This window comes from Pseudochaenichthys georgianus, unplaced genomic scaffold (assembly GCF_902827115.2).
Source record: "Pseudochaenichthys georgianus unplaced genomic scaffold, fPseGeo1.2 scaffold_458_arrow_ctg1, whole genome shotgun sequence".
Classification (NCBI taxonomy): Eukaryota; Metazoa; Chordata; class Actinopteri; order Perciformes; family Channichthyidae; genus Pseudochaenichthys; species Pseudochaenichthys georgianus.
In genome coordinates, this window is record NW_027263023.1 from 23,722 (window position 1) to 85,607 (window position 61,886).

Genomic DNA, 61,886 nt, shown 5'->3' on the forward strand with positions numbered 1-61,886 from the left:
TCAATGGAAGGCTGCTGGGGCTGTTTTTGACCCAACCTCCAGCATCTGGGTTGGCCCAAATTCCAATCCATGTCTTCCCAGACATTTTTTCCCTCATTTCGCTAAGTTGACACATGGGTTGGATCATGTGTCAAAAGGAGGGATGTTAGAGTCTATCAATCAGGAGTGGTTCACAAGGGGGTTCACAGTAACAGCTCAAAAGCACTGTGAAGCATGCCTAATCTGCATTACGCAAAATTCTGGTAGACCTGTAAAGGTTACAGGACCCGGAGCACATCCACCTCCCACCGGGCCATTTGAGCACCTAATGCTGGATTTCATTGAGCTTAGCCCATCAGAGGGTAAGAAGCACTGTCTGGTGGTGGTCGACATGTGGTCCAAATGGGTTGAAGCTTTCCCAGTGAAAGCACAGACAGCAAATGCTGTGGCAAAGGCACTACTGAGGGAAATAATTCCTAGATGGGGACTACCAGACAACATTTCTAGTGACAACGGTTCACATTTTGCTAATGAGGCCATTACGCAGATAGGAGAATACATGGGCATGGACATCAGAAAGCATTGTGCTTATCATACACAGAGTGGGGGTGGGGTGGAAAGAGAGAACGGCACAATAAAAAACAAACTAGCAAAATGCTGTGCAGACACAGGTCTGTCATGGACACAAGCTCTGCCCATTGTGCTGATGTACATGAGGATGCGGAAAAGAACATGGAGTCAACTCAGCCCATTTGAAATCCTTTTTGGGGCTCCTCCACAGATTGGACTCACGGCTCCAGGATGTCCTCTTCCCTCCACAACTTTGTGTGAGGATGCTATGTTGTCATATTGTGTTAACCAATCATCCACTTTAGCAGACATCCGACGTCAGGTAGCCGCAGCCTTGCCTACCCCTGCCACTGGTCCGCTTCACCGCCTTCAACCCGGCGATTTCGTGCTGATCAAGGATTTCTGGAGAAAGAGCTGGAAATCCAATCGTTGGCAAGGTCCCTACCAGGTGCTTCTCGTCACCCAGACAGCGGTCAAGGTGGCCGAGAGAGCTACGTGGGTCCACGCCAGCCACTGCAAGGTCGTAGTCACAGGAAAGGAGAAACGGTAGAAGCAGACAACAACAAGTGACGTGTCCAAGTCACCAATAGAAACAGATGACAACAAGTGACGTGTCCAAGTCACCAACAGAGATCACAACAAGTGACGTGTCCAAGTCACCAACAGATGACAACAAGTGACGTTTCCTAGTCACCACCAGCACCACACTTGCACTACATACACCAAAAAACACTACACACAAGGTGTCACGAGTGAGTGCCAGCTGAGCGGTACCATATGCTCTCTGGTTCCTCGTTTGTGATATCGGTGTGCGGAGTCTGACTGTCCGTGTCACGAAATCGACCGAGAGAATACACTCACACACACCATGGAATATTTCCCCCTCGTGATGAGGGCTCGCCTGGAGAGATGACAACGCAACCGTGAGCAATGTGAATACTACTGGAGAGCCTGGACAATCATAGAATGGTTCCTCTTCATACTTGCCATGATCATTTCATTTCATTTCAAACCTTTATTTATACAGATAAATCCCATTGAGATCATTGATCTATTTTCCAAGGGAGACCTGTTCAAGTAGTTCCACATGAAACATAAAAGCATAAACAGAACAACAAAAGGACATCATCCAGCATCATTTAAATAATTATCCACATAAACAGGTACCAATAGCTTCTGATTGACTAGCATCCAACCGAGCTTTAAAAACATTTAGTGGCACCAGATTGTTCAGTTTCCATTTAATTACTAAATTAAATGGACTATTCCAAGACTATTCCATGGACTATTCCAAGACAGAGGAGCTGCGCATCTAAAAGCTGTCTTCCCTAAGACAGTCCTAGCAGTTGGCACATTTAATAAAACCACAGCATTCGATCTCAGGCAGTAGCCACTTACAATTTTCCGTGAGATCAGGGAGCAGATATAAGATGGAAGTTTCCCTAGCATGGCTTTCCCTAGCATGACTGAGCCTCCGTACAGTTAGTGAAAGCAAACCAGCCCTTGCATACAGGGTACAGTGATGGGTTAATGCTTTACAGTTTGTCACAAATCTCAGTGCACTGTGATACGCAGCATCTAACTTGAACAGACAATGGGCAGGTGCATTCATATAGACCAGATCCCCATAGTCCAGCACAGGTAAAAAGGTCACAGTGACTAGCCTTTTCCTGGTCTCAAGCGAGAAACAGGACTTGTTTCTGAAAAAGAACCCTAGCCTAACCCTCAGTTTTTTTAGCAGGTTATTGACATGAAGTTTAAAAGAGAGACAATCATCAAGCCAGATACCAAGGTATTTGTAACAGGCAACAACTTCAAGTTTTGTTCCTTGCGTAGTTACAATATCTAAAACAGGCTCTGGTGTCTTTTTTGCTTTTGAAAAGAGCATTACCTTGGTTTTATCCACATTTAAAAGAAGCTTTAATTCAGAGAACTGAGTCTGAATAGTGTTAAAAACAGCCTGTAATTTAACACCAGCCTCCTTAATGGAGGGACCTGCACAATACATCACAGTATCATCCGCATAAAAATGTAAAGTAGCTTCATCCACATTATCACCTACGCTGTTAATATATATGGAGAATAAAAGTGGTCCTAAAACAGAACCTTGTGGTACACCATTAAAAATGTTTAACCACTCAGAAGACAGTCCATCAAAATGAACACATTGGGACCTTTCAGAGAGGTAGTTCACAAACCACCCCACTGCAAGGCTGGATAGGCCAATACTGAGTAGCCTCTGCTTTAAGATGAGATGATCAACGGTGTCAAACGCTTTGGAAAGGTCAATAAACAGAGCTGCAGAACTCTGCTTATTATCTAAAATACTAGTAATGTCATTCACCACTTTCATTGTGGCAGTGATGGTGCTGTGTTTCTTTCTGAATCCTGACTGATGTTTAGACAGGATGTCATTTGTACATAAAAACTCCTTTACCTGTTCACTCACTAGGCATTCAAGAACCTTAGCCAGAACTGACAATTTAGAGATTGGCCTATAGTTATTTAAAATAGTTGCCTCCCCTCCTTTCAGTAAAGGCAAGACATAAGCAGACTTCCATACTTTTGGAATTGTATTTGTGCCGAGGGAGAGGTTAAAAAGAGAAGTAAGAGGTGGAGCAATAAAGTCTGCAGCTATCTTTAAAAAGAAAGGTTCTAAGTTGTCCGGGCCAGCCGGTTTCCTAGGATCTAGCTTAGATAAGGCTTCATGAACAACATCAACAGTAAAAGGGGTAAAACTGAAAGGGTTTTCCAGACCACGTTGTTCAGAGTCACAGACTGTGGTGTTTACAGAAGCAGAGTTAGTAACAGAATCAAATAGAGAACCACAGGACACAAAATGCTCATTAAAGCAATTTAGCATAGTAGCCCTGTCCGATATAGGGCCAGATGCTGTGGTAAGGCACGGAGGTAGCTCATTACGGATCTCACCGGTTGATATCGATTTTATTGCTTTCCAAAATTTCCTAGGATTATTTAGGTTTACTGTGGTAACTGACAAATAGTACTTCGACTTTGCACTTTTTACATTTGAAGTGAAGCTATTCCTTAGCTGCCTAAAACGCAGCAATTCTATCTCTGAGCCTGATTTCCTAGCCTTTGCCCAGGCCTTGTTTCTCTCATGAAGGAGACTAGACAGCTCAGCAGAAAACCAAGGATTGTCTCGTCCCTTTACTCTACATTTACGCAGGGGTGCATGTCTATCAATGATCTCCATAAAACCAAGATAAAAATAAGACCATGCGGTTTCAACATCAGCACACAGATCGATTTTACCCCAATCAAACAGATCATGCACAAAACCCTGCTCCACAGAATGTTGTATGTCTCTCTTGATGATAATGCGAGGTTTAACCTTTTGGACCTTAGTGTCCCTAATTGTGGCTACAACACAGTGATCGCTCAGATCATTTGCAAATACTCCCACAGAAGAATATTTATGGGGAACATTAGTTAAAATGAGATCAATTAGGGAGGATTTATTAGGGGACTTAATATTTGGGCGAGTAGGACTGTCCACAATCTGAGTAACATTTAAAGAGATACAAAGGTTTTTAAAATCCTCTGACACTGCAGTTAACCAGTCCCAGTTAAAATCTCCAAGTAGCACTATTTCCTTGTTGTCTAGTTGTGATAAAATATTTGCTAGTGAAGACAAGGAGTCTTTGACAGCTGAGGGGGGTCTGTAGCAGCCCACCACCATGACCTGTTGACCCTTTGCCACTTCTATATTTAAGGCTACAAATTCAAATTGCTTACTGATCGATTTTGAAATTAATGTGGTTACACTGAACTTATTCTTAACATAAATTGCAACGCCACCACCTTTATTAGGCCGGTCGGTACGATACACATTAAAACCATTTAAGGCAATGTCAGAGGCCAAAATAGACTTATTTAGCCATGTTTCAGATAAGACAATGACGTCAGCGTCAGTCGATTTTTCCCAGATACGGACAAAATCTAGTTTACCTAACAGACTGCGCACATTCAAGTGGATAAAACCCAACCCAGACCTAGCTTTAAAATCAGCAGGAGTAGCGATCTGACTATTACTACTGGGCGGACCAGGGTTAGGGTGTACATTTCCAGTACACCCTAACAGACAGTAATAACAACAAAAAAAACAGGCATCTTTTCCTCTTAAATGACACACATACATTGTCATCTAAACACCGGAAAAGTCTGCGAGAGTGTGATTAGAGCTTAAGAAGCAGTCCTGAAGAACCATCATCGCAGGAAAATAAAAAAGACAAACATATTTTGTCGAGCAGATAGTCTGTGACAAGGCAACCGGTCATTGTTTGTGTAACACATCCGAACCTTTGCAGGGGATGCCCACTGCAGGTGGCAGAACAGACCTGAATCGAGTAGTCTTCTCAGAATGACTAGAGATCTTCTCATAGTCCAAAACAGTTAACAGGCACAGCAGAATCCCGATATGGGCCATTTTCCCAGACCAGCAGAGCATCCGGATAGGCGTGCAAGCAGGCCCGAAATGTGGAGGCGCTCCGTTCCCTCGCGATATCCCCGGTGCAGAACCTCCTCAGTAGGCCTACAGCAGGATAGGCGAAGCAGGACCAGCTCGAGGCGTAGAGGCGCTCCGGTCTCTCAGCGATATCCCCGTTGTAAAACGTCCTCGGCACCGTAGAGCACGACAGGTGGAGCAGGTGGATACAGGCCTCCAATACAGCAGGTGTAAAGCAGGCCGCAGCCCGAACGCGAAGCCGCTCCGGTCTCTCCGTTACGCCCCCCGGGGTAAAATCTCGCCAGGACAGCAGCACACGACAAGTGGAAGCAGGTCCCCGCCACAGCACAACTGGGCAGGTGGAAAAAGGGGTCCCAAACAACAACGTGCAGCCGCTCCGTCTCTCTGCGACTTCCCGGGAAAAACCTCCTATCCAGAAGAGAGGCAGCCCTGCCCCTCACTTTCCACGCTCCGTGAGGCGGATGAGAAAATGTGCTCCGCTCGCGAAAATGCGCTCCACTCGCTCTGATCGACGAGTGTAGAGTGATGTTTCCAGAGAGAACAGCTGTGAGGTCCGATAACAGCTGTGAGGTCCGACACAATGATAGTTGTGTTAGGACTAGTCCTATATTTTATGTATCCATGGTCAGCATACAGCATGTCAGTCAAAATCAAGGTATCTAAGAGGTACATGGGGAAAGCAGGGCGAACCACATTTATTTTATTTTGTTGTCTGTATGTATGTATTGTTATCTGTGTGTGATTTTTCTAGCGTCCAGGAGAGAAGTTTAAAAAGGAGACTAAATGGAGTCTCTGAAAAGGTTCAAATTGGTACTTTAATTAATAAAAAGCGTGGTGATGTCACAAACAGAATATAGTCCGAACAGAAATACAGCTGTGATCTCTGGCTCTGGTCGTGAAGAAGAGAGAGCCCGTTGGCTCAGGTTGGTTGAATATATATCCTCTGCTGGCTCCTCCCTGCGGGCCGGCTCTCAACATCCGTTGTTACGCATATCAGAGGATAAAGACATTGTACATTCAATATATATCTAAACACGCCTTTTCTCTTCCTTAACTCTTTCATGACTTTTCATTTAACACATTCTAAACGCTGTAATCAATACTCCTAAAAATACAGCAAATACTTCACAGCAGTTTGGTTTCCGGTTGGTCTGAATGTTGTCACATTCTATGTCACGATCTGTCTTTATGGTGTCTTGTCTTGTCTATATCTGTTTTTGGTTTTCTGTCTGCGTTGTGTTTTGTCTTGTTTAGATCTGTCTGTGGTTCCCTGTCGTTAGTTTCCCTGGTGTGTCTGATTACCCGATTGTGTTCACCTGTGGCCCCTGTGTTTTCTCCTCCCTCCTCACCTGTGTCTTGTTTGTGTGATTAGTCTTGTGTGTATTTAAGTTCTGGTTTTTCTGTCTGTCTTTGTCGGTTCGTCTTGTGTATTGGCTTGTCCACGGTGAGTGTTCTGTTCTGTCATTGTCCTAATAGCCTTGAAATAAAGGAATTTCACGTAAATCTGCATTTGGGTCCTACCTGCTTCACACATCGTAACATTCTAACCACATCTGTAAACAATAACGTAATCAAATAAACTGTACCTTATCCAACAATAATAATATCTCAACGTTTATAGTTGTAGTGTTGAAATCAGTAGGTTTCGATGTGCAACATCATATCATATTGGTGCTAAATTCACCTCTATAGTAAATGGTATATTAGCCTCATGCTAACCGGAGATGGAGGATTTTCAGAATAAAAGCTTTACAAGTTCTTGTGCACAAGAACTTCTGGTTTTTCAGTGTAAAACAGCAATTAAACTGACTGTGTGTTTAAGGTGCACTATGCTCTCAAAACATTGATTTTAATTTCTAACAGTATCCGGCGCCGACCCGTGTGGCACATTTTACATAGACATCGCGCCCAAAACTCAGACCCCGGAAAAGCGTAAGCAACCTTTGACGCCACTGTTGACATCCATAGATACATCTACATTTAATCTATACATAGGCGATAACGACCATAGCAACATTGATGTGGTTCAGACCAGTAATGGGATCACCGGTAACGTCTGGTGGCACACTCTGAGATCATTCTTGCAGGCCGCAGGACAAAATGGGTCATGTTATGCATGCACCCTTTTCCCCCAGGACTCATCAATGTCCGTGCCAGTTCGTCCGCGCTCTCTGACCCAGGTTGAACACCTCTGTGCGTTTATGGCTCTGACAAGGCCCATCAAGGGTGAAGACAGCGTAACCGAGTGGCGTTATGCTAGGCAGCTTCCCCCACCATGCAGTAATCGGTCTAACTCCTCTTTGCGTGCATCCACGCTTGATACCACATACGCAAAGTACCAACCCGTCAGCCATGTGCACCCTAGTCATTTGAGAGGGATGAAACACAGCCTCTGCATCCAGAGAGTGTACCACAAAACGTCTCTTACACCACCTTATTTTTTCCTAGGCACTGCTACTGGTTGTACTCGTATCCTACGGAACACATGCAGTTACGGTGCTTACAAAATCTCATATTGTCACATATCCGGTGCCCCTGAAAGAATCCTTTCTAACGTAGCATTCCCTGATGTTAAACATATTTCCCTCCAACTGGCCTGGCCCAGTGATGCTGGGTTTAGCGTGCCACAAGATTACGTTTGGTTGTGCGGCGACAAGCTCTATCAAGTTCTGGCTCCCCTCTGGATAGGTACATGCACTCTAGTGGATTTGAATCCAGCAGTCACTGTACTCACGTCCTTAATGTACACGACACATCATTACCCAGAGTTCCAACACCCCGACCACCACAAGGTAAAAAGAGATCTGACGTCCGCTGGAGCTAAATTCATGGTTGGCCTGTTCCCATGGTGGGGTACAGTAAACAATGCCCATAAAATAGATACCTTACACGTCCGGCTAGAGAACCTCACTTACGAGACGACGCAAGGCTTCCAGGCATTGCCCCCATTCATAATAGCCTCTAGGAACATGCTCATGCAGCACCAATTTGCTCTTGACCTTTTGTTCGCCTCAAAGGGTGGCCTGTGTCATGTGATCGGTGACTCCTGTTGCACTTACATTCCCGACGCCACCAAGAACATCACTGACACCGTGCTGCATCTCAACGACCTGTTAGCCGACATGAAAGCGATCATTTTTGGCCTATTAATCAGTTGTACCTGTTTGATTATCCCAATACTGAAGAAATGCAATTCCAGCATGGTATCCTCAGCTTTCGTTCAGTACACTGCTATTCCATTACAAGACAATCCTTTGCGCCACAGTGAGATAGACCAGCTAGAATCAGAAGAGTCTGATTCCGACACTACAATATAATCATGTGTACCCTCCTCTCTTATGCTTACATTATATTGGAGTCTGTCCTCCACAAAAACAGCCAGTTTTCTATGATATATTTGTGATGTGTTTACTTAAACCAGCGATGGAGTGTATTCATTCATGTGTTATATCAGTCTATCCTGTCATTTGTGTTTTTATTGATCAAGTATGATCAAAAGGGGAGAATGTAGTGGACATTTTTATCATATCCTTATATACTTAAACCAAATGCTTCTCATTTCCTGAGATGTGCTTTCTTTCTTCCTTCCTACTCTCCTTTGGGTTTATTCCCAAGGCCACAGAGCTGCTTTGGCTACTGGGAGACTCACACACAGTCACGCAAGAACTTCCCTACTCTGAGAACCGTTATGCTATCTACCGCTCAAGGAAAGGTGTCTAATAACAATGTGACTGTGTGAAGACAGATTTCTCACGTTCCCACTCATTTCCTATATAACCTTCGCTTTTACATTGTACTGCGCACCCTCTGGCAGACTATCCTATACTCTGTCAGACCTGTGTCTATATTTATTATTGTATCATGTATTTGAAGCTTCAAATAAATAACCAAAAATACAGCTCTGTTCGATTCACCATTTATATGTTTGGATCACTTTGACTTGTACTCTCCAGCCATGTTGGGTCCTAGATTTCCATAACAGAGTCAGGAAAGAATGCATAAGAAAGGGGGTGGAGTTGCTATTCTGTTCAATGATTCCCTTCAATGCAGGAAGACATTGTATGGAAACTTTGATTATTTTGAATATGTAGCCCTTCAGCTGAAATGCTCCTCTCGAGCTCTGTTCCTAAATATCTATAGACCACCCAAATACTGTGCAAGCTTTTCTGTTGACTTTACTGAACTGCTGTCTATAGTGTGTATTGACTTTGACCGTCTAGTCATTGTTGGTGATTTTAAAATCCATGTTGACAATCCCCAGGACAGAGGGGCAAAATAACTGTTTTGTGTTCTTGATAGCTATGGACTGACTCAGCATGTGACGGAGCCCACGCACAATAAGGGGCACACTCTGGACTTAATTATCTCAAAGGGTCTGAATATCTCTAAGGTTGTGGTGACTGATGTTGCACTCTCTGACCATTCCTGTGTTTTCTTTGAGAGCTCTATTTCTGTTCACAAAAATGTTCAAAAAGAGATAACCACAAAGCGATATTTAACTGAAAATACTAGGGAAATGTTCACTCAGAATTTTTCTTCCACACTTGCCCCTGCTAACATCTCAGTAAATGAGCTAGTAGATCATTTTAATTCAAAAATTAAAAATGTTATAGATGCCATTGCTCCAACTAAGGTAAAGGAAGTGTCTGGCACCAAAATATCTCCATGGAGAAAGGCCATGACCGTGAAAACAGAAAAAAGAGAATGTCGAAAAACAAATCTCCAGGTTCACTTTGAAATCTATAAAGAGAGAGTTGGCCTTTATAATTTGGAATTGAAAAACGCACGACAATCATTCTTCTCTGACATCATTATCAAAAACAAAAACAACGCACGTGCCTTGTTTGCTACAAGCAACAGACTAACTAACCCCCCAGTGTCAGTAGCCTCTGAATTTCTATCCACCAGGGCGTGCAATGATTTTGCCTCCTTTTTCACTGACAAAATTCAGAAAATCAGACAAGCAGTCAGAGCCTCTGCATCAGGAACAGCACATGTGTTGTCTCTGTGTCCACTTAACATCAATTCAAACACCATGACACAATTCCATCAGATTAATGATAAAAACCTAGAGGACATTATACAACTTCTGAAATCCTCCTCCTGCTGCCTTGATATTATTCCAACAGGATTTTTCAAAGATGTTTTGCCTTGCATGGCCTCAGATCTACTTCATATAGTAAACACATCTCTTCACTCAGGTGTTATTCCACAGGCCCTGAAAACTGCAGTCATTAAACCGCTCTTAAAAAAGAATAATCTAGATGCTTCAGTAATGAACAATTACAAGCCCATATCAAACCTCCCATTTCTAGGTAAAATCATTGAAAAAGTTGTTTTTCAACAGTTGAGTAATTTCTTGCATTTAAATAACTGTTTCGATGTGTTCCAGTCAGGCTTTCGTCCAAACCACAGCACTGAGACTGCTCTTGTAAAGGTCTTTAATGACATCCACTTAAACACAGACAGTTGCAGAACTTCAGTGTTAGTATTATTAGATCTCAGTGCTGCGTTTGACACTGTTGACCACAGCATATTACTAGACCGACTGGAAAACTGGGTGGGTCTTTCGGAAACAGTTCTAAATTGGTTTGAATCCTACTTAAAGGACAGAAACAACTTTGTTTCTATAGGTAAATACACATCTGAGTTGACAAATATGACATGTGGGGTTCCTCAAGGCTCCATCTTGGGGCCTCTTCTCTTTAACATCTACATGCTACCACTGGCTCAGATAATGAAAAACAACAAAATAAGTTACCATAGCTATGCAGATGACACATACATGTACGTAACAATTTCACCAGGAGACTATGCTCCAATTCAAACACTGAGTAAGTGCATTGAACAAATCAATGACTGGATGTGTCAGAACTTTCTCCAATTAAACAAAGATAAAACTGAGGTAATGGTTTTTGGAGCCAAAGCAGAACGTATAAAAGTTAGCGCTGAGCTTCAGTGTGCAATGTTCAAACCAACAGATAAAGCCAGCAATCTAGGTGTAGTCATGGACTCTGACCTGAGTTTCAACAGTCACATTAAAACAGTTTCTCACTAACACTAAGAAAGTGGATCACATCACTCCTGTTCTGAAGTATTTACACTGGCTTCCTGTGTGTCAAAGAATAGATTTCAAAATACTGCTGCTCGTTTATAAAGCACTGAATGGTTTAGGCCCAAAATACATTTCTGACCTCCTGCTAAATTATGAACCATCCAGATCTCTCAGGTCTTCAGGGACTGGTCAGCTTTCTGTCCCCAGAGTCAGAACTAAACATGGAAATGCAGCGGTCAGTTATTATGCTCCAAATATCTGGAACAAACTCCCAGAAACCTGCAGGTCTGCTGCAACTCTGACTACTTTTAAATCCAGGCTTAAGACTTTGTTTTTTGTCGCTGCTTTTAATTGAACTATTCATATCTTAGACTGCACTGTAACTTTTATCCATGTATTTTATTAGCTTTTCTTTTTAATGAATGATTTTAAATGCCTTTTTCTTAATGTCTTTCATTTTTTGTAAAGCACTTTGAATTGCCTTGTGTTGAAAAGTGCTATATAAATAAACTTGCCTTGCCTAAACATTAATATGGTCACTTTTTTTAATTAGTCCCCAAAAACAGGAGTGAATAGATTTGCTAAGCTAAAGTAACAAGACTTTGTAAACCATCAAATTGTACCTCTAAAACATATTTACTACCTTATTAGAGGTCTGGGTACTCTATTAGAATGCAGTCTCCAGTTAGAAAACCCAATAGACACAGTTATGAGACCATGTTTATATCTTAATGTTCAGGTCATTATATTGCCAGGACCCCATGGTAACTCCCCTTTTAAAGAAGCGACTCATGTACAAAGGCTTTGTTGCAGCAACTGAAGTTCAAATATAAATTGGCTGACCTCCAATAAATCACCTTTATACAGCTGTTACAATTAAAGCAAATGACACCCCAGAAAATAAATGGCATGGTGTAGTACCGTTTCTAGCAGCAGACAAGCCCAAGAAAAGACATGGAAGACAAATTGCAATTTTGGGTCCCCCCTAAATGTTTACCGTTATATGGAATACTTTTGCTCATTAGGAAACAATTGTTTGCATTTAATTGTTTTTAGCTGTGAGCAGGTCATCAGTTTTCCTTGTGTTTTGCAACATTAAAAAGCAAACAAATTAAAGTTTGAATCATTTATTATCTCTTTGAGTCCATTGTTTCAGGAAGGTCAGATTCTGTTGCAGTGGTGTTGGACGGTGGGGGCACAGCCACATTAACCGCAGCAGTTGGGAGGACTTCATCGAGCGCCGCTGTGTTGGTACTGTTCAGCACCGCTGCCTTAGACTGCAGGTGGGCCTCAGGAGAGGTTCTTTCTAGAAGTTCAGGAACTTCCTCAGCATCTTCATCTGTAGTCGTAGAAGAAATGTGTTAATGTAAAAGGTGCATTGCAGAGTGCCATTTAAAAAAAGAGTTAAGACATAAATACAGTGTGCACATGGCTTTATTACCCATGAAATAGTGTGTGAAAGCTGGGTGAGTTTGTTGTGAATTTAAGGAAGATATGGCCATTTCATCCACACCTCACGACTCCCATTAAAAGTGATTGAAATGTACAGGAATCTGTCCATTTCAATCACATTTGATGACCCGTCCAGGGTGACTTTCTTCCCCAGGAATTAGTGTCTGAAAGCTGGCTAACATTACTTTAAATACAGTGTGCACATGGCTTTATTACCCATGAAATAGTGTGTGAAAGCTGGGTGAGTTTGATGTGAATTTAAGGAAGATATGGCCCTTTCAAACAGGGAGATGTACAGGCCTTTATTACCCACGAATTAGTGTCTGAAAGCTGGCTAACATTACTTTAAATACAGTGTGCACATGGCTTTATTACCCATGAAATAGTGTGTGAAAGCTGGGTGAGTTTGATGTGAATTTAAGGAAGATATGGCCATTTCATCCACACCTCACGACTCCCATTAAAATTGATTGAAATGTACAGGAATCTGTCCATTTCAATCACATTTGATGACCCGTCCAGGGTGACTTTCTTCCCCAGGAATTAGTGTCTGAAAGCTGGCTAACATTACTTTAAATACAGTGTGCACATGGCTTTATTACCCATGAAATAGTGTGTGAAAGCTGGGTGAGTTTGTTGTGAATTTAAGGAAGATATGGCCATTTCATCCACACCTCACGACTCCCATTAAAAGTGATTGAAATGTACAGGAATCTGTCCATTTCAATCACATTTGATGACCCGTCCAGGGTGACTTTCTTCCCCAGGAATTAGTGTCTGAAAGCTGGCTAACATTACTTTAAATACAGTGTGCACATGGCTTTATTACCCATGAAATAGTGTGTGAAAGCTGGGTGAGTTTGATGTGAATTTAAGGAAGATATGGCCCTTTCAAACAGGGAGATGTACAGGCCTTTATTACCCACGAATTCGTGTCTGAACGCTGGCTAACATTACTTTAAATACAGTGTGCACATGGCTTTATTACCCATGAAATAGTGTGTGAAAGCTGGGTGAGTTTGATGTGAATTTAAGGAAGATATGGCCATTTCATCCACACCTCACGACTCCCATTAAAAGTGATTGAAATGTACAGGAATCTGTCCATTTCAATCACATTTGATGACCCGTCCAGGGTGACTTTCTTCCCCAGGAATTAGTGTCTGAAAGCTGGCTAACATTACTTTAAATACAGTGTGCACATGGCTTTATTACCCATGAAATAGTGTGTGAAAGCTGGGTGAGTTTTATGTGAATTTAAGGAAGATATGGCCCTTTCAAACAGGGAGATGTACAGGCCTTTATTACCCACGAATTAGTGTCTGAAAGCTGGCTAACATTACTTTAAATACAGTGTGCACATGGCTTTACTACCCATGAAATAGTGTGTGAAAGATGGGTAACTTTGCTGTGAATTTAAGGGCGATATGGCCATTTCATCCACACCTCACGACTCCCATTCAAAGTGATTGAAATGTACAGCACTCTGTACATTTCAATCACATTTCACGACCCGACCAGGGTGACTTTCTTCCCCACGAATTAGTGTCTGAAAGCTGGCTAACATTACTTTAAATGCATGGTGCACATGGCTCTGTTACCCATGAATTAGTGTGTGAAAGATGGGTAACTTTGCTGTGAATTTAAGGGAGATATGGCCCTTTCAAACAGGGAGATGTACAGGCCTTTATTACCCACGAATTAGTGTCTGAAAGCTGGCTAACAATACTTTAAATGCATGGTGCACATGGCTCTGTTACCCATGAATTAGTGTGTGAAAGATGGGTAACTTTGCTGTGAATTTAAGGGAGATATGGCCATTTCATCCACACCTCACGACTCCCATTCAAAGTGATTGAAATGTACAGCACTCTGTACATTTCAATCACATTTCACGACCTGTGTAGACTGGCTTTCTTACCCATTAGGTACACCGACAAAGGCACCTCTTCGGGGCCGCTCCAAGACCCCCAAAACACGGACTGAGGAGCTCCAGGATCCCTCCCATGTACCTCCAGAACCTCGAGCACCTTGGGTCCCCGGGCCCCCGAACTTAAGCACTCCCCCACGGACTAAACCAAGATGATCACACCCTCAAGAATCTCGTGCCCCTGGCTACACTTAAAGGGGGTCTACTTTGCGGTGCTTTGCCGTCCGCCCATCGGCACCCATAGTCGGCCTTCTTCACAGCAGCAGCACCCAACCTCCATGGAGGATGTTTCTCATGCCCCTGGCTACACTTAAAGGGGGTCTACTTTGCGGTGCTTTACCGTCCGCCCATCGGCACCCATAGTCGGCCTTCTTCACAGCAGCAGCACCCAACCTCCATGGAGGATTTTGCTCGTGCCCCTGGCTACACTTAAAGGGGGTCTACTTTGCGGTGCTTTGCCGTCCGCCCATCGGCACCCATAGTCGGCCTTCTTCACAGCAGCAGCACCCAACCTCCATGGAGGATGTTTCTCATGCCCCTGGCTACACTTAAAGGGGGTCTACTTTGCGGTGCTTTACCGTCCGCCCATCGGCACCCATAGTCGGCCTTCTTCACAGCAGCAGCACCCAACCTCCATGGAGGATTTTGCTCGTGCCCCTGGCTACACTTAAAGGGGGTCTACTTTGCGGTGCTTTGCCGTCCGCCCATCGGCACCCATAGTCGGCCTTCTTCACAGCAGCAGCACCCAACCTCCATGGAGGATTTTGCTCGTGCCCCTGGCTACACTTAAAGGGGGTCTACTTTGCGGTGCTTTGCCGTCCGCCCATCGGCACCCATAGTCGGCCTTCTTCACAGCACCACCTGCCCTGCTGGAGGTTCACACTTTAACTTTTTTTACCCTCTTCTACCTTACAAATCATCCCACACTTGAGCACTTCTCACTCGGACTAAACACCTCCATGCTACCACCAGAACCAGAATATCGTGCCCCTGGGGATCTTAAAGGAAGAAAACCCATAGTGGGATTTAAAAACAGAAGACTTAGTAATTTTAACAAACTTTATTTACAGTAATATTGACAGTAATAAATACATTCAAACAGGATATAACGTATTTACAAGGGGACTGATTACAACAACACACTGCATATTTACAAGTTGATCACTGGCAACAGTGGGTGAAGTTGGGGCAGAGTATGGCACCCTCTCTTCACCCATGTCTGAGGGGTTGTGTTCGGCCAGTGACTGGTCCCTCTTCGGGACATGTCTTGGTAGGGAGTCTTGGTAGGGAGCCGGGCTGTGCTCCTCTCCAGAGCTGTCACTGTCGATGTCAATACCCGCAAAAGTGTCTTCATTTCCCGCTGCTGCTGCTGTCGATGCCGCCGCCGCTGCTTGCAGTGACTCTGTGAAGAGCAACCGAATGTCCGCAGCCTCCTTCAAAGAAGGATTATTCGCGTAAAATTTGTCCGCAGTTGCAGTGTTGTGACACATGAAATCACTCACTCTTTGGCGGTTGCCTTTGTCTTGAAACCTCTTCGCATTATCGGCGTGGACTGTGCGGAGGTCGGTGAAGTTAATGGGACTGCGGAGCCCCACATCAGCCCATGCCAACCTCAGGGAGTAGGCAAGCTTCCTGAACGGGTTCTTCCCCTCTGTGTACAGAAAGTAACGGCTCTGGGTGCAGGTCAGCGTACCCTTAATTTCCAGTCACCTCTTCATCCATCCAAATTCTTCTACGGTGAGGTACAGCTGCGCCTCCCCGAACGCGTTGGCCGTCTTGTGGTTACTTACCTGTTATGACAGAGATAGAGAGTGTCAATACAATGTCAATCATGCATATAACTGCCAGAATAAATACATTGATTAATAGCACTCACATGAACCAGGTAGCCGAAGGCAGTGCCAGTTGTATCCGCCTTTCGGACCTCGGCGTTGGTCATGTTGGAGTAGACCCCCGGACAGTGGCCATAAATGCAGCTCCAATGAAGAGTCATATACCCATAGAGCAGTGTCCGGGTCGCGGTAGTCGGATTGCTGGCCATCACATCCAGGAGCTGAGGGATGCGAGTGGTGGTCGAAGTCAAGCATGTCATTAGGTCGTTGTGGCTCGGCAGACCTTCCATCTTGTCACGCTTCACTTGCATCTGGTGGATAAGTACTTTTCTCTTCAGAGACTTCAGGATGGCAACTACTTCCCGTTTGATTAAAATCATGTCGGTTTGGCTGAGCCTGCTCCCCTTTCACGGTGTGTCGGCCATGTACTTGAGAAAGTGTGATATATTCTTGATGTAGAAGTCGGAGGTCGTGACCTGAAGGCTTGACTTCATCAGGCTCCGGGACCACCCGCGTATCCTCTTGAGATCCCTCAAAAAGAGCCAGTCAGACAGGCGATTGAAACCGTGTGCCATGAAACTGAGGAACGACTTCACTCTGCTTAGTTTGGAGACTGTGTTTTCCTGGAGCCTCACTGGTGGGTCGATACCTGCATAATGCTCCCGGTATCCTTGCAGATAATCCTCTGTGAAATATAAACAGGACTTTAATGACAACACATGATGTGTTACAGAAACTGCATGTGTCACATAGCCAAAACACTTACCCATGATCCGTGGGAATGTTATGTTCCGCATTATATTTCCCCGGCCCCTGCCCCGGAACCAGGGGGAATTTATGGGAGGGGAGGTTGACGAGGCCTCGGTATGGATGGATGCAGGCTCTGAGGAGCTGGATGAATGGGTGTGAGAGCCAGTGGGGGACTTGCTGCAGGCGGGAATGGGAGACGTGCTGCAGGCGGGAATGGGAGACGTGCTGCAGGCAGGAATGGGAGACTTGCTGCAGGAGGGACCTTTCGACTTGGACAGCCTCGTTGGTGTCGACTCTGGTCGGGGTCGTTTCTTCAGAATGACCCGCTCTCGTTCCTCCCCATCGAACGCGGGCATGTCCCCGGCCCGCTGATCCATCCTCTGTCGCTTGTCCTTTATCCTCTGCTGCAACTTGCAGCGCAGGGATTTCACCTCAGCAGCATATATGTCCCGCTGAGCCCTCACTGCGTTAGCCTCCAGCCTCCATTCTTTGCAGTCCGGGTTGTCACATTCATTCACCGGGGACAAGGGTGGAGGTTGTGACAGTATATCGTCGTCTGCCACCGTGTCAACAGCCCAAGCGGTAATCATTTCTATGGTGGGGTTTGTCATTCGGAGTTCATAAAGCTCCTTCTTGGCCACTGTCATTTTCATTTGATTTTGAACCACATGTAGTTCCTCCCGGGCCAGCTCAACATGGTCTCTGGCCAAGTGGCGATCCAGCCTTGTGCCGCGGTACTCGCATCCCAGAATGGTACAGGGATGGAGCCTAATGTTGGTCCGTCCGTTGGCCAACAACAGCAGAATTTTTCTTTCATCCAAGTTACGCACACCATGGTTCCTCTGTAGGTGCTTGCTCAGGGCACGGTAGGAGCTATTGCAGATCGGACAACGGACCGCCATCCGACCTGTATTCTTGAGCATTTCGGTACCGGGAAATGTCACCAGAATCGTGGGTAAAAAAAGAAGGAAGCGTGAAAAGACTCACGAAAGACGCACTCAGCTTATTTTCAAATCAGTGTTTGTTTTCATTTGCATCATGGTGCGGTGTCCCATTTAGGCACTCGTTAGGCGGGCAGAGATCCCTGTAATCTCCCCTCACGTTCCTCCAGAGTCTGATTCTCCCAAAGGATACCCGACAGTTTCGGGTACGACCCAGAGGGCGCACGGTGGACGGCCAGGGCGAGGCCGCCACACCGCGCTGGAGTCAGGGTCCCGGTGAACCCCTCTCAACTGCCCCCCGGAGGAGGCAGGGGAGTCAGGTACCCAGAGGGTGGACGGCCAGGGCGAGGCCGCCACAACCAGAGAACCAGAGAAAAGGGGTGAAAATGGGAAAAAAGGTACCCCAAAATAGTGTTCCATAAGGCGGGTAGAGTCCCCTGACAACTCCCCATACCTTTCTCCAGGGTGGGAAAAAGTTTAAGTCAACTTTTGGAAGAACCAGAGAAAAGGGTGAAAATGGATAAATTGTATCCCAAAATAGTGTTCCAAAAGGCGGATAGAGTCCCCTGACAACTCCCCCTACCTTTCTCCAGAGTCGGAAAAAGTCTAAGTTAACTTTTTGGAAGAACCATAAAAAGGGGTGAAAATGGATAAAATGTATCCCAAAATAGTGCCTCTTGAGGCGGGTAGAGTCCCCTGACAACTCCCCTTGCATTCCTCCAGAGACCAGTTTGAAAACTTAAAGTTTTGTGAGAACCATGATTGGGGGTCCTCCAGGCAACAATTTCATCCGATCCAAAGTGCTCATGAGGCGGATACATTCCTCCATGATTTCCCCATCATGTGAAAATAGCTCGTTTTTTTCTAAGTGCTCTCAAAAACCGGGTTTCCGATTTCGTGCAGATGGTAGCTTGGAAAAGATGAATGAATTTTTTGGACGGAGGAGGGGAGCTCTCGTTTCCCCTCTCCGTTGTAAATTGCAACGGGGGAGTGCAAAAGTCTCCGGGGCTTCGTTCCGAAGCGCCGAAGCGCCGAAGACTTGACCCCCTCCCCCGTTGGCACTTTTCGAGAATTTTCAAAAACTTCATTTTTGATTATTTTAACATATAATTGACCGTTTTCTTTACTTTATTTTGCTTTCCACGGGTGGAGGCGCATGGCAGGCCGCATATGAGCTTCCAAATTCGGCCTGGAACGTCCGGGAACTATGGGTTAAGCTCCATACACTGACGACTCCCATTAAAAGTGATTGAAATGTACAGGAATCTGTCCATTTCAATCACATTTGACGACCCCATTAAAAGTGATTGAAATGTACAGGAATCTGTCCATTTCAATCACATTTGACGACGCATGCAGGGTGACCCTGGCTACACTTAAAGGGGGTCTACTTTGCGGTGCTTTACCGTCCGCCCATCGGCACCCATAGTTGGCCTTATTCACAGCAGCACCACCCAACCTCCATGGAGGATTTTTCTCGTGCCCCTGGCTACACTTAAAGGGGGTTTACTTTGCGGTGCTTTACCGTCCGCCCATCGGCACCCATAGTCGGCCTTATTCACAGCAGCACCACCCAACCTCCAGTGGAGGATGTTATCATGCCCCTGGCAACACTGGTAAACACTGGTAACATCTGTCTAGCCGCTGACAGGAACTTGACATCGGAACTTGACATCGCATTTCCATTGAGCGGACTCCCGTACATGTGAAGGGCAAGTCCCACGGTACCTCCGTTCATAAGGCTGACATTTGCCTTACAAGAGTTCAGAGTGTGCAGCCAATTAAGCTGATGCGTGTCTGATTGGACGCAGGTGTGCTGCTCTGATGAGGATAATGATCGGCTAGAGTTTAAAAAGCTCCACCGCTCGCACTGAACCATAGGCCTACTGTGAGTCAGTCAGGAAGACAGAGAGCAGCTTCCTGTTATCAGTTTCACTTATGGAGGCCTTTCATTTTCAGGTTATCCTCCTTGTAGGACTCTGTGTTAGCTCCTCTTTTGCTTTTCTGCCCACACAATCAATCAATCAATCAATCAATCAATCAATGTTTATTTATATAGCCCAATATCACAAATGTTACATTTGTCTCAGTGGTCTTCACAGTGTGTACAGAATATCAGTATGACAATACGACACCCTCTGTCCTTAGACCCTCACATCGTACAAGGAAAAACTTCCAAAGAAAACCCAGTTTAAAGGGAAAAATGGGAGAAACCTCAGGGAGAGCAACAGAGGAGGGATCCCTCTCCCAGGACGGACAGACGTGCAATAGATGCCGTGTGTAAATTGAAAATATAATACATTTGCAACATAGGTAGTCCAAATGTTTGGAAATGCATGTGTGTATAATAGGAAGATGAATCCACGAGGATATCCATCCAGGACCTATGATCCAGGACCACAGCCACGACTCAAGATCCAGCGCTCGCGATCCAGGACACAGGACCACAGGATCATCCATGACTCCGGATCCCAGCGTATATAGACACCAAAAAGAAAGACATTTGGGGAAGCTGGGTTAATCGGAACATGAGTGTACACGGGTATAGACAGAGAGAAGGAAGAAGTAAGATGTCCCCCGACAAACTAAGCCTATATCAGCAAAACTAGGGGCTGAATCTAATCAGCCCTAACTATAAGCTTTATCAAAAAGGAAGGTCTTAAGCGCACTCTTAAAAACGGATAGGGTGTCTGCCGCCCGAACACAAACTGGAAGCTGATTCCACAAATGTGGAGCTTGATAAGAAAAGGCTCTGGCTCCCATTGTACTTTTAAAGATTCTAGGAACAAGCAACAACCCTGCATTCTTGGAACGCAATGCCCTAGTAGGACAGTAGGGTATAATGAGTTCTTTAAGGTAAGATGGCGCCTGCCCATTAAGGGATTTGTAGGCGAGAAGAATAATTTTAAATTCTATCCTGTGTTCTATAGGGAGCCAGTGTAAGGCAGCCAGAACAGGAGTAATGTGGTCCCTTTTCCTAACTCTGGTTAGTACACGAGCCGCAGCATTTTGAATCAGCTGAAGCGACTTGATTGACTTCTTAGTACTCCCTGATAATAAAGAGTTACAATAATCCAGCCTAGAAGTAACAAATGCATGGACTAGTTTCTCTGCATCGTTTTGAGGCAAGATATACCTGATTTTTGCAATGTTACGTAGATGGAAGTAGGCGGTCCTTGAAATTGATTTTATGTGGGCGTTAAAGGATAAATCCTGATCAAATATAACACCAAGATTCCTTACAGTCTCACTGGAGGCCAAATTAATGCCATCCATAGTTAGTATGTCTTTAGATAATTTGTTTCGTAGATTCTGCGGGCCAAGTACAATAACTTCAGTTTTGGTCGTGTTTAACATCAAAAAGTTTAAGGTCATCCACGTTTTTAAGTCCTTAAGGCAGTCTTGAATTTTATTTAGATGATTAATTTCATCAGGCTTGATTGATAAATATAGTTGAGTATCATCCGCATAACAATGAATGTTTACATAATGATTCCTTATAATATTGCCTAACGGAAGCAAAAATAATGGTGTCTTCACAGGTCTCACAACAAATCTATTAGGAAGCTGCAGCTGATTCAGAACGCCGCTGCTCGAGTCCTCACTAACACTAAGAAAGTGGATCACATCACTCATGTTCTGAAGTCTTTACACTGGCTTCCTGTGTGTCAAAGAATATATTTCAAAATACTGCTGCTGGTTTATAAAGCACTGAATGGTTTAGGCCCAAAATACATTTCTGACCTCCTGCTAAATTATGAACCATCCAGATCTCTCAGGTCTTCAGGGACTGGTCAGCTTTCTGTCCCCAGAATCAGAACTAAACATGGTAAAGCAGTGTTCAGTTATTATGCTCCAAATATCTGGAACAAACTCCCAGAAACCTGCAGGTCCGCTGCAACTCTGACTACTTTTAAATCCAGGCTGAAGACGTTTCTTTTTGTCGCTGCTTTTAATTGAACTATTCATATCTTAAACTGCACTGTAACTTTTATCCATGTATTTTATTAGCTTTTCTTTTTAATGACTGATTTTAAATGCCTTTTTCTCAATGTCTTTCATTTTTTGTAAAGCACTTTGAATTGCCTTGTGTTGAAAAGTGCTATAAATAAACTTGCCTAAACATTAATATGGTCACTTTTTTTAATTAGTCCCCAAAAACAGGAGTGAATAGATTTGCTAAGCTAAAGTAACAAGACTTTGTAAACGATCAAATTGTACCTCTAAAACATATTTACTACCCTAGTAGAGGTCTGGGTACTCCATTAGAATGCAGTCTCCAGTTAGAAAACCCAATGGACACAAAGTTATGAGACCATGTTTATATCTTAATGTTCAGGTCATTATATTGCCAGGACCCCATGGTAACTCCCCTTTTAAAGAAGCTACTCATGTACAAAGGCTTTGTTGCAGCAACTGAAGTCCAAATATAAACTGGCTGACCTCCAATAAATCACCTTTATACAGCTGTTACAACTAAAGCAAATGACACCCCAGAAAATAAATGCCATGGTGTAGTACCGTTTCTAGTAGCAGACAAGCCCAAGAAAAGACATGGAAGACAAATTGCAATTTTGGGTTACCCCTAAATGTTTACCGTTATATGGAATACTTTTGCTCATTAGGAATCAATTGTTTGCATTTAATTGTTTTTAGCTGTGAGCAGGTCATCCGTTTTCCTTGTGTTTAGCAACATTAAAAAGCAAACATTAAAGTTTGAATCATTTATTATCTCTTTGAGTCCATTGTTTCAGGAAAGTCAGATTCTGTTGCAGTGGTGTTGGACAGTGGGGGCACAGCCACATTAACCGCAGCAGTTGGGAGGACTTCATTGAGCGCCGATGTGTTGGTACTGTTCAGCACCGCTGCCTTAGACTGCAGGTGGGCCTCAGGAGAGGTTCTTTCTAGAAGTTCAGGAACTTCCTCAGCATCTTCATCTGTAGTCGTAGAAGAAATGTGTTAATGTAAAAGGTGCATTGCAGAGTGCCATTTAAAAAAAAGAGTTAAGACTTTTCACATTTTACCTTTTTCTGTTCCACTTTTGTCTTCTTCGTCTTTATTCTGCTCAGAAGCTAAAGTCACAACGTCCACCTGGTTTTGGGACGATGATGAATCAGGAAGCAGTCCTTTCCTCTGATCTTTGACAGAAAAACAAAACATTAAGATTTCATTATGGGCCATTTTAATCTCAATTTAGAGATTGTTAAAGGCTTCAAATGAACAAAGAATAATTCAATACCGGCATTGACTTACCAACTCTGTTTATTCCACTCCTCCACTGGCTGCCATATATTGTAGATCTTCTGATTTGATCAAGAATGGAAGAAGGCTCCTCTGCAGGTATGGGCCGGCTTTTCTGCTTGGCTGGCAAGACCATCATCGGACCCACTCTGGCCTGATGTTCCCACACTAACACAAACCAGCACAATGCATGTTAATTCAGTTACCCAGCCATCATCACGTCTAAAACCTATGCCAAAACATGCGTCACAATTGATCATTATGACTACTTCTATTCTGCAGCCAATATTCATCATACAAGTTTCTACAAGCTCCCCACCTGTACTGGTCTTCAGTCCACTCCTCCAGAGGGGTTCACGCTCTTCTGGCTTCACAAACCCTCGAGGCCTAAACTTGCCAGGGCTGCTGGGCTTACTGGGAGTTTGCGCAACTCCACTTGGTCTTTTGCATTGCCCACATACGTAGTCATTACCATCAGCGGACTGCCATCTGATAAATAAAAAACATTCAGTACCAAGACTTTGTTTTTTGTGTGTAATTTGACATATTTTAGACTGGATCTCACTTACCTTCCATTCACAAAAGTGCACGCCTTGGTTGTTGCATCTGTGCTATTTATTGGCACAGCATTCAGGTGACATGTGATGTAGAGCTATGAGAAAAACAGGTGTTGGGAAACATGCACACACAATCATGTTTGAGGCAATTTAATAGAGCCTCACCTCCCCTCTGTCCTCATTATAAAATCTGAAGGCATCAATGGACATGTGGAGCTTGTCATCCTGTGTCCTGGCTAAGAAATGAGACCTTGAGCCTGGAAGCTGAGAGTCAACAAAGCACCTATGATGAGGAAAAACAAAAAGAGCAACACTAAATTAGCACTCATTGACTACTATAACCAGAGTCTATATTACCCACAACGCAACTCCACCGCTAACATTTCTATAGTCTCTAGGCAAGTTCTGGAAGTAGTTCTTTAGAGTCAGAACTGCACAAATCTGACCTGTGCATTTGCCAATAGTGGCACAGAAAGGAAGAACTAGAATAAAGATTAAAAGCAACCTGCAGCTAGCCTTAGCTAACTTGAAGACAACACTAAAGGAATGATCTTTTATTAACCTGTCACTCGAGTCAGCATTGCTCGTGTCTGAATTAAACCACTTGAAGAGCCTTACACATTAAACTGCTCCCTCTAGGGTCAGAAAAACACGTTACTAAAAATACATTACTTTTTGCCATTTAGCAATTTGCAGCCTTACCCATTTTCAATGAAGGCATGCCTGGGGCTGGAGTGCATGTCAGGGCTCAGTGTAGCCACGCAGCTGCTCACAAACACTCGGAGCTCCACGTGATGCCGGATTCTGACCGAGGCCTCGATGCTGATGGGCTCACCGAGATGAAACACATTAGAGCCTCTTTTGTACTGCCAGTCACCTGCACACGGACAGACAAAAGTACTAAGTGCAAATAGAGACATGACAACTCATAACATGAGATCATTATCAAAACCCACTTGTCATGATTCTCATGTTAAACTGCAACATTTCCACTGCAGCCTGGGTCGACATGAAGGGGATCCAGGTAGGCATGAGTGAAGAACTGGACAAACTGTACTTCCTAAGAAACAGAAAACATGCATTTAAAAAAAGACAGACATCATTCAAAGATTTTTACAATGTGAGCTTTAAAAACAAAGACCTTTCGTAATGACATTCAATTGGAATTACAGCCTCCTCCATTCGAACAACACCATATGGAGAAGCCTCAGGAGAGTATATGAGGAGGTTTGTGTAGATCAGAGAGTCCTCAGTTACCTGTGGAGATTAGACGTGTTTAAAAACTAGAAGCTATAATGAATAATATTTGAAATTAAATATATTTAAAGTTACCCAGTGTCTGGTGCCGCACTCCACAAGTCCAACACTGATACTGTACTCATCTGCTGAAGACGCTGTAGCTCTGCAGTACTGGTTGTTGGTCTCTATTCCAAGGCGTATCTCGTCACCATCAACAGGAGCTCCAACCGCAAACATATCAGCTTTGATAACAATCTCCAAGGAGTCTGGGTGACAGGTCACTCTGATGGTATTCACCTGCTGCGGTTCCTCAGCCGGAGACCTCTGCTGCTGCTGCCCGATTTCTGACCTGCCTGTGTTCGCAAGGCTCTGAAACGAAGCATCTTGTGTGGGCAGAAAAGCAAAAGAGGAGCTAACACAGAGTCCTACAAGGAGGATAACCTGAAAATGAAAGGCCTCCATAAGTGAAACTGATAACAGGAAGCTCTTCTCTGTCTTCCTGACTGACTCACAGTAGGCCTATGGTTCAGTGTGAGCGGTGGAGCTTTTTAAACTCTAGCCGATCATTATCCTCATCAGAGCAGCACACCTGCGTCCAATCAGACACGCATCAGCTTAATTGGCTGCACACTCTGAACTCAAGACATGAGGCTGATTGAGAGATAGGTGAAGGGCGTTTTCACATGTTTAAAATGTGCATATATTTGCTTCATTGCTTGTTACTTTGGATTTTAAATAAAATGTTAGTGTTGCAGTTCATGAAAACCATGCAGGAAGCATTTTTGTAGTGATGGCGAGATGAAGCCTTATGAAGCTTTGAAGCTTTCCAGCCAATTGGTTCGCAAAAGGGTTCATCTCATGAGGCTTCATCATAGGCTTCATTTGAACACAAACCCCCTGTTGGTCAAAGTGTGTAAAACAGGCAGATTGGACATCTCAACAGTGTGCTCTATCTCAGCGGTTCTCAAACTGTGGTCCGCGAGGGTACTGCAGGTGGTCCGTGGAAAAAAGCTAAATAAAATCACCTTTTTATTATCAAGGATTTTCGGGGACCACCTCTATCAAAATCAGTCGCATTGACCTGAATGACAACATTTTGAGTTGTATACACTGTCAGGAAAGAGGAGATTCCTAGCTTTCTAATGATATCAGGCAGTGGGGTAGTGGTCGTTGGACTCATTTATGAGAGAAAATCTCTAATATCCGAGTGCAAGTGAATGCACCACAAGACACGAGCCTTGTAACCCCTCCCCCGGCCCTGGCGCGAGCGTGGAAATATGATTGGCGGCGATTTCATTTGAACAGGACGGCGCAAAACGAGAAGCATCCGGACCATGATCCGGACCCAATATAGCTCAAGCCTTTATGCAACTTAGGCCTATACATTGTTTATGTTACTTATATGCCTGTGTGTCCATGGTTTTTAGTCTGTGTGTGTTGAGCGCAGCACCGTCTGCTTTTTGCAGCACAGTAACTAAAGCATACCGGTAGTTTTTTTGTAGACCTGTCTGCCCGTTTTGTGCACGTGCGTGCGCACTTGTGGCATTGTTTGGGATGACCTAATTAAAATACCGTCCGCCGACCTCTTTGAGAAACGTACAACGCAGACAGACACCGGTCACAAAAGTATCAGATAGGCTTCAATTTACTTTTGATTGTCTATGATTAACTATAAAAAAATATCGGCGTTTTAACACTACGTTTATATATGTACTTATTTAGGTTTGCATATGAGGTCGTCCGCGAAAACCCTTGATAATAAATAGTGGTCCGCATAAACAAAAAGTTTGAGAACCCCTGCTCTATCTCATACCGAGTTCCCATTGGGTAAAGCCTTAGAATAACTCTAAACAACGAACATTAAATCATATGTTCATGTTAACAATATTGTATTTATTCCAGTTTAATGATTGTGATTGAACAGACTAATGAGGCTGGTAAACATTGCAAAGAGGGATTTATATTCCTTAATAATATTCATAAACGTAACCATGTTGTAGCCTGAGAAAGGCTACACCATATCAAAGAATACTTTTATTAACTACATTATCTCATTTAGCTGTAGCTTTTATAAACAACAACAAATACGTATTGTTCAGTCGTTGAACTAGGGACCCTGCGGTCATGAGTCAACTGTTTTCCAGCTGAGCTACAGCACAGACACTACAGCTCCCTGAAAACACTCCAAGATATGTATTCCTGTATTTATTCATGTTTTTATTGATGTTTTTATTCCTACATTTATTTATGCTTGTATCTATTTATACTTATGACATGTTCCGACCTCTATGAGTGAGGGTCTGAGCTCTCTTGATTCCATCGTGTCACCGGGCCCAGGTATAGGAGGGGTAATATGGTTCTTATTATACATCCATGGGTATTATGAACGTTGTGGTTCAACGGTTCAACCGATCTGAATCGCTTCGTGAAGCAGTCACGTGGTATAGACAGGCAGCGAGGCTTCGTTTGTCATCGATGACGTCACTGGCCCAAAACGATACAAGCCTTGATACATGCTTCACAAAAAGCTTCGGGGATTACTCGACACACACTCCGAAGCCTCGGCGCAATACGTAACATCACTAGCATTTTGACATCCCCCTGGATCCTTAATTTGTATACACTATCACATTATTATTGTGGTCTATGGTGTCATTTTATTATGTTTTTAAACTATCATTCATGTTTTGTTGATTTGTACAGACTAAATCAAATACATTAAAATACAAATGTAAAACTTCTGTTTTTGAGCTACATTAAAACAATTTGATCTGTGTTTTAAACATAAGACACATATACAAATCAATCCATGCAGTTCAAACAAAGTATTGAAAATGCCTCCAAATACTTAACATCAAATGACTTACGACATATAAAGTACAAAACTATATTCCTAATTATCCATTTCAGATGTTCACCCTGTACTGTTGCTTAAATATTTTTATGTTATTTTAGATTGATCCATTTCGTTTTTTCTGTTCATACTTTTTAGTTTGTTTCGGTCCAAAGGGCATTTGGAGATGTTAGAGTTGAAAGGGGGAGACAGAGGGGAGGACATGCCAGAAATGTTCGGCTGGTTCAGGATTCAAACTGGTTTACTAGGAAGCGGTGGCTGAATATGGGCTGCCAGCTCTAACCACTGACATATCAGGCGAACCCATTCTGACCAATGGTTATTGACCTAACCTCTTTCACTCTTTCCTATTACTATCTCCTTTGTTTTTGGACACATTGTATTGTCTTGTATGTGAATAGCACTTATTTTGGTGCGCTAAAAACACAACCCAAGCTTTAAAAATATATATTTATTATTATTTATGATTGCAGAGCTTCTGAATCGGACTGTGCCGGCGTACATGTTTACAGGACACTAACTTATAATATATATCCACCCCTTTGCTGCTGATGACTCTCCTCCTGACCTGCACTTTCACACTCATCTTGTAGACACCAGACATATCCAGTGATACAACATGAACGTGATATTATCATATCTTCTTTTCTCACTTGATAATATCACAACAGGATCGCTATAAGAAGACTTACTATGAAACTATAAAAAAGTGTTATATATCGTGGGGAGCAATGTTTATATTGCTAACAAATACTGAGAAAAACTTTTTGAGATGGGTTTGTTTGAGTAACTTTACACATTAGTTGTGTTAATCCAGTGGATACAAGTTTTAAAGTCTGATGCATACCATCCTGAGTTTAATTTCAAATTCAGTTAAACATCAGTGTGTGCAAAACCAACTGCAACATTTCAACGGCTGTTCTTGGTTTGATTTCCCCTTCCTGCTCAGAGGTGAAGAACAATAAATAAAGTGAGGCTGTCCACAAAACCTCACAGACTGAAGAAAATAGGAGTACAATGTGAGTAAGCTTTAGTATTTATTAGTGAGTTCATAACTGAAAAGGCCATGAAGACGAGCTTGGCATGCATTCTTATTTTCATTCAGCTTTTTGAAGGTAAGAGAAATTCACGTTTTATTTTCCTCTTTCAAACACTGATACATGTCTATCCTGACAGCTGACATCAACATGTAATGTTCATACAGTGTAATCTGTTTTTATTTACGGGATGTTTCATCAGACCAGTTGTGTGGCTTTGTTTAGAGCCATGTTAGGTATCAACAGTAAAGTCTAAACATCCTTGTTTCTTTAATGTTTATGTTGTATAAACATTCCTTACTAAACAATCATTAAAATAATCGTGTTGCTAGTATTAAGCTACAAGTATTATGCTGAAGTTTGGTCAGGGAGGGTGAGATTGATAGACAAATGTTGAATCCTTTATTGTCTGGATTGTTATGCTTCGCCTACTTTAGGGCAACACCATCAAAGGGCCCAGAGTAACAGTTTCACGTGCCACCAAATCTGAAACATGAATACAAATGAAAGTGAGAGTCAAATAATATTGAGTTGGGGCAGTTTTCACAGACAGATCACAGATTATGAAAGTTATAAAACTGTAGGATTTACAGTTTACCTTCAGGGATCAGACTTCCGAGGTTTGTTTGACCGGTGGGAGAGTTGTTGGAGCATGTATCGTCGCAACATCGACACACATCATCACTGCCATCGACATGTATCCGAGGTGGAGCAATAAAGTCTGCAGCTATCTTTAAAAATAAATGTTCTAAGTTGTCCGGGCCAGCCGGTTTCCTAGGATCTAGCTTAGATAAGGCTTCATGAACAACATCAACAGTAAAAGGGGTAAAACTGAAAGGGTTTTCCAGACCACGTTGTTCAGAGTCACAGACTGTGGTGTTTACAGAAGCAGAGTTAGTGACAGAATCAAATAGAGAACCACAGGACACAAAATGCTCATTAAAGCAATTTAGCATAGTAGCCCTGTCCGATATAGGGCCAGATGCTGTGGTAAGGCACGGAGGTAGCTCATTACGGATCTCACCGGTTGATATCGATTTTATTGCTTTCCAAAATTTCCTAGGATTATTTAGGTTTACTGTGGTAACTGACAAATAGTACTTCGACTTTGCACTTTTTACATTTGAAGTGAAGCTATTCCTTAGCTGCCTAAAATGCAGCAATTCTATCTCTGAGCCTGATTTCCTAGCCTTTGCCCAGGCCTTGTTTCTCTCATGAAGGAGACTAGACAGCTCAGCAGAAAACCAAGGATTGTCTCATCCCTTTACTCTACATTTACGCAGGGGTGCATGTCTATCAATGATCTCCATAAAACCAAGATAAAAATAAGACCATGTGGTTTCAACATCAGCACACAGATCGATTTTACCCCAATCAAAATCAAACAGATCATGCACAAAACCCTGCTCCACAAAATGTTGTATGTCTCTCTTGATGATAATGCGAGGTTTAACCTTTTGGACCTTAGTGTCCCTAATTGTGGCTACAACACAGTGATCGCTCAGATCATTTGCAAATACTCCCACAGAAGAATATTTATGGGGAACATTAGTTAAAATGAGATCAATTAGGGAGGATTTATTAGGGGACTTAATATTTGGGCGAGTAGGACTGTCCACAATCTGAGTAACATTCAATGAGATACAAAGGTTTTTAAAATCCTCTGACACTGCAGTTAACCAGTCCCAGTTAAAATCTCCAAGTAGCACTATTTCCTTGTTGTCTAGTTGTGATAAAATATTTGCTAGTGAAGACAAGGAGTCTTTGACAGCTGAGGGGGGTCTGTAGCAGCCCACCACCATGACCTGTTGACCCTTTGCCACTTCTATATTTAAGGCTACAAATTCAAATTGCTTACTGATCGATTTGGAAATTAATGTGGTTACACTGAACTTATTCTTAACATAAATTGCAACGCCACCACCTTTATTAGGCCGGTCGGTACGATACACATTAAAACCATTTAAGGCAATGTCAGAGGCCAAAATAGACTTATTTAGCCATGTTACAGATAAGACAATGACGTCAGCGTCAGTCGATTTTGCCCAGATACGGACAAAATCTAGTTTACCTAACAGACTGCGCACATTCAAGTGGATGAAACCCAACCCAGACCTAGCTTTAAAATCAGCAGGAGTAGCGATCTGACTATTACTACTGGGCGGACCAGGGTTAGGGTGTACATTTCCTGACAGTAATAACAACAAAAAAAACATGCATCTTTTCCTCTTAAATGACACACATACATTGTCATCTAAACACCGGAAAAGTCTGCGAGAGTGTGATTAGAGCTTAAGAAGCAGTCCTGAAGAACCATCATCGCAGGAAAATAAAAAAGACAAACATATTTTGTCGAGCAGATAGTCTGTGACAAGGCAACCGGTAATTGTTTGTGTAACACATCTGAACCTTTGCAGGGGATGCCCACTGCAGGTGGCAGAACAGACCTGAATCCAGTAGTCTTCTCAGAATGACTAGAGATCTTCTCATAGTCCAAAACAGTTAACAGGCACAGCAGAATCCCGATATGGGCCATTTTCCCAGACCAGCAGAGCATCCGGATAGGCGTGCAAGCAGGCCCGAAATGTGGAGGCGCTCCGTTCTCCTCGCAATATCCCCGGTGCAGAACCTCCTCAGTAGGCCTACAGCAGGATAGGCGAAGCAGGACCAGCTCGAGGCGTAGAGGCGCTCCGGTCTCTCAGCGATATCCCCGTGGTAAAACGTCCTCGGCACCGTAGAGCACGACAGGTGGAGCAGGTGGATACAGGCCTCCAATACAGCAGGTGTAAAGCAGGCCGCAGCCCGAACGCGAAGCCGCTCCGGTCTCTCCGTTACGCCCCCCGGGGTAAAATCTCGCCAGGACAGCAGCACACGACAAGTGGAAGCAGGTCCCCGCCACAGCACAACTGGGCAGGTGGAAAAAGGGGGCCCAAACAACAACGTGCAGCCGCTCCGTCTCTCTGCGACTTCCCGGGAAAAACCTCCTATCCACGCCGACGGAAGAGAGGCAGCCCTGCCCCTCACTTTCCACGCTCCGTGAGGCGGATGAGAAAATGTGCTCCGCTCGCGAAAATGCGCTCCGCTCGCTCTGATCGACGAGTGTAGAGTGATGTTTCCAGAGAGAACAGCTGTGAGGTCCGACACAATGATAGTTGTGTTAGGACTAGTCCTATATTTTATGTATCCATGGTCAGCATACAGCATGTCAGCCAAAATCAAGGTATCTAAGAGGTACATGGGGAAAGCAGGGCGAACCACATTTATTTTATTTTGTTGTCTGTATGTATGTATCTGGCGCCGACCCGTGTGACACATTTTACATAGACATCGCGCCCAAAACTCAGACCCCGGAAAAGCGTAGGCAACCTTTGACGCCACTGTTGACATCCATAGATACATCTACATTTAATCTATACATAGGCGATAACGACCATAGCAACATTGATGTGGTTCAGACCAGTAATGGGATCACCGGTAACGTCTGGTGGCACACTCTGAGATCATTCTTGCAGGCCGCAGGACAAAATGGGTCATGTTATGCATGCACCCTTTTCCCCCAGGACTCATCAATGTCCGTGCCAGTTCGTCCGCGCTCTCTGACCCAGGTTGAACACCTCTGTGCGTTTATGGCTCTGACAAGGCCCATCAAGGGTGAAGACAGCGTAACCGAGTGGCGTTATGCTAGGCAGCTTCCCCCACCATGCAGTAATCGGTCTAACTCCTCTTTGCGTGCATCCACGCTTGATACCACATACGCAAAGTACCAACCCGTCAGCCATGTGCACCCTAGTCATTTGAGAGGGATGAAACACAGCCTCTGCATCCAGAGAGTGTACCACAAAACGTCTCTTACACCACCTTATTTTTTCCTAGGCACTGCTACTGGTTGTACTCGTATCCTACGGAACACATGCAGTTACGGTGCTTACAAAATCTCGTATTGTCACATATCCGGTGCCCCTGAAAGAATCCTTTCTAACGTAGCATTCCCTGATGTTAAACATATTTCCCTCCAACTGGCCTGGCCCAGTGATGCTGGGTTTAGCGCGCCACAAGATTACGTTTGGTTGTGCGGCGACAAGCTCTATCAAGTTCTGGCTCCCCTCTGGATAGGTACATGCACTCTAGTGGATTTGAATCCAGCAGTCACTGTACTCACGTCCTTAATGTACACGACACATCATTACCCAGAGTTCCAACACCCCGACCACCACAAGGTAAAAAGAGATCTGACGTCCGCTGGAGCTAAATTCATGGGTGGCCTGTTCCCATGGTGGGGTACAGTAAACAATGCCCATAAAATAGATACCTTACACGTCCGGCTAGAGAACCTCACTTACGAGACGACGCAAGGCTTCCAGGCATTGCCCCCATTCATAATAGCCTCTAGGAACATGCTCATGCAGCACCAATTTGCTCTTGACCTTTTGTTCGCCTCAAAGGGTGGCCTGTGTCATGTGATCGGTGACTCCTGTTGCCCTTACATTCCCGACGCCACCAAGAACATCACTGACACCGTGCTGCATCTCAATGACCTGTTAGCCGACATGAAAGCGATCATTTTTGGCCTATTAATCAGTTGTACCTGTTTGATTATCCCAATACTGAAGAAATGCAATTCCAGCATGGTATCCTCAGCTTTCGTTCAGTACACTGCTATTCCATTACAAGACAATCCTTTGCGCCACAGTGAGATAGACCAGCTAGAATCAGAAGAGTCTGATTCCGACACTACAATATAATCATGTGTACCCTCCTCTCTTATGCTTACATTATATTGGAGTCTGTCCTCCACAAAAAAAGCCAGTTTTCTATGATATATTTGTGATGTGTTTACTTAAACCAGCGATGGAGTGTATTCATTCATGTGTTATATCAGTCTATCCTGTCATTTGTTTTTGTATTGATCAAGTATGATCAAAAGGGGAGAATGTAGTGGACATTTTTATCATATCCTTATATACTTAAACCAAATGCTTCTCATTTCCTGAGATGTGCTTTCTTTCTTCCTTCCTACTCTCCTTTGGGTTTATTCCCAAGGCCACAGAGCTGCTTTGGCTACTGGGAGACTCACACACAGTCACACAAGAACTTCCCTACTCTGAGAACCGTTATGCTATCTACCGCTCAAGGACAGGTGTCTAATAACAATGTGACTGTGTGAAGACAGATTTCTCACGTTCCCACTAATTTCCTATATAACCTTCGCTTTTACATTGTACTGCGCACACTCTGGCAGACTATCCTATACTCTGTCAGACCTGTGTCTATATTTATTATTGTATCATGTATTTGAAGCTTCAAATAAATAACCAAAAAGACAGCTCTGTTCGATTCACCATGTATTTGTTTTGATCACTTTGACTTGTACTCTCCAGCCGTGTTGGGTCCTAGATTTCCATAACAGAGTCAGGAAAGAATGCATAAGAAAGGGGGTGGAGTTGCTATTCTGTTCAATGATTCCCTTCAATGCAGGAAGACATCGTATGGAAACTTTGATTATTTTGAATATGTAGCCCTTCAGCTGAAATGCTCCTCTCGAGCTCTGTTCCTAAATATCTATAGACCACCCAAATACTGTGCAAGCTTTTCTGATGACTTTACTGAACTGCTGTCTATAGTGTGTATTGACTTTGACCGTCTAGTCATTGTTGGTGATTTTAAAATCCATGTTGACAATCCCCAGGACAGAGGGGCAAAATAACTGTTTTGTGTTCTTGATAGCTATGGACTGACTCAGCATGTGACGGAGCCCACGCACAATAAGGGGCACACTCTGGACTTAATTATCTCAAAGGGTCTGAATATCTCTAAGGTTGTGGTGACTGATGTTGCACTCTCTGACCATTCCTGTGTTTTCTTTGAGAGCTCTATTTCTGTTCACAAAAATGTTCAAAAAGAGATAACCACAAAGCGATATTTAACTGAAAATACTAGGGAAATGTTTACTCAGAATTTATCTTCCACACTTGCCACATCTCAGTAAATGAGCTAGTAGATCATTTTAATTCAAAAATTAAAAATGTTATAGATGCCATTGCTCCAACTAAGGTAAAGGAAGTGTCTGGCACGAAAATATCTCCATGGAGAAAGGCCATGACCGTGAAAACAAAAAAAAGAGAATGTCGAAAAACAAATCTCCAGGTTCACTTTGAAATCTATAAAGAGAGAGTTGGCCTTTATAATTTGGAATTGAAAAACGCACGACAATCGTTCTTCTCTGACATCATTATCAAAAACAAAAACAACGCACGTGCCTTGTTTGCTACAAGCAACAGACTAACTAACCCCCCAGTGTAAGTAGCCTCTGAATTTCTATCCACCAGGGCGTGCAATGATTTTGCCTCCTTTTTCACTGACAACATTCAGAAAATCAGACAAGCAGTCAGTGCCTCTGCATCAGGAACAGCAAATGTGTTGTCTCTGTTTCCACTTAACATCAATTCAAACACCATGACACAATTCCATCAGATTAATGATAAAAACCTAGAGGACATTATACAACTTCTGAAATCCTCCTCCTGCTGCCTTGATATTATTCCAACAGGATTTTTCAAAGATGTTTTGCCTTGCATGGCCTCAGATCTACTTCATATAGTAAACACTATAGGTATCACTCAGGTGTTATTCCACAGGCCCTGAAAACTGCAGTCATTAAACCGCTCTTAAAAAAGAATAATCTAGATGCTTCAGTAATGAACAATTACAAGCCCATATCAAACCTCCCATTTCTAGGTAAAATCATTGAAAAAGTTGTTTTTCAACAGTTGAGTAATTTCTTGCATTTAAATAACTGTTTCGATGTGTTCCAGTCAAGCTTTCGTCCAAACCACAGCACTGTGACTGCTCTTGTAAAGGTCTTTAATGACATCCACTTAAACACAGAAAGTGGCAGAACTTCAGTGTTAGTATTATTAGATCTCAGTGCTGCGTTTGACATTGTTGACCACAGCATATTACTAGACCGACTGGAAAACTGGGTGGGTCTTTTGGAAACAGTTCTAAATTGGTTTGAATCCTACTTAAAGGACATAAACAACTTTGTTTCTATAGGTAAATACACATCTGAGTTGACAGATATGACATGTGGGGTTCCTCAAGGCTCCATCTTGGGGCCTCTTCTCTTTAACATCTACATGCTACCACTGGCTCAGATAATGAAAAACAACAAAATAAGTTACCATAGCTATGCAGATGACACACAAATGTACGTAACAATTTCACCAGGAGACTATGCTCCAATTCAAACACTGAGTAAGTGCATTGAACAAATCAATGACTGGATGTGTCAGAACTTTCTCCAATTAAACAAAGATAAAACTGAGGTAATGGTTTTTGGAGCCAAGTCAGAATGTATAAAAGTTAGCGCTGAGCTTCAGTCTGCAATGTTCAAAACAACAGATAAAGCCAGAAATATAGGTGTAGTCATGGACTCTGACCTGAGTTTCAACAGTCACATTAAAACAGTTACTAAATCAGCCGACTATCACCTAAAGAATATATCTAGGATTAAAAGACAAATGTCACAGCTGGATTTGGAAAAACTTGTCCCTGCTTTTATCTTCAGTAGACTCGACTACTGCAATGGTGTCTTCACAGGTCTCACAACAAATCTATTAGGAAGCTGCAGCTGATTCAGAACGCCGCTGCTCGAGTCCTCACTAACACTAAGAAAGTGGATCACATCACTCATGTTCTGAAGTCTTTACACTGGCTTCCTGTGTGTCAAAGAATATATTTCAAAATACTGCTGCTGGTTTATAAAGCACTGAATGGTTTAGGCCCAAAATACATTTCTGACCTCCTGCTAAATTATGAACCATCCAGATCTCTCAGGTCTTCAGGGACTGGTCAGCTTTCTGTCCCCAGAGTCAGAACTAAACATGGTAAAGCAGTGTTCAGTTATTATGCTCCAAATATCTGGAACAAACTCCCAGAAACCTGCAGGTCCGCTGCAACTCTGACTACTTTTAAATCCAGGCTGAAGACTTTTCTTTTTGTCGCTGCTTTTAATTGAACTATTCATATCTTAAACTGCACTGTAACTTTTATCCATGTATGTTATTAGCTTTTCTTTTTAATGACTGATTTTAAATGCCTTTTTCTTAATGTCTTTCATTTTTTGTAAAGCACTTTGAATTGCCTTGTGTTGAAAAGTGCTATATAAATAAACTTGCCTTGCCTAAACATTAATATGGTCACTTTTTTTAATTAGTCCCCACAAACAGGAGTGAATAGATTTGCTAAGCTAAAGTAACAAGACTTTGTAAACGATCAAATTGTACCTCTAAAACATATTTACTACCCTAGTAGAGGTCTGGGTACTCTATTAGAATGCAGTCTCCAGTCAGAAAACCCAATGGACACAAAGTTATGAGACCATGTTTATATCTTAATGTTCAGGTCATTATATTGCCAGGACCCCATGGTAACTCCCCTTTTAAAGAAGCTACTCATGTACAAAGGCTTTGTTGCAGCAACTGAAGTCCAAATATAAACTGGCTGACCTCCAATAAATCACCTTTATACAGCTGTTACAACTAAAGCAAATGACACCCCAGAAAATAAATGCCATGGTGTAGTACCGTTTCTAGTAGCAGACAAGCCCAAGAAAAGACATGGAAGACAAATTGCAATTTTGGGTCCCCCCTAAATGTTTACCGTTATATGGAATACTTTTGCTCATTAGGAATCAATTGTTTGCATTTAATTGTTTTTAGCTGTGAGCAGGTCATCCGTTTTCCTTGTGTTTAGCAACATTAAAAAGCAAACAAATTAAAGTTTGAATCATTTATTATCTCTTTGAGTCCATTGTTTCAGGAAAGTCAGATTATGTTGCAGTGGTGTTGGACAGTGGGGGCACAGCCACATTAACCGCAGCAGTTGGGAGGACTTCATTGAGCGCCGATGTGTTGGTACTGTTCAGCACCGCTGCCTTAGACTGCAGGTGGGCCTCAGGAGAGGTTCTTTCTAGAAGTTCAGGAACTTCCTCAGCATCTTCATCTGTAGTCGTAGAAGAAATGTGTTAATGTAAAAGGTGCATTGCAGAGTACCATTTAAAAAAAAGAGTTAAGACTTTTCACATTTTACCTTTCTGTTCCACTTTTGTCTTCTTCGTCTTTATTCTGCTCAGAAGCTAAAGTCACAACGTCCACCTGGTTTTGGGACGATGATGAATCAGGAAGCAGTCCTTTCCTCTGATCTTTGACAGAAAAACAAAACATTAAGATTTCATTATGGGCCATTTTAATCTCAATTTAGAGATTGTTAAAGGCTTCAAATGAACAAAGAATAATTCAATACCGGCATTGACTTACCAACTCTGTTTATTCCACTCCTCCACTGGCTGCCATATATTGTAGATCTTCTGATTTGATCAAGAATGGAAGAAGGCTCCTCTGCAGGTATGGGCCGGCTTTTCTGCTTGGCTGGCAAGACCATCATCGGACCCACTCTGGCCTGATGTTCCCACACTAACACAAACCAGCACAATGCATGTTAATTCAGTTACCCAGCCATCATCACGTCTAAAACCTATGCCAAAACATGTGTCACAATTGATCATTATGACGACATCTATTCTGCAGCCAATATTCATCATACAAGTTTCTACAAGCTCCCCACCTGTACTGGTCTTCAGTCCACTCCTCCAGAGGGGTTCACGCTCTTCTGGCTTCACAAACCCTCGAGGCCTAAACTTGCCGGGGCTGCTGGGCTTACTGGGAGTTTGCTCAACTCCAATTGGTCTTTTGCATTGCCCACATACGTAGTCATTACCATCAGCGGACTGCCATCTGATAAATAAAAAACATTCAGCACCAAGACTTTGTTTTTTGTGTGTAATTTGACATATTTTAGACTGGATCTCACTTACCTTCCATTCACAAAAGTGCACGCCTTGGTTGTTGCATCTGTGCTATTTATTGGCACAGCATTCAGGTGACATGTGATGTAGAGCTATGAGAAAAACAGGTGTTGGGAAACATGCACACACAATCATGTTTGAGGCAATTTAATAGAGCCTCACCTCCCCTCTGTCCTCATTATAAAATCTGAAGGCATCAATGGACATGTGGAGCTTGTCATCCTGTGTCCTGGCTAAGAATTGAGACCTTGAGCCTGGAAGCTGAGAGTCAACAAAGCACCTATGAGGAGGAAAAACAAAAAGAGCAACACTAAATTATCACTCATTGACTACTATAACCAGAGTATACATTACCCACAACGCAACTCCACCGCTAACATTTCTATAGTCTCTAGGCAAGTTCTGAAAGTAGTTCTTTAGAGTCAGAACTGCACAAATCTGACCTGTGCATTTGCCAATAGTGGCACAGAAAGGAAGAACTAGAATAAAGATTAAAAGCAACCTGCAGCTAGCCTTAGCTAACTTGAAGAAAACACTAAAGGAATGATCTTTTATTAACCTGTCACTCGAGTCAGCATTGCTCGTGTCTGAATTAAACCACTTGAAGAGCCTTACACATTAAACAGCTCCCTCTAGGGTCAGAAAAACACATTACTTTTTGCCATTTAGCAATTTGCAGCCTTACCCATTTTCAATGAAGGCATGCCTGGGCCTGGAGTGCATATCAGGGCTCAGTGTAGCCACGCAGCTGCTCACAAACACTCGGAGCTCCACGTGATGCCTGATTTTGACCGAGGCCTCGATGCTGATGGGCTCACCGAGATGGAACACATTAGAGCCTCTTTTGTACTGCCAGTCACCTGCACACGGACAGACAAAAGTACTAAGTGCAAATAGAGACATGACAACTCATAACATGAGATCATTATCAAAACCCACTTGTCATGATTCTCATGTTAAACTGCAACATTTCCACTGCAGCCTGGGTCGACATGAAGGGGATCCAGGTAGGCATGAGTGAAGAACTGGACAAACTGTACTTCCTAAGAAACAGAAAACATGCATTTAAAAAAGACAGACATCATTCAAAGATTTTTACAATGTGAGCTTAAAAACAAAGAGAAGACCTTTCGTAATGACATTCAATTGGAATTACAGCCTCCTCCATTCGAACAACACCATATGGAGAAGCCTCAGGAGAGTATATGAGGAGGTTTTGTGTAGATCAGAGAGTCCTCAGTTACCTGTGGAGATTAGACGTGTTTAAAAACTAGAAGCTATAATGAATAATATTTGAAATTAAATATATTTAAAGTTACCCAGTGTCTGGTGCCGCACTCCACAAGTCCAACACTGATACTGTACTCATCTGCTGAAGACGCTGTAGCTCTGCAGTACTGGTTGTTGGTCTCTACTCCAAGGCGTATCTCGTCACCATCAACAGGAGCTCCAACCGCAAACATATCGGCTTTGATAACAATCTCCAAGGAGTCTGGATGACAGGTCACTCTGATGGTATTCACCTGCTGCGGTTCCTCAGCCGGAGACATCTGCTGCTGCTGCCCGATTTCTGACCTGCCTGTGTTCGCAAGGCTCTGAAACGAAGCATCTTGTGTGGGCAGAAAAGCAAAAGAGGAGCTAACACAGAGTCCTACAAGGAGGATAACCTGAAAATGAAAGGCCTCCATAAGTGAAACTGATAACAGGAAGCTGCTCTCTGTTTTCCTGACTGACTCACAGTAGGCCTATGGTTCAGTGTGAGCGGTGGAGCTTTTTAAACTCTAGCCGATCATTATCCTCATCAGAGCAGCACACCTGCGTCCAATCAGACACGCATCAGCTTAATTGGCTGCACACTCTGAACTCTTGTAAGGGAAACTTCTGTGTAGCAGCAATGCAGTGGGAGTCACCGACCCAGGAAAGAGACACAGGAAGAGCAGGAGCTTTGCTGTCAAACACTGATGGTTTATTTGGAGCTTCGGCCGGAGAATTCACATCACAAGTCACAGCAGCCACGATCTGACTGCACGGTAGAGTTGCCACGTCAATTCTCAAGAACTCTACCCCGGACAACCTGATCTGACCAGAATGCATGACTCCACCACGACTCCTTAACACCACAATGCGTGGTGGAGTCACGAACTTTGTTACATTTGCGTGTCGGCACCACGCAAACAACCCCAATGTAAAGTGAATGAGGCTCCTTTGTCGTGGTGCACACACGCATTTCTACAACGTCCCGCAGTGAGCTTTTCTTCTATACAACGTTTTTTTTAAATCTACTTTATAGCGTGTAGTAACTCACGGGAGGCTTCTTTTATTTTATTTGTATTCATAATTATTTTTATTTTTCGTCAGAATGTAAAAATTACATTAGTTACGAATTTGTGTTCTCAAAAAACAGTGCATTGTGTGTAATGCAACTGTGATTTTTATTAAATTAGTTAGTTTTTAAGGAAGGCCAGAGCTTCAGCTGTGTCAAATAAATTGTTCCCTTCAGTTAACGTTATTTAAAAGATAATGATCATGTCCTCTGTATTGTATTACGAGCGTCCATTCCCATTGGATAACGGAGAATTTTACACCCGGAAGTAAGTAGCCTATTCTCCTTACTGTCGATTGATTTTACAGTGATATCTGCACTACTCATCAACTAAAAAACACCAAATTGTCCTTGTTAATTACACAACATTGATTGGTTTGAATTGTGTGCAATGCTTTTGTATTTTCCCCCTTCGATTCGGAGAAACAAATATTTTTTCGGAGTTTTAGGATGGCCGAAGACACTACACTACCCAGAATCCTCAGCTATCGTTTGGGACTACACCATGTGCTTAGCTTGACAAACCCCGTGATCAGTCCTCAACCTCTGTGATTGGATGCGCGACGTTTACACAGAGCGTCCAAAAGGGACTTTGAAATGGAATGAAACCCATCGACGGCCACACTATTCAAAACAGGAATCGAACGTGTCCTACCCCCTCCCCCCCTTAGGTCACAGGCTCCTCCAACAGTGCTACGCAATAAAACAGATACACAGAAAAAATAGTGAAATAGTGCAATAAGAGTCTATATACAAGTGATTGGAATATGATATATTAGATAAATAATTTCTAAGTAGCAGCCAGATGAATGTTATTTCTAAGTTCAGGTGTTTAATAGTCTTCTGGCCTGTGGGATGAAGCTGTCTCTGTGTCTGGTGGTTTTAGTCCGAATGCTGTGGTACCGCCTGCCAGACTGCAGCAGACAGAACCGTTTGTGGCTGGGGTGATGGTGGTCTTTTATAATCCTGAGGGATTTCTTTAAGGTTAACCTGGTATTTTTACTCCACTACATTTATTTTAGTTACTTTACAGATTTGGATTAATGATGTGAAATATAAACAACCCTTAAATCAGACTTTAGTTACACCTGAATGAAATTCAGTGAAGGTGATTGTCAAGTGCCAACAATCAGGCAAGATATTTGATAGTTGGTGCTTGAGAAGACTAAATATTTATCTGCAGATCCATTTAAAGCATATTCATTACTCGTTATTCTCTAATAGTTCATTAAAGACTGTATATAATTGCTATTTTGCACATCCCTTTCAAGATTTCAAGATTTTCTAAGGTTTATTGACATATCATATACACAATAGCGTAGTTATGCAATTAATTGGGTCACAGGTTCATCAACCGTGCATTACAAGACATCTATCAATGTGTGTATACTTCCACCATTACACTGTCGTATTCTGCACATTTCTTTAAATAAAGCCTTATTAGTTAGCACATCCTCCTATCAGTCACTAAACTGTTTTACTCTAGATATCATTTGAGTATCTTCTTGATATTTTCTATTCTATATTTATATAATTGACCTTCTACTTTCCCACTATTTTATATGTACTCTTAATATTTGAATGTTTTCATAAAAGATAACACATTCAAAAGTGCGTTACAAAAATGAAAGACATTAAGAAAAAGGCATTTTAAACAGTCATTAAAAAGCAACACAATCTTCCTGCATTGCAATTACTCTAAACGTGTAATAACGTGCTTTAACCAGTAGGTGGTTTGGGTTAAAAGCATAGGTTAAAAGGCTGTCAAGTTTACAGTGTTAACAAAATAAAATATACTGCTGTTTCCGGTTTAGTTTACGACGAATATTATTTTGTTATTGTTTTGATATTTGTAACACAAAAGCGATGGGAAAAACCCATAGCAACCAAAAAAAGATGGTATTAACATGACCCAGTCGTCTAGTAGTTAATAAAAAACAATAATATCAAAACAAAATATTACTACTAACTTTATTGTGAAATTAAAACAGAACGGTAAAAGAATAGTTTCTGGTCTATTCTGATGCCCGATCTCTGTAGATAAATAAATAACTAAGACAGATGTGTAATATTTAATGGAGCCAAACCATTTATTACAATGCATTCATGTGATGACTATCAAAGAGTAAAGCAAGCACTGCTGAATAAAGTATGATTTTCTCTTTTACGAAACGTTTTTTTCATATGGAATGCAGTTGGAGGTCAACCAATCAAAGAGCTTGAGGGCTGATCACGGGGTTCATGGTGTAGTCCCAAACGATAGCTGAGGATTCTGGGTAGTGTAGTGTCTTCTGCCGTCCAAAAACTCCGAAAAAATATTTGTTTCTCCGAATCGAAGGGGGAAAATACAAAAGCATTGCACACAATTCAAACCAATCAATGTTGTGTAATTAACAAGGACAATTTGGTGTTTTTTAGTCGATGAGTAGTGCAGATATCACTGTAAAATCAATCGACAGTAAGGAGAATAGGCTACTTACTTCCGGTGTAAAATTCTCTGTTATCCAATGGGAATGGACGCTCGTAATACAAGACATGATCATTATCTTTTAAATAACGTTAACTAAAGGGAACAATCTATTTGACACAGCTGAAGCTCTGGCCTTCCTTAAAAACAAACTAATTTAATACAATTAACAGTTGCATTACACACAATGCACTGTTTTTTGAGAACACAAATTCGTAACTAATGTCATTTTTACATTCTGACGAAAAATAAAAATAATTATGAATACAAATAAAATAAAAGAAGCCTCCCGTGAGTTACTACACGCTATAAAGTAGATTTAAAAAACGTTGTATAGAATAAAAGCTCACTGCGGGACGTTGTAGAAATGCGTGTGTGCACCACGACAAAGGAGCCTCATTCACTTTACATTGGGGTTGTTTGCGTGGTGCCGACACGCAAATGTAACAAAGTTCGTGACTCCACCACGCATTGTGGTGTTAAGGAGTCGTGGTGGAGTCACGCATTCTGGTGAGATCAGGTTGACCCCGGACCCATGTATTTAGCTAGTTCCGAGAGCATCATCAACATGCTGCATAACAAGATGAAATCATAACACCTCTATCAGCTGACGCCAACAGGCAGGAACAGGGAGACAGAACACTGAGAGCACAGCAGCCAAGGTTACGAGGTGCGTGTGCTCAGTCAGGACAGTTTGAACTGATAAACTGGGTCAAAGTTATGGGCCTTGGAAAATATTCCCCAACAGTTTCTCTCTTTTTATCAATTTTGATCATCTAAAAACCTTAGTCTAATAATATTTTGTTCAATACTTAAATCAATGGGAATCTTCAGATTTGAGTGTGGACTTACACAACATCAATTACATCAATAACAATCACATTAAGATTGAAACATTCAATCACAATGATTGATACAGCCAATCATAATAGAAAAATCATCTCTCATCAGTGTTTGGATCATCTTTTGTCAAAAGCATAATAATGAACACACATAAAACACAGGTGCACAATAGCAAAAATATTTGTTTTGGAACAAAACTGAAATTAATCCAGTACTTGAAACATCATTGTAGGTCTTTCTGTGCATGGATAATAAATTAAAGAGTAGTGTTGTTAAGCCTGATTGCTGGACGATTAAGGATATTAACATTATCTGTGATAATAGTAGAAATATCTTATTATTCAATACTTTATAATCTGAAAATATTAATTAATTAATTTTGTTTAGTGCGAAAGTGTAATCTGATCCGGCAAAAATATATTAATCACCACTATTCAACACATGTCTGGTCATTGGAAATATAAAAACAGTCATTAATTGTACATCGGTAAACATCCAAGATATAAAATCAATTCAAAGTTCATCTTTGTACGAGAGCTGGAAGAACGTGTCCTTCAGTCTTTCTGACTCGTTCTCCTCCTTTCTTTATGACAACGAGTGTCTGGTGTGTAAAGGCATCCTGATACTGTAGATTAGCACTGAGGTGCTGATTGGCTCAAACTCTTGTTCATCAGAGCGCCATATTTCAACCCCCCAATTGCTCTGCTTTTGTGTGGCTCATTCAGTGAGCAATGTAGTTGTTCCCCCAGTGAAACGGAGGCTCATCCGCCTGCATTCCTTCTGCTATCTGCTTGAGAGCAGTGCAACTGCGTATTCCATGTGGCGCATCCAGGTCTCCCCCCCGTGATGGGAGAGGTTAGGAAGACATCAAACTCCTCCAAGAAACAAGGAACCTTGTAGCCTCTGAAGCCCTCGCTCGTCCTGCAGGGTTGTCTGCTTGAGCCCACAGAGCAGAAAGATGAAGAAGCATCCCATCTCCTCAGAAAGTTGAAGATTAGAATCCTCTCATCTCGAACGACCTCGTGCCTCCTTGCCCTCTGCAGCCGGAGAGTGTGACCCTCTCTCTCTGACCCTTGGCCTTCAGAGCTGTCCTAGTTATTGGGTTAACACTTGATAGGGATGTTTTCCTAAGTGCAGACAACTCAAAGTAATGGATTAGCACATTATTATTTAAATACAAAAATAGGATAGGCCCCTCAGAATTATTTGGGAGCCTTCCTGACACATGCACATGCATAAATGTAAGGTTTGTGTTAGTCATTTAACATGCAAGAATCATATACTCATCAGTCCAAAGCAGAGACATTTTATTTTATGTTACAGGTGAGCTAGTCCCTGTGGATATAACCCCTTCTCAATGATTCTAAATGTTATATTAATTCACCATTTACCGTTTGATAAAATATTAGTTTATCAGACATTTATTTTTTTTTTTTTTTTTTCTTCCATAAAACAGGTTTGAGAAATAAATGTTCCAATATAAAATCAATTACACAATATAATTGACTCTTCCCTCCCTTTTCTTACATATGTCACATATGACATAATAACTTAGGAGTCTATTTAAGCATGGTGTAGTTTATAATATATTACTCGAGAAGACTCAGTATCACCTATGTGCAGCTTCCAAAAAAAGAATTGTGAGAAACATATATTATGCAGGAAATGTATACATTTGTTGAAAAACAAAGCATATCTGATTTGGGAGGAAAAGCTTCATCCCCCTTAACATCTGAGTCACTACTGATGGCATCCCATGAATGGAATTGGGTGTCTGAGGGTGTTATTACTGAGAAATTTCAAACAAATTCAAAACCTTACATTTGAAAACAGGTTTGCATTCCTCCATTTAAGGTGACGTTATCATTGGAAACAATAAAAGCTAATTGTTTTGACGTAGAATATATCAATTGAATCGTTAGAGCAGAACAGAATGGTCGTATTGTAGCCTGAGTCCCGTGCAGCCTCTAGTTTTACCAGGTGGAAACATGGTCGATATAATGTGAATACATGTAGAACTAAGAGGCCCCTGACATTAGGCCTATTTTAAAAATAGTAGGGGCTTTTAACAGCTTGCCAACTTACAGGCATCCTCTGCATAGCAGTATGAATAGCCTTAAAAAAAACAACCCACTCTGCGGTAACGAGAGTCATGTATCTGAACCAAATGCCCTAAGTGAAGCCGTTAGTCTCATCTGACTGACCCAAGGGTTGGTGCTGGTGTGGCAGGGAGGCTTCCAGGTGTTAAAAGCAGATGTCAAGCTTTCAGTTCATGGCTCGGTGGGGGGGAGCAGACCCACGTGAGACAGTATCAATGGCTGTAATGTTCAGTTTGAGGAGCGTCATTCTCTCTGGGAGCAGGAAATGGTGTCCATTCTCGGACCAGACCATTAATGTCATGTAGAGCAGCCATAGCATCTCTGTGACTGCACCCAGCCGGACTGTAGCAGGGTAGAACTGGTTGACTCTTAGTGAAGCCGTCCAAGGCCATAGACAAAATGGAACCACGTACCAACAAAAGGGACACAAGGTCATCAATGTCTCTCTTTACCATTGGCCTAATTGCACAACAAATGAGTGGAAAAAAATGTGGAACACTAATCCATCATGTGAAATGTTGAGTTAATCTAAATAATTACCTATGGGTTGAAATCAAATTAACATTAACATTAGAACTAAAGTCAGTCTCAAGAGGCTTGAGGACAGAGAGAGAAGGGGCGTGACTTCCAACGGTCTTATACCCCAGGTAGTGACATCACAATCATGTGGTACAGCCCTAACCAATGAACACAGTTAGTAGTCGCAGCTACTTACATAATAAACAATATATGGTACACAGTAATACATGGAGTCATACACTATACATGTCTGTTAGTTATATCTCAAACAAATCATCACAACTTAGTCACTTTGGAGCCACAGTCTTGTAGTCCAGCTTCAAATACATATTCAGAGTCACCAGCAGCAACAGGTCGACACTGACTGCTCTGTGAATGCTTGACTTCTCTCAAAAAAAAATCTCATGGAGACAAAAGGCGTCCATTTTTAAAGAAGCCAGCCTTTACCGCAATGATTATGGACATGCATAATAATGTGCATTGTACGCTGATAGTGGATCCCTCATTGAATTCTGGTTCACTGATTTGACTTTCTGTGTCGTCAAACCCTAATGCAGCAGTTTTATATTCCCTTCCTTCAGCCTTGATCATTGGTCCATCTCTCAAAGTTTCGAATGGCGTCTGCAAAACCAAAAGGAAAAAGTGACAGCAGTGCCACAGAGGCTGGCCGAGCTGCAGTCACCATTGTGCTCTTTTATCAGAACAGAACAGGAAAGCAAAGTAAGCAAACACAACACTACCAGTAGAACAAGTGATAATTTAGGAAATCTAAACCATACTGAATTTAAATAAGATGCGGAAGGTTCAAACTCTCAATGTCAAATACTTCCCAGTGCAGACTAATCACATGGAGAGGACAGCTGGAAGCAATTACTCATTAACTGATGAGAATTAAAGCTGCAGTCACACCGAAATACCTGCATGTGATTGGCCCACACATGACATGTGGGTTTACATCTAGTAGTTACACTGATGCTTCCTTCCTTATGCATCAATCAATGTTGAAATATTATATACTACAGTTAATGAAGAGCAATTTAAAATGCAGCCCCATTTTATTTTATTCAACATCAGTTTATTTTTTGCATGTAGGTTTTAATGTGGTATATGAGTACAATAAAGTTCCAGTCCACTGTAAAGTGAACCAAAAACTGACACTTTTACAGCTTCACTGGTTTCTGGCTTTGAGTCCCTGCTGAGGATCACTGCTACTGCATGCTATTTAGCTTAAGCTAGTTGGTAGCAAAATGCCTCCGTTCTCTAGAGATGACTTCCACAAACTTATACAGAAGATGGCTGTGTTGGAAATGAAAATGCAACGGTTGGAAGTTAACGTGGAAGTGAATGGACTATGTCGTGGGAATGACACCACTATACCAGTTGGGTAAAAAAAAAGGAAAAAAATACTGCGGTGTGGGTGGATTGAGATGAGGGGCGCTTGTTTTTCACTCGGTTCCTCCCGTTTTGCCAGTACTGTGGTATTAGTGGTTTAGGAAGAGGGGAGTTTTTCACAAATCCAGCGCTCCCTAACTCATGCCTGGCTGTGACGTAAATGGTGTGCGGCCGTGAAGCCAGGACAGTAAACAAACATGTCGTCGGTGGTATGGGACTATTTCAAAGTTTCAGAGTTAGATAGTTTGCTTGCTATTTGTATTAACAAATGCAATGCAGAAGTTCCACGAGGAGGGAAAAAGGCAACGAATTATACTTCCAACCTGAAACATCGCCATCGCTACGATGGTGTGTTAAAAGCCTACGAAGACGCCTGCGCTGCTAAACTAGCGGCAAATCCAAAGCCAGCTGCAAAGGCACCGGGGCTTTTACCTATCGACGAGGCTTTTGAAAAAGGCAATAACTTTATTTGGGAAAATAAATATGGTCACTTTGAAGAGTCAAAACTGTTCTTGGCTTTGTTTTGTTCATAGTAGTAATGCTCATGTCATTTGCTCACTACTAGTCCTTTTTACCACTAGGTGTGCAAAAACTACAGGTACATTTAATATATATATTATATATATATTATATTATTATCGGTTATCGGTATCGGTCTTGAGAAGCAGGAAGTTATCGGTATCGGTTTAAAAAAACAATATCGTGCATCCCTAAAAATAATGGAGAAGGGTATGCTAACTCACAGCTAGTTAGCAGCTACAAGGATTCCAAGGAACAGTAGGGCTGTGGACTGGGTAATACATCTACAAGTGGTAGTCCTACCTGGAACTCTCTGGGTGCAAAGCCTAAGAGTAAATCATTTCCATGGGATTTGGGAGGACGGTTAACAGGCAGAGCCCAGCGCTCTGAAATATGTGATGCGACCGGCTGGCCTGCATTGTTATCACCCAGGAAGAGCGCCTCTTCAACCTCTATTCATACTAGGAAACAGCAGTGGACAGCTGCTAAAGGGAGAATTAGAAACAATCCTCCTAAACCACCAAGTGTGCCAATCCAGAACAGATACGCTCCGCTGGCCGAGAACCGGAGATCTCTTTCTGATGACCTGGATAACCTGTCCTCTTCACACGGCAGGGTAAGGACCAATAGCTACTCCAAAAGTAAAAGGCTAGAGGGAAAGCTAACGACTGGGCCTGAAACTCTGAATGTGGGTGACTCTGCTGTAAGAGATGTAAAAGGTCTGTGTAATAAGAACAACACCAAAGTACTCTGTTTTCCCAAGGATGTGGTCTCTGACTTGGCTGAGAAGATCCTGCATATTGGGGCTGAACATCCGACTGTGAAGAATGTGGTACTACACATTGGAACAAACTAATTTCGCCAGGAGAGAGACAGCTGTTGTGTGTGGCTGGAGAGGACGCTGGCGCTTGTTTGTTCGCCGCTTCTCCTACGCCTCAGAGTTTTTATCTGCTTTTAAGCTATTTTACCTGCTTTTAAGCCATATGGCTAAACTTGAGTCTGTTTAACAAGTGCTTTTATATCTTAAACCTCGTGATTATTGACGGTTTTGGACCTGACACTGTCGGGACTCACCTGCTGTATCGCCCAAATTCGCCGACTATCTCCGGCTGACTGCTTGCCTCTCTCCCGCTACTACTGTGACAGCAGGCGGACTCCCAATCCTCTGTTCATTCCCAGACGCGAGGTATACTATCGGGATAGCCTTCCAGCTGTCTCGTTGCTAAGCACCGCTACCAAACTTCTTCGGCGCCCGACCTGTTGACATGTTGAGGTTTTCTATTCCCCAACTCCTGAGCTTCAACCACTCCAACGCTCCAACCGGCACCTCAGTCATTAAACAACTTGGACTTCTTCGTCGGCCTCGCTATATCCACCGAAGCCCAAGAAGAAGACAAACTGTATATTCCCAGCACGGAGTTGCAGATATTCCATCCATCCACTCTGTCTGCCGTCGTGTCGCACATCTGACGCGTCATCAGAGCCCGTTCATGGCGGGGTCAAATCACGCCAAAACATCGCGAGACCGCTGCATGAATACACGGAGAGCATCGCGAGATCGCCACACACGAAGGAGTCTGGAAAACGTGGAGTGGATTACAGCCTGCTCCGGCCCCTACAGAGATTCACCACATCTTCCAAAGCCAAAATAGAACTTCTGAATACACAATCCCTCAGTAATAAAGCATCCTTCATTCACGACCACATCTCTGATGAGAAAATGGACTTCATGTGCCTCACGGAAACCTGGCATCAGCCAGAGGTTTACTCCACCCTCAATGAAGCTTGCCCTCCTGGCTACAGCTACTTGGAGAAAGCCCGCAGCACTGGTCGTGGTGGAGGCCTAGCCGTCATCTACCGAAAGGAATTGGAACTGTCACTCCTGGCCCTGCCTGTATTGTCCTCTTTTGAATGCCTTGCATTTAAATGTAAACCCCCCTTTGCCCTGACAATACTTCTGATCTACCGGCCACCCAAACCCAACTCAGCCTTCATCCCAGAGATACAAGACCTTCTCACTACGCTATGCACAACCTCTGGCAATATTATCATACTTGGAGATTTTAATATTCACGTCGACTCCCCCTCCTGCCACTTTGGCACTGAGTTTCTGCTACTTCTGGACTGCCTCAATCTGACACAGCATGTTAATGTCCCCACACACGCCAAGGGCCACACGCTCGACCTGGTCATCACAAACTCCGCCCCCATCAGCAATCTGCTAGTGTATGACCTGGGGGTGTCTGACCACAAGACCATCTCTATCGAGCTCTCTTTCCAATCCCCACTCAGCAAGCCCCAAAACGACAATCCAGCTTCAGGAAGGAACCTGAGGAATATCAACCCGGACAACATGACCCTGGGACCTCCAGCATCTTTCTTCCGCAAACTTCTCATCAGAAGTGAGTCCTTTGCATACTACTACAACCAGTCCCTTAAGAGTCTCCTTGATCGGCACGCCCCCCTCCAAAACCAGGATGGTCACCTTCCTCACCTGTTTCTCTCGCTCAGCCTCCTTGGTACACCGGCGAACTGCGGAGAATGAAAGACAGCTGGGCGTGTACTTGAGCGGCGGCTTCAGCCCTCCATGTACTCACTGTTCACGCGTAGCCTATCATGAAACAACCAGAAGGCCCTATGCACAGTCCCTCAGAGATGCACTGTCCCAGTACTACTCCTCCCTCATCAACAACAGTCTGGGAAACTCCAAGCAACTCTTCTCCACCATAAACCACTCCTCAAACCCCAAAGTCATCTACACTCCGACTCCAATGAGAAGCAGTGTGTGGCAACTTTGCCGCCTTCTTCACTAACAAAGTTGACACCATCCGCTCCATCCTCTCTAGCCCCTCTGCTCACCTCCAGTTACGGACTGCTGACCCACAGCCTGAGACAACCCAGCCTCTTCGCTGTTTCACGGACATCTCTCAGCGAGAGGTTGAGGGCAATCGTTAAGAGGATGAAGCCCTCCACCTGTATCCTGGACCCCCTTCCGTCAGCTCTTGTAAAATCGTACATCTGTTCCATGAGCCCCATGATCACTAAGATTGTAAACACTCTCACTCCAGGCTGGCCATGTCCCCCTCTGCCCTAAAAACCGCTGTCATCAAACCTCATCTCAAAAAACCCTCCCTTGACCCGGGAGTCCTGGCCAACTAACAGACCCATTTCCAACCTTCCTTTTCTATCTAAAGTGCTGGAAAAACTAGTTGCTGCTCAGCTCCAGGACCACCTAACTCCAACAACTTATTTGAGAAGTTCCAGTCTGGTTTCCGCTCAGGCCACAGCACAGAAAACTGCCCTGGTCAGGGTCACCAACGACCTGCTGATGACGGCTGATGCTGGCTCTCCCTCTCTCCTCATCCTCCTTGATCTCACTGCAGCTTTCGACACCGTCGATCACGGCATCCTCCTCCATCGTCTGCACTCCACCATCGGACTCTCTGACTCTCCCCTTGACTGGTTCAGATCTTACCTCACCGGGAGAACAGAGTACGTCTCCTTGGGCGAGGCAGAGTCGGGTACCCACAACATCACCTGTGGTGTCCCTCAAGGATCAGTTCTCGGCCCCACCCCTCTTCACACTCTACATGCTCCCCCTTGGCTCTATCATCAGCCGACATGGAGTATCATTCCATTGTTACGCTGATGACACCCAACTGTACCTCAGGATCAACCCTACCTCCTCTGCAGCCCTGCCTTCACCACACTCACTGCCTGCCTGGAGGAGATACAGGCGTGGATGAGCAAAACTTCCTGAACTCAACAGCTCCAAGACCGAAGCCATTATAGTTGGCACCCCCACACCAGGTTCGGTCATCCACCATCACCACCATCACCTTCTCCGGCCAGGACATTACCCTCTCCTCAATAGTCACCAACCTGGGTGTGAAAATGGACGCCCATCTGACCTTTGAGGCCCACATTAAACAGCTGTGCAAGAACTCCTTTTACCACCTCAGGAACATCGCCAAACTCCGCCCCCACACTCACTCTGTCTGATGCTGAAAAGCTGGTCCACGCCTTTGTCTCCTCCAGGCTGGATTACTGCAATGCACTCCTCATCGGGATCCCTAACAAAGCATCCAGAAGCTCCAGTACATCCAGAACAGCGCTGCTAGGATCCTGATGAGGGTGCGCAAATATGATCACATCACCCCCATCCTTAAAGCACTACACTGGCTACCCGTGGAACTGAGGATCGAATTCAAGGTCTCCGTCCTCACCCACCAGTGTGTCCATGGAACTGCCCTCCCTACCTCAAGGAACTCCTCACCCCCCTTACCTCCTTGCGGACCACCCGTTCCAGCAACTCCAATTTCCTCAAACCCCCCAGGACTAAGCTCCGTACTATGGGAGACCGGGCCTTCTGCTCGGCTGCTCCCAGCCTGTGGAACGCTCTCCCCGACCAAATGAGAGCACCACAGACCGTTGAGGCTTTTAAAAAAGGCCTCAAACCCATCTCTTCAAAAGAGCCTTTGCCTAGACATTTTTATCACCCTTTTATTTTTATTTATTTTTATTTTTATTTTTTTATTTTTTTGTATTGCTTTTTAATTAATTCTACCGTGTTGTGTAATGTTTATTTATACTGTTCATGCTCACTACTTGTAGCACTTCGGATTTGCATTCAAATATGAAGTGCTTTATAAATGGAACTCATTATTATTATTATTATTATGTTGTGAAACAACAGTCAGAAGTGCTGAAAGAAGACTGTAAATGTTTGTTGGAAACTGCCAGCTCTCTAAATGCAGAGGTGTTCATCAGTGGCCCTCTACCGCCAGTCAGAAGAGGAGTGGAGAGATTCAGCAGATTGTTTGCACTGAACACCTGGCTTTCAACGGTCTGGACTGACCCATTCTGTCCATTTTATTGACAATTTTAACTTTTTCTGGGATCGCTTTTTCTGGGATCGCAGACATCTTTTAAAGGCAAATGGAGTTTGCCTGAACAAGCGGCAAGAGGAATCAAAACAGGAGAAAGACACAACACATCGCGCAGAAAACCGTGAAGAATTATCACTGCACCCGACTGAGGAATGTTCTGATTATGGGAGACCTATGAGACACATGGAGGAGTCTCCACTGCCCCCCCCCCTGTTAATGCCTTTGAGGATACTCCGTTCACCCTTTCACCCTCGCCCACCCTCCTGGAGATCGTTGAACACATGAAGGAGAAACAGAGGGTTGGCACCGATTCCTTCCTGGAGTTCAAAGACCAAACTAAGGCGATACGCAGGGCTGGCAGCATGTCCCTTTACCCCCGCTCCTCAACGACGCCCACCAAAATCACCGCAGAAAACGCGCACCATCTCCCCCGTCTTCATCACCGTGCCTACTTCAACCACCTCCCCCCCCTGGCAGCATGTCCTTTACCCCCGCACCATCTGCCCCGTCTCCATCACCGTGCCTACGTCAACCACCCCCCTCCCTTCAAGAAAGCATCTGCAGTCTCCGAAGCCTGATAAGGATGTGTGTGTACAAAACGCAACAAACTCTTACTGATATGTGCTGGGTCCAGGCTCAAGGGCGTATGGCACTCTCAACGCTTTCCAGGACATGCCGGGGCCCTGCCTTGCCTATAGCTTTGCCGATATCTGTGTTGATAGGTAATAGATTAAGAGCGGTGAATCATCTTAGAAACAGGAAGCGCTCAAACGTTTGTGTGAGTTTATCTAATTTAGCAGTGATTCCATGTCAGCCACAGCTTGTTATATGACTGATAGTGTGTTTAACAAACTTAAACTAGCTTTATTAAATGTCAGGTATTTGGCAGGAAAAACATTTGTAATCAATGATTTTATCACTGAGCACAATCTCGATTTTATGTTTTTAACGGAAACTTGGATTGAACAAAATAACAGTGCAGCTGTTGTTATCGAATCAACCCCTCCCAACTGTAGTTTTATGAGTCAGGAAAGAATGCATAACAAAGGGGGTGGAGTTGCTATTCTGTTCAATGATTCCCTTCAATGCAGGAAGACATCATATGGAAACTTTGATTATTTTGAATATGTAGCCCTTCAGCTGAAATGCTCCTCTCGAGCTCTGTTCCTAAATATCTATAGATCACCCAAATACTGTGGAAGCTTTTTTGATGACTTTACTGAACTGCTGTCTATAGTGTGTATTGACTTAGACCGTCTAGTCATTGTTGGTGATTTTAACATCCATGTTGACAAACCCCAGGACAGAGGGGCAAAATAACTGTTTTGTGTTCTTGATAGCTATGGACTGACTCAGCATGTGACGGAGCCCACGCACAATAAGGGGCACACTCTGGACTTAATTATCTCAAAGGGTCTGAATATCTCTAAGGTTGTGGTGACTGAGGTTGCACTCTCTGACCATTCCTGTGTTTTCTTTGAGAGCTCTATTTCTGTTCACAAAAATGTTCAAAAGAGATAACCACAAAGCAATATTTAACTGAAAATACTAGGGAAATGTTTACTCAGAATGTTTCTTCAACACTTGCCCCTGCTAATATCTCAGTAAATGAGCTAGTAGATCATTTTAATTCAAAAATTAAAAATGTTACAGATGACAAAATTCAGAAAATCAGACAAGCAGTCAGTGCCTCTGCATCAGGAACAGCAAATGTGTTGTCTCTGTTTCCACTTAACATCAATTCAAACACCATGACACAATTCCATCAGATTAATGATAAAAACCTAGAGGACATTATACAACTTCTGAAATCCTCCTCCTGCTGCCTTGATATTATTCCAATAGGATTTTTCAAAGATGTTTTGCCTTGCATGGCCTCAGATCTACTTCATATAGTAAACAAATCTCTTCACTCAGGTATTTTTCCACAGGCCCTGAAAACTTCAGTCATTAAACCGCTCTTAAAAAAGAATAATCTAGATGCTTCAGTAATGAACAATTATAGGACCATATCAAACCTCCCATTTCTAGGTAAAATCATTGAAAAAGTTGTTTTTCAACAGTTGAGTAATTTCTTGCATTTAAATAACTGTTTCGATGTGTTCCAGTCAGGCTTTCGTCCAAACCACAGCACTGAGACTGCGCTTGTAAAGGTCTTTAATGACATCCACTTAAACATAGACAGTGGCAGAACTTCAGTGTTAGTATTATTAGATCTCAGTGTTGCGTTTGACAGTGTTGACCACAGCATATTACTAGACCGACTGGAAAACTGGATGGGTCTTTCGGAAACAGTTCTAAATTGGTTTGAATCCTACTTAAAGGACAGAAACAACTTTGTTTCTATAGGTGAATACACATCTGAGTTGACAAATATGACATGTGGGGTTCCTCAAGGCTCCATCTTGGGGCCTCTTATCTTTAACATCTACATGCTACCACTGGCTCAGATAATGAAAAACAACAAAATAAGTTACCATAGCTATGCAGATGACACACAAATGTACGTAACCATTTCACCAGGAGACTATGCTCCAATTCAAACACTGAGTAAGTGCATTGAACAAATCAATGACTGGATGTGTCAGAACTTTCTCCAATTAAACAAAGATAAAACTGAGGTAATGGTTTTTGGAGCCAAGTCAGAAAGTATAAAAGTTAGCGCTGAGCTTCAGTCTGCAATGTTCAAAACAACAGATAAAGCCAGAAATATAGGTGTAGTCATGGACTCTGACCTGAGTTTCAACAGTCACATTAAAATAGTTACTAAATCAGCCGACTATCACCTAAAGAATATATTTAGGATTAAAAGACTAATGTCACAGCTGGATTTGGAAAAACTTGTCCATGCTTTTATTTTCAGTAGACTCGACTACTGCAATGGTGTCTTCACAGGTCTCACTAAAAAATCTATTAGGAAGCTGCAGCTGATTCAGAACGCCGCTGCTCGAGTCCTCACTAACACTAAGAAAGTGGATCACATCACTGAAGTCTTTACACTGGCTTCCTGTGTGTCAAAGAATAGATTTCAAAATACTGCTGCTGGTTTATAAAGCACTGAATGGTTTAGGCCCAAAATACATTTCTGACCTGCTAAATTATGAACCATCCAGATCTCTCAGGTCTTCAGGGACTGGTCAGCTTTCTGTCCCCAGAGTGAGAACTAAACATGGTAATGCAGCGGTCAGTTATTATGCTCCAAATATCTGGAACAAACTCCCAGAAACCTGCAGGTCCGCTGCAACTCTGATTACTTTTAAATCCAGGCTGAAGACTTTTCTTTTTGTCGCTGCTTTTAATCGAACTATTCATATCTTAGACTGCACTGTAACTTTTATCCATGTATTTTATTAGCTTTTCTTTTTAATGACTGATTTTAAATGCCTTTTTCTTAATGTCTTTCATTTTTTGTAAAGCACTTTGAATTGCCTTTGAAAAGTGCTATATAAATAAACTTGCATAAACATTAATATGGTCACTTTTTTTAATTAGTCCCCAAAAACAGGAATGAATAGATCTGCTAAGCTAAAGTAACAAGACTTTGTAAACCATCAAATTGTACCTCTAAAATGTATTTACTACCATAGTAGAGGTCTGGGTACTCCATTAGAATGCAGTCTCCAGTTAGAAAACCCAGTATACACAAAGTTATGAGACCATGTTTATATCTTAATGTTCAGGTCATTATATTGCCAGGACCCCATGGTAACTCCCCTTTTAAAGAAGCTACTCATGTACAAAGGCTTTGTTGCAGCAACTGAAGTTCAAATATAAACTGGCTGATCTCAAATACATAAATGTTTACCGTTATATGGAATACTTTTGCTCATTAGGAAACAATTGTTTGCATTTAATTGTTTTTAGCTGTGAGCAGGTCATCAGTTTTCCTTGTGTATTGCAACATTAAAAAGCAAACAAATTAACGTTTGAATCATTTATTATCTCTTTGGGTCCATTGTTTCAGAAAGGTCAGATTCTGTTGCAGTGGTGTTGGACAGTGGGGACACAGCCACATTAACCGCAGCAGTTGGGAGGACTTCATCGAGCGCCGCTGTGTTGGTACTGTTCAGCACCGCTGCCTTCGGCTGCAGGCGGGCCTCAGGAGAGGTTTTTTCTAGAAGTTCAGGAACTTCCTCAGCATCTTCATCTGTAGTCGTGGAAGAAATGTGTTAATGTAAAAGGTGCATTGCAGAGTGCCATTTAAAAAAAGAGTTAAGACTTTTCACATTTTACCTTTTTCTGTTCCACTTTTGTCTTCTTCGTCTTTATTCTGCTCAGAAGCTAAAGTCACAACGCCCACCTGGTTTTGGGTCGATGATGAATCAGGAAGCAGTCCTTTCCTCTGATCTTTGACAGAAAAACAAAAACATTAAGATTTCATTATGGGCCATTTTAATCTCAATTTAGAGATTGTTAAAGGCTTCAAATGAACAAAGAATAATTCAATACCAGCATTGATTTACCAACTCTGTTTATTCCACTCCTCCACTGGCTGTCATACATTGTAGATCTGCTGATTTGATCAAGAATGGAAGAAGGCTCCTCTGCAGGTATGGGCCGGCTTTTCTGCTTGGCTGGCAAGACCATCATCGGACCCACTCTGGCCTGATGTTCCCACACTAACACAAACCAGCACAATGCATGTTAATTCAGTTACCCAGCCATCATCACGTCTAAAACCTATGCCAAAACATGTGTCACAATTGATCATTATGACGACATCTATTCTGCAGCCAATATTCATCATGCAAGTTCCTACAAGCTCCCCACCTGTACTGGTCTTCAATCCACTCCTCCAGAGGGGTTCACGCTCTTCTGGCTTCACAAACCCTCGAGGCCTAAACTTGCCGGGGCTGCTGGGCTTACTGGGAGTTTGCTCAACTCCAATTGGTCTTTTGCATTGCCCACATATGTAGTCATTACCATCAGCGGACTGCCATCTGATAAATAAAAAACATTCAGCACCAATACTTTGTTTTTTGTGAGTAATTCGACATATTTTAGACTGGATCTCACTTACCTTCCATTCACAAAAGTGCACGCCTTGGTTGTTGCATCTGTGCTATTTATTGGCACAGCATTCAGGTGACATAGAGCTATGAGAAAAGCAGGTGTTGGGAAACATGCACACACAATCATTTTTGAGGCAATTTAATAGAGCCTCACCTCCCCCCTGTCCTCATTATAAAATCTGAAGGCATCAATGGACATGTGGAGCTTGTCATCCTGTGTCCTGGCTAAGAATTGAGACCTTGAGCCTGGAAGCTGAGAGTCAACAAAGCACCTATGATGAGGAAAAACAAAAAGAGCAACACTAAATTAGCACTCATTGCCTACTATAACCAGAGTCTACATTACCCACAATGCAACTCCCCCGCTAACATTTCTATAGCCTATAGGCAAGTTCTGGAAGTAGTTCTTTAGAGTCAGAACTGCACAAATCTGACCTGTGCATTTGCCAATAGTGGCACAGAAAGGAAGAACTAAAATAAAGATTAAAAGCAACCTGCAGCTAGCCTTAGCTAACTTGAAGACAACACTAAAGGAATGATCTTTTATTAACCTGTCACTCGAGTCAGCATTGCTCGTGTCTGAATTAAACCACTTGAAGAGCCTTACACATTAAACAGCTCCTTCTAGGGTCAGAAAAATACGTTACTTTTTGCCATTTAGCAATTTGCAGCCTTACCCATTTTCAATGAAGGCATGCCTGGGGCTGGAGTGCATGTCAGGGCTCAGTGTAGCCACGCAGCTGCTCACAAACACTCGGAGCTCCACGTGATGCCCGATTCTGACCGAGGCCTCGATGCTGATGGGCTCACCGAGATGAAACACATTAGAGCCTCTTTTGTACTGCCAGTCACCTGCACACGGACAGACAAAAGTACTAAGTGCAAATAGAGACATGACAACTCATAACATGAGATCATTATCAAAACCCACTTGTCATGATTCTCAAGTTAAACTGCAACATTTCCACTGCAGCCTGGGTCGACATGAAGGGGATCCAGGTAGGCATGAGTGAAGAACTGGACAAACTGTACTTCCTAAGAAACAGAAAACATGCATTTAAAAAAAGACAGCCATCATTCAAAGATTTTTACAATGTGAGCTTTAAAAACAAAGAGACCTTTCGTAATGACATTCAATTGGAATTACAGCCTCCTCCATTCGAACAACACCATATGGAGAAGCTTCAGGAGAGTATATGAGGAGGTTTGTGTAGATCAGAGAGTCCTCAGTTACCTGTGGAGATTAGACGTGTTTAAAAACTAGAAGCTATAATGAATAATATTTGAAATGAAATATATTTAAAGTTACCCAGTGTCTGGTGCCGCACTCCACAAGTCCAACACTGATACTGTACTCATCTGCTGAAGACGCTGTAGCTCTGCAGTACTGGTTGTTGGTCTCTACTCCAAGGCGTATCTCGTCACCATCAACAGGAGCTCCAACCGCAAACATATCGGTTTTGATAACAATCTCCAAGGAGTCTGGATGACAGGTCACTCTGATGGTATTCACCTGCTGCGGTTCCTCAGCCGGAGACTTCTGCTGCTGCTGCCCGATTTCTGACCTGCCTGTGTTCGCAAGGCTCTGAAACGAAGCATCTTGTGTGGGCAGAAAAGCAAAAGAGGAGCTAACAGAGTCCTACAAGGAGGATAACCTGAAAATGAAAGGCCTCCATAAGTGAAACTGATAACAGGAAGCTGCTCTCTGTCTTCCTGACTGACTCACAGTAGGCCTATGGTTCAGTGTGAGCGGTGGAGCTTTTTAAACTCTAGCCGATCATTATCCTCATCAGAGCAGCACACCTGCGTCCAATCAGACACGCATCAGCTTAATTGGCTGCACACTCTGAACTCAAGACATGAGGCTGATTGAGAGAGAGGTGAAGGGCGTTTTCACATGTTTAAAATGTGCATATATTTGCTTCATTGCTTGTTACTTTGGATTTTAAATAAAATGTTAGTGTTGCAGTTCATGAAAACCATGCAGGAAGCATTTTTGTAGTGATGGCGAGATGAAGCCTTATGAAGCTTTGAAGCTTTCCAGCCAATTGGTTCGCAAAAGGGTTCATCTCATGAGGCTTCATCATAGGCTTCATTTGAACACAAACCCCCTGTTGGTCAAAGTGTGTAAAACAGGCAGATTGGACATCTCAACAGTGTGCTCTATCTCAGCGGTTCTCAAACTGTGGTCCGCGAGGGTACTGCAGGTGGTTCGTGGAAAAAAGCTAAATAAAATCCACTTTTTATTATCAAGGATTTTCGGGGACCACCTCTATCAAAATCAGTCGCATTGACCTGAATGACAACATTTTGAGTTATATACACTGTCAGGAAAGAGGAGATTCCTAGCTTTCTAATGATATCAGGCAGTGGGGTAGTGGTCGTTGGACTCATCGCACATTTATGAGAGAAAATCTCTAATATCCGAGTGCAAGTGAATGCACCACAAGACACGAGCCTTGTAACCCCTCCCCCGGCCCTGGCGCGAGCGTGGAAATATGATTGGCGGCGATTTCATTTGAACAGGACGGCGCAAAACGAGAAGCATCCGGACCATGATCCGGACCCAATATAGCTCAAGCCTTTATGCAACTTAGGCCTATACATTGTTTATGTTACTTATATGCCTGTGTGTCCATGGTTTTTAGTCTGTGTGTGTTGAGCGCAGCACCGTCTGCTTTTTGCAGCACAGTAACTAAAGCATACCGGTAGTTTTTTTGTAGACCTGTCTGCCCGTTTTGTGCACGTGCGTGCACACTTGTGGCATTGTTTGGGATGACCTAATTAAAATACCGTCCGCCGACCTCTTTGAGAAACGTACAACGCAGACAGACACCGGTCACAAAAGTATCAGATAGGCTTCAATTTACTTTTGATTGTCTATGATTAACTATAAAAAAATATCGGCGTTTTAACACTACGTTTATATATGTACTTATTTAGGTTTGCATATGAGGTCGTCCGCGAAAACCCTTGATAATAATAGTGGTCCGCATAAACAAAAAGTTTGAGAACCCCTGCTCTATCTCATA

The 61,886-nt window shown here is 42.9% G+C and overlaps 1 protein-coding gene, 1 long non-coding RNA gene and 2 pseudogenes across 2 annotated transcripts; all 4 read right to left on the reverse strand.

Moving 5' to 3' along the window:
• Positions 1 to 15,520: 15,520 nt before the first annotated feature.
• On the reverse strand, positions 15,521 to 16,641 carry LOC139433451 (uncharacterized). Its single transcript, XR_011642912.1, has 2 exons — positions 16,352 to 16,641; positions 15,521 to 16,265 (listed from the first exon to the last, which is right to left on the reverse strand). It is a non-coding gene; the product is annotated as an uncharacterized lncRNA (long non-coding RNA).
• A 6,066-nt stretch (positions 16,642 to 22,707) lies between these two features.
• LOC117442721 (zona pellucida sperm-binding protein 3-like) lies at positions 22,708 to 25,543 on the reverse strand. Its single transcript, XM_034078670.1, has 10 exons — positions 25,129 to 25,543; positions 24,938 to 25,053; positions 24,753 to 24,856; positions 24,499 to 24,673; positions 23,962 to 24,079; positions 23,809 to 23,891; positions 23,559 to 23,728; positions 23,252 to 23,407; positions 23,023 to 23,136; positions 22,708 to 22,935 (listed from the first exon to the last, which is right to left on the reverse strand). Exons 1-10 carry the CDS (start codon positions 25,495 to 25,497, stop codon positions 22,727 to 22,729), a joined length of 1,614 nt encoding a protein of 537 aa, XP_033934561.1. The 5' UTR covers positions 25,498 to 25,543; the 3' UTR covers positions 22,708 to 22,726.
• Positions 25,544 to 37,720: 12,177 nt separating this feature from the next.
• Positions 37,721 to 40,541, reverse strand: LOC117442715 (zona pellucida sperm-binding protein 3-like; annotated as a pseudogene).
• A 17,231-nt stretch (positions 40,542 to 57,772) lies between these two features.
• Positions 57,773 to 60,545, reverse strand: LOC117442711 (zona pellucida sperm-binding protein 3-like; annotated as a pseudogene).
• Positions 60,546 to 61,886: the final 1,341 nt, after the last annotated feature.

What these genes read in the sequence shown, in the direction of transcription:
- LOC117442721 (XM_034078670.1), bottom strand. Translation starts at nt 25,497, where the DNA reads ATGGAGGCCTTTCATTTTCAGGTTATCCTCCTTGTAGGACTCTGTGTT. An exon ending in AGTGCGGCACCAGACACTGG is followed by an intron (nt 25,054 to 25,128) that starts GTAACTTTAAAT and finishes TAATCTCCACAG; the next exon opens with GTAACTGAGGACTCTCTGAT. An exon ending in ATTGAATGTCATTACGAAAG is followed by an intron (nt 24,857 to 24,937) that starts GTCTTTGTTTTT and finishes TCTGTTTCTTAG; the next exon opens with GAAGTACAGTTTGTCCAGTT.